This window comes from Balaenoptera musculus, chromosome 19 (assembly GCF_009873245.2).
Source record: "Balaenoptera musculus isolate JJ_BM4_2016_0621 chromosome 19, mBalMus1.pri.v3, whole genome shotgun sequence".
Taxonomy (NCBI): Eukaryota; Metazoa; Chordata; class Mammalia; order Artiodactyla; family Balaenopteridae; genus Balaenoptera; species Balaenoptera musculus.
Genome location: NC_045803.1, coordinates 31,068,726 through 31,140,814, shown reverse-complemented (window position 1 = coordinate 31,140,814; position 72,089 = coordinate 31,068,726). Strand labels below are relative to the sequence as shown.

Genomic DNA, 72,089 nt, shown 5'->3' with positions numbered 1-72,089 from the left:
ACTGGATACCCTGTGTTTCTGGTCCAGCGGGGCATTTACAGGAACAAAGAAGTTGCCTGAGTTTCGGTTTGCTGACCTGGCACCCCGGGCAGGAGTGGCTCCATCTTGAGTCTAGAAAATTATTTCAACACAACCCTTGCTCATTCAGCATCACTTTGAAGCGTGAACTGTGGCCTCGATGGGGACGTTTGCAGCACCGTGGTAGACTGGTTGAAAGAGCTTTCTTAGGCTGGGGACCTGTGATTCCTCAAGTAGCCCCACGCAGGGAGCCCCTGCCTTCTCCCACTTTGCACTGCTTCACAGCAAGGCTGGACCCGAGTCTGTCAACAGCTGTGGAACTGGAAGGTCCAAAGATGCCAAAGTAAGTGTTTACCAGACTTACCGGGTACAGGATTCCCCGCGGTCCAAAGGTACAACATTTTGTACTTTTGTATGAAGAAGCAATTACTTCGTGACACATCTTTCTAACAGATGCACGAAATAAATCGAGATAAAGCACAGATGCTCACAGATGCATAGCTCATACTATGAGTTCATAGCTCACAGTTCAAAGCTATGGCAGCCTGATGCTGAGAGGCCGAGTGCAGTTCTCGGGAAGGAGCCTGGCGGCAGCACTCTCACTCTGCCAGGTGTCTCCGTACTGGCTCCTGCAAAACAAACTCTGAATGTTACTTTCGCTTTTTGCCTTTTTTTTCCTAAAGGCTAAAACCTTCTTCGAATTTCTTTCGGTTAGTGAAAACAGGTACTACTGGAGGTCTTTCCTAAAAGCGAGGTGGTGTTAAATTCGAATTTTTGAATAGTGGGGGAAGCCTGTACTCAGGACCCCCTAGTGTGCTTTCATAAAGGGCAGCATTCCTAAGCCCTTTCCTTGGAAACTCCAATTCAGTCGATCCCACATGGAAACTGGGAATCTGAATGTTTAACAGCATCCAGGTGATGTTAGGATTTATCCAGCTGAGTCAATATTTCCTGCCTTTCCTTCCTCCATGGATGTTGCAGATAAGAAACTCGAGTCTCAGAGATAAGAAGTAATATTTTCAAGTGTGGAAAACATAGTTCTAGAGCCCACCTACCTTTTTAAAAATAATTTGTCTTTGTCCGCAAAAACTTGGAGGAAGACCTTAAAAGGATAACCGTTCCTTTGTTGTTCACAACCTTGACCGTGGAGCAGCTCTTTCTCATCTCACCTTCAGGATAATCATTGTCATTTTCCTTTGGCAATGACTTCAGAGTCACCCCACCAGTGAGTCCTCTGTAAAAACACCCCCATGTCAGTTCACAGAGAGGAGTCACAATGTGCCTGGGAACAAATCTCTTCTAAAATTATAAAAGAAAAACATCAGCCTCTAAATATATCAACTACGATGAGTCTTCTATTTTTGATCCATTGTTGTATGGCTTGAGATCCTGAGCTATTAGCGTGCTAAGCTTGGCCAAAATTAGACCGGAGATATTAAAAGCAATTAATGTTCTTCCCTTTCGTTTTATTTATTTATTTTTCAGTTTCACAATGCAATTACTTAAGAGGCTTTCAGGAGAAACCCTGAGAATCATTTTCAATCAGCAGAATGAAAACGTCGCGTTTTGTGATTTGGCAAATAAACGACGGGGTGAAATGACGCCCTTCTATGTCACTGTATACTATTCATTAAAGGCTAATTGCTGCGGTCTCTAAATGAAATACGGCAAACTGTTCCACCTCTATGCCAGTTTGTTTAAAATCTGCAAGAGCTTTATTATTAACACTATTTAATTATGAGAATGTCAGCCATGGAAAATTCCAAACCCACACTTTCCCTTCATCATTAGTAACAGGGCAAAAATGAAACACTTTCAACAATGAAGGGTTCATATTTCAAGCTTATACAGTAGCTGCTAAAAGGCTATACTCAGAAAATCAATTTTATTAAAGTCCTTCCAGCACTAAAGGGACTTGCATGCAACTAAGCAATTTTAAAAACATGTCCAGGAGTCGTGACTTCTTGATTCATGTTTTTAGTGGGGTGATTTTGGACTGTTTTCAATATTGTCTCCTAACAGTGGGTTCAGAAGTGATTTGGGGAAGGGCTGAGCAAGGCAAAGGGAACACGTTCTCACAATTCCTCCCTGCCTCAATTTCCATCAGACACGGGGGTCTACGGACTATGCAATCCAGGAGAGAGAGGCGTGACAACTTGCAAGATTGTGAATGGAGGAGGAAGGGCAGCAGGGGAAGGAGACATCTTTCCTCTTTTACTTTTGTTTTTCATTTTAAACTCAGGAAAATAAGATTATATATGTATCTAAGTCACAGATATACAAGCTTAGGCCCTGAAGCCTGCATGAGATCTCCCCAGCTTCCCAACTTCCACCAACCCTCCCAGTATCATGTTTTGTTCAAACTCCTCATTTGGCAATTCATTTACTGCCTTCCTACCAACACCTACATTATTTACTTCTATCTTTGAACTTGTCTCTTCATGATTTGTGTGTGTTGCCTCCTCAGAAAGGTCTTGAGTGTTTTGAAGGCAGAGACCACCATCCATCTCTTGGAATCATGAAGCCAACCAACTCTTTTCCCAAACTACTACTTTCATCTTTAAAGACTACTTATCCAGTTGTCTAATTATGTCTCTTCTCCCCAGCCTTTTTGCAAACTCTTTGGCGTGATGTGGCTATGTCACCAGGGTCCAGAACAGTGCTTGGCACACAGCAGGAATCAACACCAGTTGGTTGGGTCCATTGGTGTATTAATAATCAATGGATCCATCTCTGTGGTACCCAGATAGCCTAGCCTGGTGCTTTTGTTTTTGGGCAGGCTCACAATGATTTCTTTCAGCATTATTGTTTTAGTATTTTAATAGCATTTAGTATTTCAGTATTATTGTTTTTGGACTAATTGGCAGAATAACATGGGAACGAAAGTACAAGCCCCCATATCAGACAGACTGGGTCTGAATCCTGGTGATGCCTAGTCTCAGGGGTGGTATCTTCCCAAGGGACTCCCAACCACTTTAAGGCAAGAATTGGGCCCTTCTGCTTCTCAGTTTCTCTCCTGGTTTAGAGAAATGGCAAAGAACCTGGGCTTTGTCATCACAAAGGCCTCCATTTGAATAGGGATTTTGTTCTGTTCCCTATGACCTTGGGCTTGTTATTTAACTCTTGGTTTCCTCAGGTATAAAATGTGCACAGTAATGTCTAGTCACAGGATTGTTATAAGGATTAAATGAGATGACACATGTGCAGCATTAGCGCTGGATTGGGTACATGATAAGCTCAGTAAATGGGGGCCTTTGATGACAAGAACAAACACCATGGCTATTGGTAGTTTGGATGCAGGGGGACAGGTTTAAGGTTTCAGTGTAAAGGTATAGTGGAGAAGCCAGGACATTTGAGCTTAACCCAAGTCTTTGTGGCTGTAGGCAATGCCTTCCACATCTCAGTTTTATCGTCTTTGAAATGGGTACAATCATATTTACCCTGTTTGCATCCTAATGTTGTTGTGAGGCTAAAATAAAAGAATAGATCTCAAAGTAATGGTGCTATACACAATTACTCAGCTTCTATCTAAAATAAGTATTTCTTGAGGGCTTGATACTGGCCCAGCACCTATCACTGTGGTGAAGACATGTATGATCTAAACCCTGTCTTCCAGGATAAGGTAAGGCTAACCCTAGCCTAATAATAAACTTACCATTTATTGAGCACTTGCTATAGAGCTGGCACAGTTGCCAGTACTTTGCAGGTTAACTCATTTTATCCTCAAACCACTAGGACAGTGTTAGTTCCCTCTTAATTTACAGCTGAGGATCCTGAAGCTCAGAGAGGGGAAGTGATTTGCCCAAAGTCACACATCTAATCAGTGGCAGAGCTGAGCGTCAAGCCCAGGTTGTCTAGCTCTCCACTACAAGCTATCTGTTATTAGATGAGCTGCTTCCTTTCTCTGGGTCTTTGGTTTCCCTTTCTCAAGATGAGTGAGTAGTTTTACCCTGATGTTCCTTGGAACCTGGAAGGCCTCGGGGACAGAGGGAAGGAGTGGAAAAGGGATTTTAGCAGTAAGAGTCGGGGAAGGCCATGAGTAGCAGGGCCCTATTTTAATTAAAACAGAAAAATATTTCGTCAAATCATTAGTATTTTCATATACAGCTCCCTTCCTTGTGTGGATATTTACAATGATCCTCTCCAGTTCAAGGTCAGATAAAAAGCTCCCTATCATTTGGTCTATTTCTTGTATTGTTTTAGTTTTACATTTATGTGTTTAATTGAAATGGAATTCATTTGAGCAGGGAGAGTGAGGTGAGGCTTTAACTTTGTATTTTCTAAATAGTTAATCAATTTCCTTGGCACAAGTTCATCAAATCATTATTAATTTCCTAACTTATTGGAAATACCTCCTTTATCAAACAAATGAATATGTAAATTTGTGTTTGTTTCCAAACTTTCTCTTAATTTGTGGATGTCTATCTACTCATGTTTCAATACCACAGTGGCCGTTGCTGGTTGATTAAAATAAATCCATACCCGATGACTGCCCATTAATAATATTTAAAAACTGAGAACTTTGGATGTGAGGTCAAAGACAACATGGACCCATTACCATTAGGACTTTACAGCTGGGCAGCCTTCCATTGGAACAGTGCAGTGATCTACCAAGACTCTGATTGGAAACATTGTGTTTGCCAATTAGTCATTTGATATATTGTCCACATGGTCGGTGGGAAGTCTTGGCAACCATCATTGAACATTTGTAAAAGAAAAGGACAAACTAGTTGGTCATGTGAAGTACGAAGAATATGGTGAGCGTTCCTTGTTTCCTAGAGCCTGCAGAGGCACTTAGAGATGGTTTTCCATGTTCACTCAGTGTCAGCCCATGATACCCATTTGGGCAGAAGAAGCCACTGCAGTATGTGGAAAAATCCACTCCATGCAGGGGAAATGTCCAGGGGGAAATTGTCTGGCTCTCCGGCTCACATCAGTGCTGTGTGCATTCATCCCATAGCAAGTATGCATTTGGAAACATTGGGATCTCTTCAGAGTTTAGAGCCAGAAGAAATAATGCTGTGTGAAGGGTCACCATTTGCTTTCTAAGTAAATTTGGACCAGTCTCTACTCTCTCTGACCCTCCATTTCTTGTTCTGTAAAGTGGAGATAATTGTCCTTGCCATCTTATGTAGCTGTGAAGATCCAATGTGATGACACATGTGAAAACACGATAACTTGCAGTCTTTTAAACAACTAAACAATGATAGTTATGACTATTACACTTGGGTCATGATTTTTTTAAATAGATGAATTGTTGAGGACCAGATATTTTTCTTTCCCTGTTGATTTGGAAAAAAGCCAGTTTGTTCAATAGTCTCTAAATGTTTAAGTGAGAGGTACAGAATCCTCCAAACCTCAATAATAAGGAATGTGTCCAGCAGGGACCATTCACTGGACAGCTACATGGTTAGTTTCATTTGTGTTATAGGATTTTTTTCCTCCTGAAAAGAGGGTGCTAGAGACGCTGTACTTTGTATAAAAGCCTGTCTTTTTTTTTTTTTTTTAGTACTTGGGACACTTGGTAAATTCTCAAGTGTAGGCACGCGGCAATGCAACGCCTAATGAGCAGCTGGTGTCTTGCACTTCCATGGAAATCCATGTAGGCACTGGGTACCTTTTCATCACCCCAAGCTTTAAGGTTATGGAATTTCACAAACTAATTATTTCTTCTCATTATCTTCTTCTACTTCTTCCACTCTCTTTTGAACCTGGTTCAATCAGACTCCTCTCCACGGAGAAAGCTCTTGTCAAGGTCATGTTGTTAAATATCGCGGTCAAGTCTCAGACTTCATCTTATTCAACTTCTCAACATTGTTGATCATTCTCTCCTTCCGGAAGCACTTTTTCCCTTGGCTTCTAGGATACCACACTCCCCTGGATCTCCTGATACTTCAGTGAAAACCCTTTCTTAATTGGAGGTCTTCCATATCTCCCCAATCTTTAAATGTTGAAGCATCTCTGGGCTCAGCCCTCAGATTCCTTTCCTTCCTTTCCTATCCTTCTCTTCCCTCCCCTTTCCTTTCATTCCCCTTCCCTCCCTTTCCCCTCTTCTCTGCTTTTATTCATGCCTTTGGTGACTTTTCTTCTCTGGCTACTCATTTAGTCTCATGGCTTTAAATACCATCATAAAACGTATCTCCAGATGAGACCTCTCTCTTGAACATCAGACTCTCTACCCACTTAAGTGTCTAAAAGGAATCTCAAAATTAGCATGTCCAAAACCAAATTCCTAAGTCTCCCACTGCTTATGACTTGGTTCTTTTGTAATTTCCCCATTTTGGAACATACCTCCATTTCCCCAATCTTGTAAGCCAAGCCTCTCCTACTTCTTACAACCTCCAAGCTACTAACATGGTCCAAGCCACCAATATCTTTTGCTTGGATGACAACAATGGCCTCCTATCTGGTTTCCTTCCTTCCATTCTTGTCACGTATTTACTGAATTAAGTCTGAGTGATTCTGTCAAAATCTGAATCCAATTATGTCATTCTTCTTCTCAAAGCCTTCCAATAGCTTCTCTTACTTGAAGGAAAAATCAAATCCTTACAATGGCCATAAATAATCTCCTTTCCCAATCTAATTTCCCATTTCCCCCCTCACTTATCCTGCCAGACGTGCATTTTTGTTACTCCGGTCTCAGGACTTTTGCACTTTCTGTTCCCACTGCCTGGACTGTTCTTCCATCAGATAGCTGCATGGTCTACACCCTTCCTTCCTTCTGGTCTCTGCTCAGATGTCACCCAACCAGTGAGGTCATCCTTGCTCACCACTTACACAATAACAAATCCTCCCCCTTGCCTTTGCTATCTTCTCTGCCTTGCTTTATTTTTCTTTCTTGAGCTTATCATTACCTGATACATGCTTGTGAAGGCACATAGTTGGTCCTTATGAATACTGTCAAATGAATGAATGAGTGAGTGAGTGAGTTCTGGCATACACAAATTCCTATGAAATTACGGTCTGTTCAGTGGGCTTCTTCCTTCTGGGGTGGAGGGATATCCACTGGCCCCCAGTCCTTGGAGCCTCATTTAGGAGGGGTTTGCTCTGTTCCACAAGTCTCCAAGGAGCAGGGAGGGAGGGTAAAGCTTTGCCCAAACCTCTGAGGTCCAGATCCTGGTGATGGGCCAGGCTGGATGGGAAGGATTGAGGGTGTTATGGGCATGGCAGGCATTTGGAGTCTTGAAAACGAGACAGAGCTACTTCACAAGGGAGACCAAAAGCCAAGCCGTCTCCCATCATAATCTGCCGCGTTTGCTGTCCTAGGTTTGTAGAGGATTTGCCTGGACTGATTTCCTCCAGGGAAACAGTAATGTGTGTCAGCAATTACTCTTTCAAGTCGAAGCACTATCTTTATCAGAGGGCACTCAGGCGCTTGCTCCGAGGGCTGTAGGACAGGGAGAGGGGCGATAAGGGAGCCAAATGGCTTCGGGAGGCCTCCTTAGTCCTGTGGCAGGGATGGGGGTGGGAGCGGACACCTCCCCACCCCAGCCGTCTGGAGGGACCCCAGCCTGGGGAGCTCGCTTGAGACTCCAGAACACCCCTGAGCTGGAGCTCGGGAAAGAGAGCCAAGCCACACAGGGCCGGTTTTACGCTTTTACTTCTGAGATAGTGATCGTGGGGGAAGATTCCCTGCGTTTGTGGAATCATAAATTTTTTAAAGTCTCTTGGCTCCACTTTTAAATTTAGTGCCTGAATAAAATGTTGGCTGAGCTCCATATTCGATTATTAAAAATCATACTCAGGCCTGGGAGACGAGTATTTACACATCTTCCTGCTCATCTGAAGACCCACATATCAAAATATGGCTCGCATCAGAGTGCGGTTTCCTGGGAAAAGAGGCTCCCGAGAGCCGAGTGCCACATTTGTTAAATGAGGGAGTTGCGCTAGAAAGCCCTTAAAACTCTTTCTTGTTCTAACATTTGTAAGTATTCTTGGTTATGCTTTCACCAAATTCATTGTTTGTTTTTTCCCTTGATTTTTAAAGAAGAACATGAGTGCATATGTATGTCTGTGTGTGCACACGCGCGTGTGTGTAAATTAATAAAAGATAGTTCTAGAAAGATACAGACTAAGCTGATAACAGCGGTTACCTCTAGAGAGGGAGCCAGGGTGGAAGGGGTAGAGGTCAAAGGAGACTTTAACCTTATATGTAATATTTCATTTTTTTTAAGGAATATGTATTCACATATCATTCAATTATTTTTTAAACTAGCACATGATTGCTGTAGATAATCCAGAAGCCATAGAAAAGTATAAAAATGAAAATAAAAATTTATCATATTTCTCAGACCCCGAAGATAACATTGTTGGTATTTTGGCATTTTTATTTTAGGAAAAGTTTTCTAATTACAGGTCCACTCCTACCAGGTGTTCCCATCAGGGTTACAAGGACATAGCTTTTAAAGACAGGCCGTAGCTTTGGTTTCATTGCCAAAAGGGATGATGCATCTTTTCCCCTAAATAAAAATCAGTAATAAAATACCCTGAGGAGTGAGATATGGAAAATGTCCATTTTGGCCCATTTGAAAAACATCTGTACTTTTTATTTTTGGTGGATTGTGGATCATAAGAGTCCCAGGCATGGTAAGTATTTACCCAAATGAGGGAGAGGGGAAAAGTCACTAACAGAAGAAGGAGAGAAGAAAGATGCTGAGATAAAGGGAAAGCTTCTCATTTCTTTTTTTAAAGGAAGTTTAGTAAAAAGATAGCTTCCTCCCAATGGCTCTATTAGACCTACAGAAAGGTCATAAAAACACCTGTAGTGCAGGTATGGCTGACACGGCAAAATAAATAGATTCTTTAAAAAAGAAGGAGCCTATAAACAGCTAATCTGTATCTTGGAAATAATTTTGCATGAACTTTTTAACTGGACTTGAACAATAGCAACGAAGTATGCATGTACGGGCACACACTTGCACATACACACTTTAAAAGTATCAAAATGAAAAAACAAGCACCAGTAACTAGAAAAAAATTTTTTTAATATTAAATGATTCTCAAAATAATGCCCCAAATATGAATGTACAACATAATGGTAATCTATACTATTAAAAAAATAACAAAAACCTGAAAGAGACATAGCAATGCCACTTGCGTTAAGAGCACGGGAGGGTGAATGACTCAGCTTCCATTTTAGAAAAGAACAGGTGGTTCTGGGTTGAGAGGAGGAGAGAGAACAGCAGTGGGATCAAAAATCCCATATTTAGTAGGAACTGACCAAGACAAGAGCCCTTTAGCCATCGGGGCCTCCTGACACCCAAGTAAGGCAAACCTTGGTGCAGTGTCCAGATATCAACCCTGCCCCCACCCCATCTACCCAGCCTGCAAATCTGGGTCTCTGGGGGCTAAGTCCCTTTTCAGGGAGCCCCCTAATGTGTGTGTAAGTGTTGGATAACAGGAGAAGTTGGCAAGGGTTTGGGGTCGGGTGTAGGAGCCATAACCTTAAGGGCAATTTCTGTTCCTTGCTTTATGCATTGACTCTGTCATTTTAATCATCTCCGTAGCATCTCTCTACCTTCATAAACATAATTTCCCTGCAGGAAAAGCTGGGTCACAAATGAGGAAGACCTGATTCGAGCACCAACCTCTGCATCCGGGAAACAGATGCATCATGGCTCAGGGTTAGCGGGAACGTCAAGGGTATCTATCAATAGTTCAACCGGCATCTGATCCTTGAATCTCTCCAGTGACATCCTGTTAGGCACTCTCCTGTTATATGCTCCCAGGGGAGAGGAACTCACTACCTCCTCGCATCTGAGAGTCAGTAACTTTTCCTCATATTGAGTTAAAACCCAGCTCTAAAAATCCTTCATCCAATGGTCTATGCTGTGGGGTCTCCATGACAACAGGCTGTCACATCTCCCTGGAGTCCTCTGCTTTCTTCAACTATTCCTCACATACGTTTCCAGGCCTCTTTCCTAGGAGCTCACTGGGCTACCAATGCCCCCCACCCCGCCCACTCACACACTGAACTGGGCCATCCGGAACCTCGTCTGGGTTTGGGTTAATGGGTATCTACAATTCAGTTGTTCAAGGCAGAGATCCAATTGATGGACTAGATTGTATTATTTAGGACTCCTTCCACAGTCAGTGATCAAAACCCAACTCAAAAGTGCTAACTTTAAAATAAGGAGTTGAGTGGCTCACATCACTGAAAATCTAGGCGTGGCTTCATCCATGGGCTCACTAATCCCCATCTCTCCCCTTGGCTTCTCCCTATGGGCTCCCAGGATGGCAAGATGGCCACCAGCAGTGCCAGGCTTTCAGAGCTCTGAACCCCGAAGGTTTGGGCCAGAGTGCTGGGCTTGACTCTCATTGGCCTGAATTGAATCGTGTGCCCATCCCCACACAGATAGCTGAGACCACAAGTATGGCACAGCTGTGACTGGCCGAGAGTGGGTCAAATCCCCACCCCTCGAGCTGATTTTGAAGCCAACTTTCCCTCAAACACATGAACCAGGAATGGGATTTGCCAGAGGGAAATGGGGGTCCTGTCACTAGAAGGAGGGAGAGTAAAGCTGGGGGCGTGAATGTCCATCACATCAACTGAAGTCACGACGTGGCTCCTGTTCAGAGGTCACCCGTGGGGCCGATGAAGAGATTCTTGAAGGGTTAAGGAAGAGTCATGGTGGGTTATCCCTGCAGGCTGGGGAGGTCCTTTGTAAGCACAGAAACAGTCAGCTTCCCCCCTGGGCTTTTGATAAAAGCTTTTCCTCACAAGTCCCTTAGCTTTAGCACCATCTTTCACGGCTTTCAGGTTGTTGCCACATTGTTCAGAAAGGAAGTTGATTTTCTCACTTAAATTAGTTTGCTTAAAAAACCCCAGCTGTTACCCTTCCTTTTGTCCCCCGCTTCCTCTGTTTTATTCAAAGACAATATCCCTTACCTGGGACCCACCAGAGCCTTTGGGTGTTAGATGTATATCTTGGGAATAGGGAGTGAGGAGTCCAAGTGCAGATACCACCAGGCCCTAAAGATGGTCTTTACCGGAAGGTGGGTGGTGCTGGGGCTCCAGGGGGTGCTAAAGAGAACTCAAATGGTCACCAAAGTGAAACCCTATTGGAGCGACTCCCACATGGATGACAGTTTGGGGAACAGGAATGAACGGGAATGAGATTGTCTAGTCACCAATGACTAGATATCAGACCCAAATGCACATGATGCCAAGCTTTTGTTCTTCCAAAGTTTTGATTAAAATACCAAATGCCTACAAGCAAAATACGGCAGAAACAGTTCAGTCAACACTGTGACAGAACATAAGGCATCCCAATTATACAACATCCTCTTACAGACTGGTTCAACTAAGGTGTATTAGTTCAACTAGTAGAAAAATAGGTAAAAGACTTAACTAAGAAGTTCCTAAATGAATCAATACAAATGAAAGTTCAACCTTCATAACTTCATACCAATCAAGAAATTTAAAACAACAAGATGCAATATTTTGGGCCTATCTAAAAAGTACATGTATTTAAAGTGGTGCTACCCAGGGTTGGTGGAGATGTGAACATAAACTCTTGTACCCTGTTTAGGTGGGTTTGAAGTGATCCAAACTTTTTGGAGGGCGCTTTGGCAATTTCTATCCAAAGCTTGAAAAATGTGCATGCCCTGTGACCCAGCAAGTCAACATTTAGGGATTCTCCTGAAGAAATTACCATAAATATTTATCAAGATTTATGTATAAGAATAATTACTGAAGCCCTATTTGCAACAGCAAAAAGTTGACAAACCTGAATTACCAGTGATAGGAGATTGGTTAAAAGACCCCTGAAAATCATATTTTTGCAAGAATTTGATGACATGGGAAATGTTTATTATATATCTGAGATTAATGAGGAAAGTATGAAATAGTGTATATATTATGTGTAACATATATATGCTTATATGTCATATGTATTATGTAAGCTTGGAAGAAAGACTGGAAAGATAGTCTCCAGAGTATTAAGTATGGTTATTTCTAGGTTTGGGATAATGGGTGATTTTTTTGTATGTGTGTTTTCTATATTTTCTATCATTAAAAAAAGAAAAAGAATGTTGACAATGGCTACTATTTATTGAGGACTTAATCACATGCCAGGCATGTGATAAACTTTTTGTAGATTAATTTACCACACTACTACCTTGTAAAATAGGTATTGTAATTATACCCACTTTACAGATGAGGAAACTGAGGGGGTGTGCCCATCCAAAGCTCATGCCCCTCTTCTAGTCCTTGCCCTAGAAATCCCATACCCTGGAGTTTCCTGCTGAAAGGGCCCTGTTATGGGACTACAGATCAGGGCCAGTGAGGAAAGTGAGAGAGATTTCTACCTGCCGTTCAGGTCCTTCTTTGTTAGTTAATGCTCACAGGTGTGTGTTCTCCATCAATTTCTCCTGCCCTTCTTTATCCTAAAAGGAGGAAGCAGAGCACACTGGAAGGAGCACAGTGTAGAATTCCAGTCCTGGTTTGGCTGTGTGACCTTGGGCAAGTCACTTCCCCTCTCTGGGCCTCAGAGTTTTCAGCTGTGATTAGACTTGGTGCTCTGATGCTTCGTGACTCCACTCACTAAAGAGGATCTCTAAATAACTCAGGGGAATTGCTGAGAGCTGGAATAAGGGAATCTTTTCTCTTCAGGCAGCAAAGCAGGATATCTAGGCCCAAAATTCTTGACATCTTCCGAGGCACAGATGATGAAATCCATTCATTCATTTGCTCACGTATGTAACGAATCACTCATTCATTTGCTCATGTATGTAACGAATTCCTGTGTACTACTTTCACACATGTGTTCTTATTCAATCCTCCACGGGGGCTATACTTGCGTGGTTATTAAATGACTCATGATTGGCCTTTTGATTTCTGGAAAGAAATACATTTTTATGTGCCTTCATCAGCCATGGGATGAGAGAAGTCAAAGACAATTACGGTTTTGTTGGTATCCTCTTTGAACCCTCCAGGCGAGTTTAGTTTCAGAATCAGCTCTCAATTTATTTGTCATCATCCACCAACCTGCTGAGCCTAAGTGAGGTCTGTGGGTAGCACCCAGAATAAGTGGGCGTTCACAGTCTGCATATTCACCTAAATCCTGACCCATTTTCAGTTCCGTGCGCCTTGATGAGGTGGCTGCTATGGGAGTACATTGCCTGTAAGCACCGGGTCAGAGGTGAGAAACCCGGAAAGAAGGGCCCCTGTGAATACACACAGTTCTGTGCAAGTGAAGGATCACATCAGCTCCATGCTTACAACCCTCCAACAGAGACCCCAATTCAAACTCCTCACCTGGAGTCCACAGATCCCATGTGATGAAGCCCCATCCACCTCTCTGATCTCACCCCCTACTCCTCCCTCCAGCGTCCTCAGCTCCAGTGCCCTGGCTTTCTTTAGCCTACAGAGTTACACCAGCCTTATGTCCACCCTGGGAACTTTGCCACGACTGGCCCTTCTGCCTTGAATCCTCTTCCTCTGGATTTTCACATGCCTGGCTCCTTCTGGAGTTGACATTTAGGTGCCCCCAAAAAGGTATGGACCTGATTTGTTTCAGTCACCTCGGAGAATCTCCAGCACCTAAAACAATGTTTGGCCATAGCAGGCCCTCCAAAAATATTTGGTACATGAATAATTCTTCCAGGAGACATCCCTGAGGTCTGCCTGGAGGAGGGGCATGTGAGCTGGGCCCAAAACACTAAGTAGCTCATTGGGCCTCCCTTCCTCTGGCCTGCTTCACATTTTTTCCATGCGGACACACACTCTTTCCCAGGATGACCTCATCCATGCGTGCACTCGATTTCAGCTACTATCTTTGCTGAGGCCTCTCACCGCGACGCCGGTTCACCGTCCCTCCCTTCCCCTCTCTTTGTCTGTTCTCAGCTGTCCTATTTCTGGTGCTTAATTACAGTCCTGCTATGCAGACAATGACGATGCCATCATTCTCAAAAGATGATTGTGTCTGCTCGCTCTTTTGTCCCAAACAGAAAGACGGCAAGACTGTCTAGGTCATAAAAATGAGTGCGGTGTTAGTTAGAAACCAATTCAGAAAGCACTTGTGTGATGCTGTCTGTCACCACCATTGCTCATGGGGCTCACCCACATGGCACACAGAGCTTCTGAGCTGCTCTGGGCAGGATGTCTTATTAAATTAATTACAATTTTTAGACCTGAACCCTTTTTTTTAGAAGCTTTTAAAACAGGTTTTGTTTTGGTTGGGTTTTTTTGGTTTGTTTGTTTGTTTGTTTGTTTTTGGTTTAAATGACAGGAACTAGAGTTCTTCCAGCCAGGAGCAAATTTAGATACTAAATAGTCTGGGTGGGAAACATGCTTTTGGGTTCAAGTCCAATTTAGGTTTTGGTAAACAGAGCTGTTGCCTTCACTGGACAAACTAGGCAAAAGGCCAGAGGCCCAAACTTTTCAAGGGCCTTCGAAAATGTTTGAGACTCGGGGAAAAAAAATCACTGGCTGCAGAAGGAGAAAAGAACACTATCCACTGAAAATGAATAAATAATGTTATACACAGAGCTAGAAACTTCTTTCCCATTTTGTGCAGCAAAAAAAAAAAAAAAAAAAGTACATCTAAGGTGGGATTTGAGTGTGTTTTAGTATTTGATACAACACAGGAAGGAGCAAAGCAAAGTACAGAGGTCCAGCCTGTGGAAACTTTTTGAAGGCCTTGCTGCTAAATACGATCACCATTTTCTGTCTCTCCACCTCCCCAGAAGCCGCTTGAATGCTCGGGGGGAGAAAGCTTTTGTGGGAGAGGCTTTCTATTCCTCTATCATAAATCGGAGAGTTTAAACTTGACTGGCAAGAGGAAGATTTAAGAATTAAAACGATGAAAACTTATAAAATCTTTCCAACAGGACGGTAATTGCGGTAATAATCCCCTTTGTTATAGAAGCTACTGTATTATGGGTGACCTTGACTTCTATTATGTAGTGTTACCTTTAACTCAGAATCTATAACTCAGGGGACTATTAATTATCTCGCCATAAGTGCCGGCTGGAGTGGGGGACTTTCTGGAGAAGTAAATGTCACATCAATATGAAGTGGAGCCCCTCGGTTGCTTGATGGCTGTATCAGTGATTAGGGCTCAGCAGCCCACGGTCAAAGCCAGGAGATTATTCCTGCTGAGGATCCCAGGCCGCCTCAAACTTTTCTCATCGCTGTGACCTCTATCCGTGATTTACCCCAGCTTGCAAAACAAAACAAGTTTACATATAACGTTTAAACACTCCTACTTTTTCATCAACCACATCCTTGGGGTGTGCTCTGCTGCTAAGAGTTGCACAAAAATAAAACACTGTCTTCAAATATTTTCTTCCTTGGGGTATTTTTTTTTTCCAGTTTATGGTTTGATCTGTGGAATTTGGTATTCTCATCTTCCACCATTTATGATCATCAGGATAGAGAACATTAAGGAAACCTGTATCTAGCTCGGTAAATGTTGAATATGTTATGTTGGGGGAGACACAAAGAAGAGAGTTTTTAAAATGAGCTAGAAATCAGGTAAAAGGAGGGCATTTCCTTTGCCATCTTTTCCTTAAAAGGGCGAGCCCGAGCCGATATTCTGACTACTCGGCATCCGCTGGAAATTGTATCCTTCGATTTCAATCTTTGGTTACAGCCAAGGAACTATTCCGAGAAGTTCCCAGCAGTCTTGACTAACCCCAGAGCAAAATTTCCATTTTCCCCCCTAATGCCCTAATTGAATTTAGGGGGTCGGTTATGTTTTGGATAGGCATCTATCCCACATCAATGGCATACATTCAAAAAGAGTCTTATGGAGTGGATCAGATAAATATGGGCTGCAAATGTGCTGATTTACCCCAGCTTGTAAAACAAAACAATTTACGTATACAATTTAAACATTCTTTCTAGTTTTTCATAAACCACATCCCTTGGGTGTATAATTGAGATTTCCTTGCCACCCAGAAGATAGCAAGATAGTCCGCTGGGCTTTGTTCCTCTTCTGCGGGAGGGTGGCTGGAGCTGTGAGCTGCTTCTTAGAAAGGAGCTGCCGGCAGTTTCAGACTGGAGGCTGTCAGATGCTGGACCTGGCCGGCAACACTAGGGAGCAGACTGACACAAGGATTACGGATGCGCCGCAGATGCCCCGTCTGAAGAGGCAGAAGCCGCTGCAGATAAAAGCGTTGTCCGTTTCCTTCTTTATTTTGGTTCTGTCTATTGCCACAGAGCGGGAGAGAAAAGAGGGAAGGAGGGCACATTTCATGCTCAAAGGCTCCTGCCAGCTTGAGCCAAACGGATCGGCGTCCTGGCATAAAATTCAAAAGCAGTGGCCAAGGAGGAGGAGGGGATATTTTTGTACCTTGGATCTCCCGTGGTTGAGCCGTGGAGGAGAGGAGGTAGATCTTCCCATAGATGAGGCTGTGTGGCCTGTCCTAGGACCTGAATGAAATCTACATCTATAACCAAGGGATGTGGGCACCTTTCTCCTAACTGATGACGGAATAACCTTAGTAAGTTGGCTCCTTCCAATTGCCTGATAGTAGAGGAATGAATGGAGGAAAAATAAATAAAAAATTAAAAAAGTCACAAATTGGAATATTAAAAGAGATGACTTAGGGTGTCAAGTGGGAAAGCCAGTGGTAGAATTTCACAAACACATCCAGTGATACTGTGCTGACTTATGGAGCCCTATGTATTTAACAAGAGTACAGAACTAAGGGCAAGAAGGAAACACACAACATTCAGCCCAGCCTCTGGGAAGGAGAAGGAAAAGAATAGAGGTTGAGACAGAGAGGGGGACAAAAAACACTTTTGTTTTATGTGCATCGATTTATTTGTATTAAAATAATCCGATGCAAATCTGACATTAACAAATATTTTTTTTCTTTTTGGGTTGTGAGAGCTTGTTTTTATTATTCTCTGCATTTTTTTTTTTGTATTTAAAGCAATATTTTAAAAAGAAAAATAATTGGAAATGTAAGTGTGGAGACCACGGACAGAAGTCCACTTTCAGCATAGCTCAGGCCTTGGTTCCATAAGCCCCTAAGTCAGAATATAGCTCAAAAGTTGTAGAAGTCAATCACCTTTATAATTTTAAATTGCACCATTTGGGTGTAATTGAGTCACTCCTCCCCTCCCCTCAGCCCGTCTCCTTTTAGTCAAATTAAACTTATTGATTAGAACCCATTAGTATGTAATGGATTGTTAATTTGACTCTTTTTACAAATCATATTTATCTGCACCAATAAAATATTTGGATTTAATATTCATCTGTCACATTTATGGTGATGTTGATTGAGGGCCAGGCAATTTGAAGTGAAAGCAGGCAACTTGTCCTTTACTCACACAAGGGAAAATGCACAATTAGCTCCATGAACTCTCCCAAAGGTGGGAAGCTTAAATATAAAGGAAATCTGAGAAAAGGAGAGAAAGGCCCCTCACTCCTGCCTTTTCTTGTAAGCTTGAAACTCCATCTCATGTTTTCATACTCCTCAGCAATAGAACAGAATTGGGGTGCCCCATTGTGGTATTCGATTTATTTGTAATGTGGTTGCAAAGTCTCTGTTAGGAAGAAGAATCAGATTTTTGGTAAACACCAGTAAAACTGTGGCTTCTTGTGCTCATTTCGCCTATTAAGGAAAACAGAACCCAAAGAAAGATTGACTCCTTGCCTTCTTTTGCTGGCAGAAGGCACTTAGCAAGCAGCTGCTCAAAGGGAAAACATGAATATATTTTCTGTATATTGCAAATATATATTAACTGAATACTGCAGGTGATATGGCTGCTGGGAATGCAGGGCAAAAGTATTGAACTGCTACCATTAATCGAGTGCCTCTTCTCTGCCTGGCTCCTGGGGCGATGATAAAAATATTTAACAACTAGTACAGCATGAGCACTCACCAATTGAAGCGGAAGCCAGATGAAAACAAAACAGCTGGTTAAGTCTGGTAAGTCATTCTGGTATCCCAGCTGAGTTTCTGTCCTGCTTGTTTCTTGAACAGGAAATACTACATCTAAGTTCATTTAATGCTCAATTATAGGAGCTGTATTTGCCTAGGCTAATAATGTGTTTGATTATTTTCTTACCTTCCTTTTTTTCTTGCTTTTAAAACATTTTATTTTTATATTCGTACCAGTCTTAATGCAGATAGTTTTTCCGTTGTGTACTGGTTTTTGTTTTCGCAGGAGATCCTAAACCTTTTGAGAAGCAGGAAGGCTATATGTTTTAAATAAATAAAAAATAAATACATGCTTTTCCTGATCCTGGCCAAATCCCATTACAAAGAGAACCAAGGCACCGTCAGAATTCCTTTGTTGCCCAGGGGTTGCCCTATCAATATTGTATAAAGCAAGCAGGTCATTGGCTAGGCCTCGGAATTCTTTTTGTTATTTCAAGGGTTTGGGGTGATATTTGTTGTAATGAGAGCAAATCTTTAAAAATAAAATTTCTTTTTGCAAGGCGGCAACAAAAAAGGCTTGCACAGCCAGTCCGGGCTATGTCAATGTTTGGTCCATGGTCTTTGCAGACAAAGAGCTTGGCTGGTCATCATTAATGATGGAATGCATGATTGCTACAACTTTTTTGACAGCCAGCTTCGGTAGAAACTCTACACAGCCTATTGTCAAGTCATTTTACTGAGCTCGGGAAATTTTTCCATTTGTCGCTTAACAGGCATGTGTCAGAAGTAGGATGCTTTGAACACAATTGTGATTTTTTTTCAGTATCTCTTAAAAATGTATGTTCTTTCACCAGTATGAAATGACCTAGTTTTTGAAGCAGTAATCTTTATTAAAAAAAAAACCGAACTATTAACATTTGAGTTTTCATATTGAATACCAACATAATTTTTTTTTCTCTAAGAAACCCAACCCCCTTCATAAGCAGTCATTATTCTAGATAAGTTATGTGGTGAGCCAGGATATAGAGAGGAAGTGGGAAGTTTCCCTGGACTCAGCAGAAATTTGGTGTCAGAAGCAGAAATAGCCCCTTGTAAGTGCTAGGTTAATAGTCGTGTAGTTCTTCCTTTACTGGCCAGGTTCTAGGGGATAGATTTTTTACACGAATACATTATGGCTCAAGACTGAACTGTAAAATCCTAGAGGACAGGGAATGGATTCCATTTGTTTATTTCTCTCTGCAGGCCCTAAAAAAATAAGTATTTGTTGATTATATGGTAGACTTGGGGATGAGAAATGTCCTTAAAGTCTTGACCCAGTTACTTCAAACTCTGGCAATGCTGAGATAGTAATATTTTGGACGGAGATAGTAATATTTTGAGGATTATTGGAATGTTGGGCAATTCTTGTGCTATTTGGCTGTTGTAGGAACCGAGTAACAAGGCAAAAACATTTATAAAATACATAATAATGATTTATATAGTAAGTTATACTCCGTTAGGCAAAGATGTTATATAAACCACAAAGTATTTGGCCACTGCAGCTTTTAAGACATCTTAAGATGCTTAAATACCATGAGATTTATAAATATTTTAATAGTTAAATGAATTTAACTTTGAAAGTTACTTAATATTCTATGATGTTTGAGGTTGGAACTTGTTTTTCTTTTTTGTGTTTGAATGTGCTTCATTCAGGTTGATGCAAGCACGTTAGTTTGGGTACTTAATGGCATATCATAAAGGATTTAACTTAATTCCACCATAATGAATTAATTCTCCCAGTGACACTGTTTTCATTATAGATTTAATGACATCACCTTGGCCAAGATTCAGGAATTCAGAACTCTAAGTTCCCTGAATTATCTGAAAACGAAAATGGAAAGATGATTCTGCTTTGTGCCTATGTGTACTCCAACTGCGGATAAGAGTACGTGGGGAACGTCTATTATTTTGAGTAGTTGAGTTAAAAATAAAACTCCTAACACCAGTGAGGAAATTGGATTCCACATTCTCTTAAATTGTCTTCGGGGACATTCATTTTACAAAACATGAAACCCAGAAGAAGAAGAAAGCCCGAGTGTTTCTTTTCATTTGCTTATGTCATGATATTTGTTGTAAACATAAAAGGATAAATACGCAATCTGAAATCATAATTCAAGAACAAGTTTTCACCAGCTAAGGAAAGGGGGAGTGGGTGCAAAAAATATGCGTTTTCAAGGACTGTGTTTGATTTCCTTTTGGATTTGTTTATTTTGTGGAATTAGAGGGATGGTGCATCCTATTTTTACAGGCTTGTATTGTTACCCCAGGAATGTTTTGGCAAATGCGAAATTAGAAACAAATTTTGCATGTTCTCCAGTGCCCTTCAGGCCTTAAAGGACAGGAACAAAGTGTGGTGGTTTGTCATCAGAACTCCAGGAAGCCACAAGGAAACAGATCTTAGGAACCAAATTGTTCAAAATGGGAAAGAAATGAAAAATGTACAGCAGATGCTCCCAGCCCAGAAGTGTAAGCCTCAGGAAAAAGGGACCACCAGTAATGCTAATTGGTCTTGAACAATGGCTGTTTGCATGGAGACACGAGAGAGAGTCCTGTTTCCCTCTGATTCTGTTCTATAGACATCGTTCCAGGATTTGAAATTGATAATTGCAGACACAAAGATACACTTGGCCTAATTTGCCAGCCTATTGGAGTCATGGGTGTCACCCTGCATGTCTGCATGTGTGCAGATGGTTCCTGCCGGCTCCAATAAAATTGGAAAACACAGAATCTGTATTTTTTTTTTTCCCTTCAGACTATTGAAAGGGGCTGGTTGTCAGTGCCCTGGGTGTTGAAATGAGAAATGTTATGCTGATTTTTTAGAAGTGTTCCTTATGCTTTTAGACCAGCAACACCATCAAATCCGGTTATTTGGGCTAAAATCAGGGGTAGGAAAATAGAGCCAATCAGTAGATCACTAAACAGAAAATAAAGTCAATCACTAAATCAGATCTGAATTAGTGAATGCTTTAGCAGAGCAGATATAATTTCTAAATTCCATTTGTGAACAGGCCTTCTGCTTTAATCACTTAAGTATTTATTAACTCAGTGATTTCCAAACATCATTCATTCAAGTTCCAACTTTATGCTTTTTGTCTGATCCAAATACAGCTTATCCTATCATTTACCTATTCTTCTATTCAAACAGACTTAATTTTTAAATTAAATTTATTTTTAGGAGGAAGTTTGTATCACTTCTATAAATGGAAAAAAACCCCACTAACTGCACCACTTACCACCAATACAAAGTAACCATCAAAATAATTGTTGCTTGCCTAAGGCTTTCTGAGCCCCAGGCCTTCTCTTTCTTCATTAAAAAGGGAAATTATGCTGTGTCCTTTGTCAGAAAGGTGCTGAAGGTGTGCTAGTACCAGTGGACACCATTTCTGTGATAATCAGAAGGATGTAAAAAGCAGTGAAAAAAGGAATAAATGATTTGACTTCACTCAAAGTGCTCCCAGTGGTCCCATTCCTCTGGGTTAGAACCAGAAACTGGTTTTGCTTTCAAGATGCTTGCCTGTTGGGTGAGAAGATACTTGCCCATCAGAATTATCATCTTATCTATCTATTATTTTTCTAGATATGTGCTGAATTTTGTAGTATGCACTCTTAAGTTGTGTAGGAGTTTAGAATATGCCAGGCTAATTAACAGCTACCTTTTATTGAGTGCTTGTTACGTGTGGGCACCGTGTTAAATGTTTCTCATGCACTCTCAGATTTAATCCTGACAGTCAATCTAATTACACAGGCATCCCACTTAACAGATGTGGAACCTGAGGCCAAGAGAAGTTAATTGGCCCCAAATCATAAAGGTGACAACCCAATTTAGGCTGCCTACCGTGTAGGAGGTCTTAATGTCTATATTTTACAACACATAAAGCTTATTTTTATTTGGTATTTTATTCGTAGGCAAATGTAAACTCCCTTCTATAACTAGCTCCCTTCTGTATTGGTTAGCTATTGCCACAGCAACGCTGCAAAACAAGCCATGCCAAAACTCAGTGACTTGAAACAATAATCATTTATTATTGCTCACACATCTGTGCGTTGATTGGAGAGATTCTGCTTCAGGATGCCGCAGCTGAGACAGCTCTGCTCCATGTGTGTCTCTCTCTCATTCTCCTCTGGAACCAGCAGGCTAACCAGGATATGATCTTAGAATGATGGCAGAGAAGCAAAAGAGCAAGTCTATCTTTGCAAGCACAATCACGCAAGCACATTTCAAGCCTCCAATCACATCTGTGAACATCATATTGGCCAAAGCAAGTCACAGGGCTGAGCTTAAAGTCAAAGGGCAGAGAAATATACAACAAATATGTGATGAAGGGCATGGACACAGGGAGGGGTGACAAATTAGGGCCAATAACATAGACTCCATGCCCTCTTTTTAAGCACAGGAATATATCCCTTTCTGTGACTCTATCGGTTTCCTGTTTATCTTCTTAGCTGCAAGGAACATCTCAATGCAATCCGAGTTCAATAGCAAGAATATTGAACTACAGAAAGGAGGAATGTCCTAGTTCTAAGTACCTAATATCGTCCTCTTGGTTTTCATCATGAAGAAACTAAAGTCCAAGGAGGGAAAATGCCTTTCCCAGGTCAAAGAATGAATGGATGGCAGAGGGGGCGGTGGACCAAGATTTCCCCACTCCCATCTCGCGAGCCTCCCTCTCTGCAAAATCAATGAGGTCAGAATTGGGGAGGTTTTCTTGAAGATTTTTTTTAAGTAAACGAGGGAGGTATTTCACTCCACAGAGAACAAGATGTCTTATTTGAGTTAAAAGAGAAGCACAATAAAAAGGTTTGGAAAAGTTACCATAGAGACATTTTGGATTCATCCCTCCATTGTCTCTAAAATCAGATGTTACACATGAACGTAAGCTTACATTTAATTTGAGATTGAGTTGTACTGCTTTAAAGTATTTTAAAAACAAAAATATTAGTGAAATCATTTACATCATGCCATTTCAAACATGTTAGTTCTGTTTACATTTGGGCATGGAAATATTTTCATTTCGGGTCTTGATGATATAGCCTTTTATTTTCATGGATGAATAGAGTTCAATTTTACTTGGGTAGGATTGACTACTTCCAAAGCTAGAGAAGGAAACAGCATGCCCATGAGGGAAGAGGCACCTGTCTCTCCCAAGTAGTGAGTCTGGCTTTGCAGAGAAGATCATGGACCGAGAGTCTGAACGTCAAGTGTGTCCTTGCCCAGGCAAACCCTCCGCACTGTATGGCGGCTCATCCCAAGTCTGGAGCTGGCAGAAGGGTCATTGGCCTGCTCTGCCCACTGTACTCTTGGTCCCATCTTTCACGTACCCGAGTGCTGAGCGCTCAATCTGCGCAGTAAAGCTCTTTGGACTCCCTGCTAGAAGACACAGACTACAATTTGGGGGAGAATCAGAGAACTGCCAGAGCTGAAAGGATCTAAGAGGACATCTGGTGTGAGATTCTCATTTTTGGGTGGGAACAGAGGCCCAGAGAGATGAAGCGTCTGGCCCACGTTAGCACAGCTCCTAAATGGTTGAGCAGAGGCTGGATCTGCTGATGTTATTTACGAAGATATTGTTCTGTTTTCCATTGTGAGGGCTCCTTGAGGGCTGGGTTTCTGCTGATTTCATCTCTGTCATCCCTGTTAACTTCTTCGTGTCTTTAGGACTGACGCAAGGATTCTCCACTGCTCCGTGGGTTATTCCCGGGGTACTGAGGACAGTCCTGTGCCTGTTGCAGGAAAAACTTGAAAATATGAGCTGTAACCAGTCCTTCCACCGCGTTACATTTTGTGGTTTTAGATAACATTTTACAAATTGGAATTGTGTGCTGTTGACTCAGTAATTCCATATTCCCTGGGAATTACTTTAAAAGAAAAGAAAAAGTACAAATATATTTAAAATAGTAAAGCACAAAGATGTTCATGACAGTGATTTTTATAATAGCACAAGGTTTGTAGCAAAGCAGGGTCCAACAATAGGGGACTGTTGAAGTAAATGGTGGTCTTGTGTAGCCATTTCAAAGATGCAAAAATACAGATGGGATACTATTAAATAGAAAATAAAGTGTAAAACTGTATATACCCTATGATCAGAACATGAGAATCAAAATTTTTTCTTGAAAAAGCCCAACCCCAAATCATGAATGTTAGGAAACTAGAAAAAAAGGTCCATATTGTTGTCTTGGACTGGGTAGATTATAGGTAACGGATTTTAAAAACTGTATCTGGGAGTTTCTCTGTTTTGTTTAATGAGCATTTATTGTAGAAACAGCCTCTATTTCAAAATGAAGATCATACTGACATTTATTATCTCATTTGATCACTGCAGCCTCCTAACAGCCCAGATAAATCACACCCCCATTCAATATAAACAATGAAACTGAGGTTCAGAGATGTTTTTAAAAGCTTAATTCTTCTAGTAAGTGTTGGAGCTGAAATTCATGATAAGATTTCCAGACTCCTGAACTGATGTTCTTATGCAGCCCCCTCTGCCTGCTTGGCATATGCTCTTCAGTTTCACCCAGCAGCACAGTGCACCTTGTGACAACTATGAAAAACCAGCACTTGGTTCCATCATATTGGTTGGGTAAGAGGACCTTGTTCTGTTTTCCTGTTCCTTTATATGCTGTATTAACATGCCTTTCTTAGTAGCAGGAAACTAGCTGTCTTGGCTAGGGAACTCACTAGGAAAGCTCTTTTTAAAGATACTTTTCTCAAAACCTGGAGCAGACAGAGTCTTAGAAACCCTAGGAGGTAGTGATTATTATTATTCCCATTGCACAGATGGGGAAGCTGAGGCCCAGAGAGGTTAAGAAACTCTCCCAGGGTTACCACTTAGGAAAATCTAGCACTGGCAACCCCCAAGTCCACTCCCTTGGCTACTATGCCAGGGTCCCCCAAACTCATCTGATAGTAAGAAACCCATGTGGTCATGTAAAAATACAGATCTCCACACCCAACAGCCAGCAAACTCCAGTGCTGGATGCCCCATGCCAAACAACTAGCAAGACAGGAACACAACTCCACCCATTAGCAGAGAGGCTGCCTAAAATCATAAGTTCACAGACACCCCAAAACACACCACTGGACACGGTCCTGCCCACCAGAAAAACAAGATCTAGCCTCATCCACTAGAACACAGGCACAAGTCCCCTCTACCAGGAAGCCTACAAAACCCACTGAACCAACTTAACCCACTGGGGGCAGACACCAAAAACAATGGGAACTATGAACCTGCAGCCTGTGAAAAGGAGACCCCAAATACAGTAAGTTAAGCAAAATGAGAAGACAGAGAAATACGCAGCTGATGAAGGAGCAAAGTAAAAACCCACCAGACCAAACAAATGAAGAGGAAATAGGCAGTCTACCTGAAAAAGAATTCAGAATAATGATAATAAAGATGATCCAAAATCTTGGAAATAGAATGGAGAAAATGCAAGAAACGTTTAACAAGGACCTAGAAGAACTAAAGAGCAAACAAATAATGATGAACAGCACAATAAATGAAATTTAAAATTCTCTAGAAGGAATCAAAAGTGGAATAACTGAGGCAGAAGAACGGATAAGTGACCTCAAAGGTAAAATAGTGGAAGTAACTACCACAGAGCGGAATAAAGAAAAAGGAATGAAAAGAATTGAGGACAGTCTCAGAGACCTCTGGGACAACATTAAACGCACCAACATTCGAATTATAGGGGTTCCAGAAGAAGAAGAGAAAAAGAAAGGGACTGAGAAAATACTTGAAGAGATTGTACTTGAAAACAACCCCTAATATGGGAAAGGAAATAGTCAATCAAGTCCAGGAAGCACAGAGAGTCCCATATTGGATAAATCCAAGGAGAAACACATCAAGACACATATTAATCAAACTATCAAAAATTAAATACAAAGAAAAAATATTAAAAGCAGCAAGGGAAAAACAACAAATAACATACAAGGGAATACTCATAAGGTTAACAGCTGATCTTTCAGCAGAAACTCTGCAAGCCAGAAGGGAGTGGCAGGACATATTTAAAGTGATAGAAGGGAAAATCCTACAACCAAGATTACTCTACCCAGCAAGGATCTCATTCAGATTTGACAGAGAAATTAAAACCTTTACAGACAAGCAAAAGCTAAGAGAATGCAGCACCACCAAACCAGCTTTACAACAAATGCTAAAGGAACTTCTCTAGGTAGGAAACACAAGAGAAGGAAAAGACCTACAATAACAAACCCAAAACAATTAAGAAAATGGTAATAGGAACATACATACTGATAATTACCTTAAGTGTAAATGGATTAAATGTTCCAACCAAAAGACATAGACTAGTTGAATGGATACAAAAACAAGACCCATATATATGCAGTCTGCAAGAGACCCAATTCAGACGTAGGGACACATACAGACTGAGAGTGAGGGGATGGAAAAAGATATTCCATGCAAATGGAAATCAAAAGAAAACTGGAGTAACAATTCTCATATCAGACAAAATAGACTTTAAAATAAAGACTATTACAAGAGACAAAGAAGGACATTACCTAATGATCAAGGGATCAATCCAAGAAGAAGATATAACAATTGTAAGTATTTATGCACCCAACATAGGAGCACCTCAATACATAAGGCAAATGCTAACAGCCGTAAAAGGGGAAATCAATAGTAACACAATCATAGTAGGGGATTTTAAAACCCCACTTTCACGAATGGATAGATCACCCAAAATGAAAATAAATAAGGAAACACAAGTTTTAAATGACACAATAAACAAGATGGACTTAACTGATATTTATAGGACATTCCATCCAAAACAACAGAATACACTTTCTTCTCAAGTGCTCATGGAACATTCTCCAAGATAGATTATATCTTGGATCACAAATCAAGCCTTGGTAAATTTAAGAAAATTGAAATTGTATCAAGTATCTTTTCTGACCACAACGCTATGAGACTAGATATCAAATACAGGAAAAAAAACTGTAAAAAATACAAACACACGGAGGCTAAACAATACACTACTAAATAACCAAGAGATCACTGAAGAAATCAAAAAGGAAATCAAAAAATACCTAGAAACAAACGACGATGAAAACATGATGACTCAAAACCTATGGGATGCAGCAAAAGCAGTTATAAGAGGGAAGTTTATAGCAATAAATCCTACCTCAAGAAACAAGAAAAATCTCAAATAAACAACCTAACCTTACACCTAAAGCAATTAGAGACAGGAGAACAAAGAACCCCAAAGTTAGCAGAAGGAAAGAAATCATAAAAATCAGTTCAGAAATAAAAGAAAAAGAAATGAAGGAAACAATAGCAAAGATCAATAAAACTAAAAGCTTGTTCTTTGAGAACGTAAACAAACTTGATAAACCATTAGCCAGACTCATCAAGAAAGGGAAAAGACTCAAATCAACAGAATTAGAAATAAAAAAGGAGAAGTTACAAGTGACAGTGCAGAAATACAAAGGACCATGAGAGATTACTACAAGCAACTATATGTCAATAAAATGGACAACCTGGAAGAAATGGACAAATTCTTAGAAAAGCACAACCTTCCGAGACTAAACCAGGAAGAAAGAGAAAATATAAACAGACCAATCACAAGCACTGAAATTGAGACTGTGATTACATATCTTCCAACAAACAAAAGCCCAGGACCAGATGGCTTCACAGGTGAATTCTATCAAACATTTAGAGAAGAGCTAACACCTATCCTTCTCAAACTCTTCCAAAGTATAGCAGAGGGAGGAACACTCCCAAACTCATTCTACAAGGCCACCATCACCCTGATACCAAAACCAGACAAAGATGTCACACACACAAAAAAACTACAGGCCAATATCTCTGATGAACATAGATGCAAAAATCCTCAACAAATTACTAGCAAACAGAATCCAACAGCACATTAAAAGGATCATACACCATGATCAAGTGGGGTTTATCCCAGGAACACAAGGATTCTTCAATATATGCAAATCAATCAATGTGATACACCATATTAACAAATTGAAGGATAAAAACCATATGATCATCCCAATAGATGCAGAAAAAGCTTTTGACAAAATTCAACACCCATTTATGATAAAAACCCTCCAGAAAGTAGGCATAGAGGGAACTTACCTCAACATAATAAAGGCCATATATGACAAACCCACAGGCAACATCATTCTCAAATGTGAAAAACTGAAACCATTTCCGCTAAGATCGGGAACAAGACAATGTTGCCCACTCTCACCACTATCATTCAACATAGTTTTGGAAGTTTTAGCCACAGCAATCAGAGAAGAAAAAGAAATAAAAGGAATCCAAATTGGAAAAGAAGAAGTAAAACTGTCACTGTTGGCAAATGATGTGATACTATACATAGAGAATCCTAAAGATGCTACCAGAAAACTACTAGAGTTAATCAATGAATCTGGTAAAGTAGCAGGATACAAAATTAACGCACAGAAATCTCTTGCACTCCTATACACTAATGATGAAAAATCTGAAAGAGAAATTAAGGAAACACTCCCATTTACCACTGCAACAAAAATAATAAAATACCTAGGAATAAACCTACCTAAGGAGGCAAAAGACCTGTATGCAGAAAACTACAAGACATGGATGAAAGAAATTAAAGACAATACAAACAGATGGAGAGATAGACAATGTTCTTCGATTGGAAGAAACAACATTGTGAAAATGACTATACTACCCAAAGCAATCTCCAGATTCAATGCAATCCCTATCAAACTACCAATGGCATTTTTCACAGAACTAGAACCAAAAATTTCACAATTTGTATGGAAACACAAAAGACCCCGAATAGACAAAGCAATCTTGAGGAAGAAAAACAGAGCTGGAGGAATCAAGCTCCAGGACTTCAGACTATACTACAAAGCTACAGTAATCAAGACACTATGGTACTGGCACAAAAACAGAAATATAGATCAATGGAACAGGATAGAAAGCCCAGAGATAAACCCACACACATATGGTCACCTTATCTTTGATAAAGGAGGCAAGAATATACGATGGAGAAAAGACAGCCTCTTCAATAAGTGGTGCTGGGAAAACTGGACAGCTACATGTAAAAGAATGAAATTAGAACACTCCCTAACATCATACACAAAAATAGACTCAAAATGGTTTAAAGACCTAAATGTAAGGCCAGACCATATAAAACTCTTAGAGGAAAACATAGGCAGAACACTCTATGACATAAATCACAGCAAGATCCTTTTTAACCCACCTCCTAGAGAAATGGAAATAAAAACAAAAATAAACAAATGGGACCTAATGAAACTTAAAAGCTTTTGCACAGCAAAGGAAACCATAAACAAGATGAAAAGACAACCCTCAGAATGGGAGAAAATATTTGCAAATGAAGCAACTGACAAAGGATTAATCTCCAAAATATACAAGCAGTTCATGCAGCTCAATATCAAAAAAACAAACAGCCCAATCCCAAAATGGGCAGAAGACCTAAATAGACATTTCTCCAAAGAAGATATACAGATTGCCAACAAACACATGAAAGGATGTTCAACATCACTAATCATTAGAGAAATGCAAATCAAAACTACAATGAGGTATCACCTCACACGGGTCAGAATGGCCATCATCAAAAAATCTGCAAACAATAAATGCTGGAGAGAGTGTGGAGAAAAGGGAATGCTCTTGCACTGTTGGTGGGAATGTAAATTGATACAGCCACTATGGAGAACAGGATGGAGGTTCCTTAAAAACTAAAAATAGAACTACCATACGACCCTGCAATCCCACTACTGGACATATACCCTGAGAAAACCATAATTCCAAAAGAGTCATGTACCACAATGTTCATTGCAGCACTATTTACAATAGCCAGGACATGGAAGCAACCTAAGTGTCCATCGACAGATGAATGGATAAAGAAGATGTGGCAGATATATACAATGGAGTATTACTCAGCCATAAAAGGAAACGAAATTGAGTTATTTGTAGTGAGGTGGATGGACCCAGAGTCTGTCATACAGAGTGAAGTAAGTCAGAAAGAGAAAAACAAATACCATATGCTAACACATATATATGGAATCTTAAAAAAAAAAGATCCTCATATATACACTACCAAACGTAAAATAGATAGCTAGTGGGAAGCAGCTGCATAGCACAGGGAGATCAGCTCAGTGCTTTGTGACCACCTAGAGGGGTGGGATAGGGAGGGTGGGAGGGAGGGAGACGCAAGAGGGAAGAGATATGGGAACATATGTATATGTATAGCTGATTCACTTTGTTATACAGCAAAAACTAACACAACATTGTAAAGCAATTATACTCCAATAAAGATGTTAAAAAATATATAGATTTCCAGGTCTCTCCCTTGTCAATTATGATTCAGTGGTTCTGGGGAGGGCCTGGGGATCTGGATTTTTAACATGTGCCTTTCATGATTCTCTTGATCATGTAACTACACTGTCTCATTTTAAGACACCAAACCTAGAGTCTGCCTGGCAAACGCAAACTATTCCTCTTTCTCTTTTCTCTACTCCTACACCTGAACTCAGGTCGTGCCTTTAAAGTGTGAACTTAGCTAAACACAGCCCCATCTTTATGTCCTGGGGGACAGCATGGTTGCTTTCTTCTCAATCAAAGAAAATGGTAGGTTGGGAATGCACTGTGATTGGGTTTTTTTGAGAATACATATGAAAAAAAACCCCAAACAAATTAAACCCTTGATTCATAATTGCCATTGGGCATCATTAAAGTTCTACTCAAATATATCAAAGTTTCAGAACATTCCTTAGCCCTCATGTCTTAGGAGAAGGAATGCTGTTATTGGTGCTGCTGTCTTTCATTTTTAAAAAAATTCTCATCATATTACCGGGATTATGATAAATAACTTGTCTGAGACAACACAGTGTGATAAAAAAGTGCTGGACTGAGGCTCAGGAGATCTTGGTGCTCCTGCAAAATGGCTGTGTGCCCTGTAGAAAAGCATTCCCCATTCCCTGGCCTCAGTGTTCCAGTCTGTAGAATGGGAGGTAGGTGGACACGGTTCTCTCTAAAGCCCCTGCTATCCATGAATTAAACAAACAAACAAAATCAAACAAAATAAACAAATAAATAGAACCAATAACACAAAAATAAAACCAAAGACAGCTGTTCTAACTTGCAGTATGCCCAGCTCAAAAACCCTTCCTGGTGGGTCGGTGCTGATATATTTTTCTGATAAGATATTCAACAAATGTTCTTTGGGCCCCTGTTCTGTGCCAGGCAATTGAGGCAGGAGCTGGGGATAAAATAATAAGCCTCCCTAATCCCACTGAAAACCAAACCAAACCAAACAGAATATTCTGACCTTAGAGTGTTTACAGTCTAGTGGAAGAGAAAGACAATTAATGAATTGCATAATAATGATATGCTTTATAATATACAATATTATATATTATACCAATAATATACTGATTATTTATATAATAACGGAACAGGGGCAAGTGCCATGAGAGAGAGGGGTTTCTTGGAGGAGGTAAGGATGGATCTGAGAATAAAAAGTGAAGTAGGAACTAAGGGCTCACTGGGCCTTACACCATAATGGTTGTCAGTCAAATCTGATTTTAAATAAATGGAAAATCCAAAAAGAAAAAAATAACCCCAAACAGCAATAATCTTTGTTTATAATCAGTAAACTTGCTCCAATTCCAGAAAATCTGAACAGTTGCACTGGCCTGAGCCCTGTACCAACTCATGAAAACTAATGGCTACATTTTCGGGAATTTTGCAAGCTGTTTGTTAAGCGCAGCCGTCATTAAAAATGAAACAGTTTAACCTTTCCATTAAGTAAATCATATTCAAAACAAAGGTAATATACTTTTAAAGGTCATCACTTCCTAATTATTATTACTGTATTGCTGATCATGAGATTATTTATACATCTGTGGGATGGAAATGCTATGTTGTATGTACTATTCCAACTATGCCTCTTTTCCCAGCTTCATGTTCTGTGATATATTAGTAGCTGTCAATTGACTAGGGTAGGGGTATTTACCCTCCAGAAATCAGCCAACATGAGGAATCAGGGCTTCCCTTTTCTCCACCCTGCCGAGCCAACCAGTTGTTAAACCAACGCATCACCTGAGCTGCCCTTCAGAGCCGCTCCCTCTAGGTGGCCATTGAGTCCACGAAGTCCAATCGGTCCACCCACTGCTGTAGGAGGACCTGGTAGAGGAGCTTGGTCCCCAAGGACCCACAGTGGCATCGGGTTGCCTTAGGAAGGCAGAGCTGAACCTCGGTGAGGATGAGCGTAGGATGGAGATCACTGCTGTGCCTCCAGGGCATTTGAAGCTCTGTCTGACTCAGTCGGAGCTGACATCGCTGGACACTTCGCTGCATTGCAAGCGGCCCTGCCACAGAGGTGAATGAATAAATCAACGTTTCCTCTGTGCTTGGAGGCCCACGGATGAGAGGCAAAGGGGAGGGAGGTGGAGAGTCTGTAAGGAGGGAGAATAAAAGGAGAGGTCTGTGGCAATTTCTTCCTGGGGAAGTTTAATAACTACTATTAAAAAAAAATGTAGTAATTCATTGTCATGATTTAAAAAATTTGAAACCAGGATTTATGAGGAGTGAAAAGGAGAGTCATCTTCCCCATCTATTCCCCAGCTGTGGTTTCTTAGGTAGCCTTCCAGACATTTCTATGCAGATGCTAAATTTCTTGTTCCCGCCCCACACCAGCTCTCTGTGTGCAGTTCAGTAACTTGTTTTGTTGTTGTTGTTGTTACTGCTCACTTAATGATGTAGCCGGGCTCTGCAGAGAGGCAGTGCAGCCTGGTGTTTAGAGCACCACTCTGGAGCCAGACAGCCTTGGCTCACCAGCTACCAGCAATATAACCTTGGACAAGTTACTCCCCTTTCTGACTCCGTTTCCTAATCTGTAAAACTAGAACAGAATAAAAGCACCTGTCTCGGGACTTTGTGAGCCTTCTGTAATGAATATACGTCAAGCATAAGAGAGGAAGTGTGTTAACTTTCTATACCAGATCATTTCTCTCACATTATTTTTTAAGTCACCTACTATTCCATTATATGAATGTACTAAACTATATTTAAGCAGGCTCCTTTATATTGAGGTTATCTCCAGGCTTTTTTTTTTTTTTTTTGCTGCTACAGACAATGCTGCAATGTAATCACAAAAATATATTTGCACAATTGTGTGAGTTTATGCATGGGAAAAAAATTCCTGGGAGTTAAACTACTGAGTCAAAATTTGATAGCTATTACCAAAATTAACTCCAAATCAGTTTGCAACAAGTATATGCTCTGCAAACAGAACATCAGAATGTCTGTTGAATTTCAAAGGCAATAACTGTAGACATTATCCAACCTTCTCATGTTTGCCAACGCAGTGAGTGAAAAGCGGTGTCTTATTTACATTTTCCAAATTACTAATATGTTTAACCATCTAGTCATATTTTTATTATCCATTAGTATTTCTTTAAGAAACATGAAATGTTTACATATTTTGCCCTTTTCTTTATATTTTTGCAGTTTGTCCTCTGATTTTTTTTTTTAACCACACACAATATTTTTATGTAGTCAAATTTATCAATCTTTAACATAATAGTTTCTGGGTGGTATGCCATATATGGAATAGCCTTCTTCTGCCCTTTTATTAAAATGCAATTATTTGGCCTCACTTTCAGTTCTTTCATGGCTTCACATTTTATATCTAAATATTTGAGACATCTGTAATAGTTGTAAAGTGCATTAATGATTAATTTCATTTTTTCCCAAATATTTAGCCAGTTTCTCCATCAATTTATTTTTTTAATTATTTTTTTAACATTTTTATTGGAGTATAATTGCTTTCTCCATCAATTTAAAATGACACTTTTATTATATGTAAGATCCCCATATGTATTTAGCTTGAATTCTTTTAATCACTGATCTGCCTCCCTAGTTCTGCAGCAGGATCATACTGTTTTAATTACTGCAGCTTCATAATATGTCTTAATATACAGTAGTGTTAGTTCCCCTCAATATTATTTTCAGAATTTTCATGGCTATCTTATAAGATTGTTTTTCTGTATGTATTTTGATACCCTAATGACAAGTTGCTCCCAAAAATCTCAATGAATGTTTAATTAATAATCACCTCCTTGATGCATGTAATTAACTCAATGGCAGAGGTCCTTTTACAATGTATACATATATTAAATCATCATATTGTACACTTTAAATATCACAATTTTAAAAAGTTATACCTCAACAAAACTGGTGAAAAATAATCACCTCCTTCTTTGAAAAGTCCTTCCTGACTCATTTTCTCTTTTATTCCTCATAATAATTCTGGGAATCCCTCTTTACAGGTGAAAAATCTGAGACTCAGAGAAGTGATGACATTTGCCCATGGTCACCCAGATGACACAGGGGCTATGTCCTAAGACTCAAACCCAGGTTTTCTGATTCTAAATCCAATGCTCTTTCCATCATGCCTAGAGAAATATAAATGAAGGAGTAAGTTTGGAAAAGTGAGGAAAAAACAGTTATCTTTATCAAGAGCCTAAAAAAGGAATCGGCCAACTTGAACTCTCCTGGAATCCAGGTGTATGTTGAGCTGTGTCATGTGTAATGTCAGATGAAGCCCCTGGTCCACATACATTGTATGATTCTGACCTTCCTTGTACTAGTGCCTACGGCTGACTGTGGAGAGATAAGTAACAGAAAGTGCTACAGAACTTCTTGCTAATATTATGTATTAAGTACAAACACACTGCTGCTTTGGGCTGCTTCCTTAAGAATGCAGAAAAAAATAATGCTGACACTTTGATCTCATGTTTTAAATCTGGCTGTTATAAATAGATAGAATTTCAGCTTAAATATACTAATGATTTTTTTCGCTATGCAAATTATATTGGTTACTTAGCAACAGAATAAGTAAGTGTTTCTCCTCTAATTCTGTGTATGTTAGTTTAGAGAAGGCACACAATAAGTTAATTAGAGAGTGGTTGGGGGTGATTTGTAAATGTCATATTAACATGCTACTTGCTTTGTAGCGCCTGAAGACTTTAAAATAAATAGATGCCATTTTCTGGCATGGTTGATTTTTTTTTTTTGTCTTTGGAATCTTTTCCCAACTAATATTTGGAATAAAGATTTAGAAGTGATATGCAAACCAAACATACCTTTGGTTGCAACTTCTAATTACATATGTGCTCAGTTTTGAGAAAAACAGATACATAAAAATCTAATCTGAAAAATGAAGATAAACGGGGCATTATTAGAATCCTAGTGTATTAGAGGTAGTCCTTATAGCCCTTTCATTTACCGAGGGGACGACTTGGGCTTAGATGGGGCAAAGGCCCAGCATCTGTGCTTGGCTGTGAGGTAATAGAAAATATCTATTGGTCTCTGCCCCCGGATCCTGGCAGAGAGCTCCTGAAACCCTCGTCATTTCCTAAGTGATAAGAACGCTAGGAGCATCTCTTGTTCTAGTATTGGTCTTTGACCTCTGTTCCTGACACAGAGCTCCTGAAAGCCTTGTGATTTCCTGGGTGATAGGAGTGTCTTTTGTGCCAATGAAGCGACTCAGGTGGGCTCCTTGATGAGAGCTGGTCACCGGAAAGACCAAGTCATGATTAGGAGTTTAGAATTTTCAGCCGCACAGCCCTCTGCCCCCATTCTCAGAGAAGGGAGGAGGGATGCAAAGAGAGTTAATGATTGATCATGCCTACGTGATGAAGCCTTCATAAAATCCCCAAAATACGGGGTTTGGAGAGCTTCTGGATTGGTGAGCACGGGGAGGTGCTAGGAGAGTGGTGAGCCCGGACAGGGCAGGGAAGCTCCGTGTCCCTTCCCACATGCCTTGTTGCCCTGCACATCTCTTCCATCTGGATGCTCATCTGTATCCTTTATCATATCCTTCAATAAACTGGTAAACATAAGTGTTTCTCTGAGCTCTGTGAGCTGCTCTAGCAAAATAATCAAACCCAAGGAGGGGGTCATTGGACCCTCCAATCTAAAGCCAGTTGGTCAGAAGCACAGGTGACAGCCTGGGCTTGCAACTGGCATTTGAAGTGTGTGCATGGGGGACAATCATGTGGGACTGAGTCCTTAACCTGTGGGATCTAATGCTATCTCCAAGTAAGAGGGGTTCAGAAGTGAGCTAAATTGTAGGATACCCAGCTGGTGTTGCAGAGAATTGCTTGTTGTGGAGGAAAAGCATATTGGTGACCAGAAGTGTCAGAAGTGAAGTGTCTGTGTGAGCATGGCATTAGTGTGAGAGAAAAGGGAACACAGGAAAGAAATACACAGTAAGAAAGAACTGGGTTTTTCCCACACAGGTGGAAAGTTGAGTTTTCCCTTTACACTGGTAAAGCTTCTACTCAAACGCAGGACTCCCTCTTCTGTCTGCCATCTTCCCACTCATTCCAAGGCTTGCCCTTATAGTCCTTAAGTAACCAACTCTTTACTGTTTGTTGGTAAGGCTGTGTTTATATTTCTGTCTGTTTTGGACTCGATTTCTGCCAAAAGTTACCCTTCTGTCCCTTCCTCCCACCATGGGTGAGCTGTATTACATCTGATTAATGAACTGTTTGCAGGGAGAACAGAGGGTGGTGGTTGTGCTGGGGTGAGGAATTCTGTAATATCCAGGATAAATCGTGAGGCATAAAAGCTGAAAAGAGCATTGAGAAAATACAACAAATTAATTCATTAAAATAACAACTTGCCTCCTATTTTGATTGTTTCAATTGCACAATCAAAGATTTGTTAAGTCTCAGCATATTTTTACATCGGTTTAAACCACCACCCTTATTCTGATTATTAAAAAAAAATGTAAGGGACTTACCCGGTGGCGCAGTGGTTAAGAATCTGCCTGCCAATGCAGGGGACACAGGTTCGAGCCCTGGCCCGGGAAGATCCCACATGCCGCGGAGCAACTAAGTTCGTGCACCACAACTACTGAGCCCGTGTGCCTAGAGCCCGTGCTCCACAACAAGAGAAGCCACCGCAGTGAGAAGCCTGTGTACTGCAACGAAGAGTAGACCCTGCTTGCCGCAACTAGAGAAAAGTCCTCGTGCAAAAATGAAGACCCAATGCAGCCAAAAATAAATAAATAAATTTTAAATATCTATTTTTAAAAAATGTAAGGAAATTCCCTGGTGGTCCAGTGGTTAGAACTCTGCACTTTCACTGCCAAGGGCCTGGGTTCAATCCCTGGTTGGGGAATTAAGATTGGCAAAAAAAAAAAACAAAAACAAAAATAAAATAGGTAAATGGACAATGATACAAACTTCGTATTCTGAGACAAAAGCAAATTTTGTGTCAGTTAAGAATGTATTTAGCTGCAAGTAACAGAAAACTCAACCAGTAGGACAGTCATTTTTTACATTACATTCAGTCTGGGTATATGAAGCTTCAGTACTGGTTCAGAATAGAAATGATGTCTGGGTTGAAAATGTGGTCCCAGTTGGTGCCACTGCTTCACGCCTCATGACCTCACATGACCTGTCCAAAGGCAGGAAACACATGGAGGCCCGGCAGTGAGTAGTTTCCTTGTGAATCTCTTTCCTTTTAACAGGAAAGAAAAATCTTTCCCAGGAGCCTCTAGGGGGTGTTCTGTTACCTCTCATCGACCACAAGAAAGCCAACCTTAGCTGCAGAGATAGCAAGGAAAGCCTCTTTGCTGGGAGGTGGGCAAGGATGAAGGGATTGGGCGTGCTGCTGACTGGCACTGTGGTGCCTACCATGTACTGGTTATGCTAGCAGAATCCCCGGGGCACTCACCTTTCCATACATGCTAATTTTGTTCTACTGTGAGGGGCTGAGGGCTTTCTCTTGCCTGCAAGTTGGCAATTCCTTGGTGCTGGGGAGTTACACCTCTGAGAGCAAATTGGACATGGACATTGGGGATGGAGGACTCATACCCCAGCTCCGTTGCCCTTGAGTGGGACAACCCTAAGACATATTTCATATCAGTTCCCAGTGGTTTCCAGTGGGATTGAGCTCCCGTTGCCCACAGAGGTAACTTGTTTGTCTGTGCACTCCGAATTGGCTTCTTTGCCTTCTCTGTCTTGCTTCTCGACCCTCGCACTGGTATTTCCTGAGACCATCTTCCAAAGAAACCACTTGTATTCAAGCCTTGCTTTTGAATTAGCTTCCAGGGGGAATCCGGTCTAAGATACTAGCTATGTGAACCTCTTTAACTTCAGTTCTGCTCACTGTAGAAAGGAGATAATAATCTCCACTCAGGTAACCACTTGTGAGGGTCAATGACAAAACATATGTGAAAATACATTGCGACCTATAAAGCATTAAACGGACACAGGGATAATGTGGGCTGGAAAACACAATGTGTTTTTCACCCAAGCCCTCAGTTTAGATTCCATTTCTGTAATTTCACCCAAACTTGCCAAGGACTGAGTCTTTGGGCAGAGATCCCTTCCTTTGACAGGTAAAGGAAGTGTAATGGCTAAAGTGGTACATCCCCTCAATCTCAGCTGAGAGCCTTGCTTTTATGGCTGTTACTGCACTGGGATTCCAATTAGCTCTTACTCTTTAGAGATGGGGGGTTGGTGATAAAATGGTCTGCACGGTTGCATTACAGTTTTCAATATTCAGTATGTTGACAAAGATAAACAGTTAATTCTCTGTTACAGGTACTTAACTGGAAATCTGTTGGGACTGCCTCAAAAAACTTTACCCTTGGTTTCATTTCTCCACGGGGGAAAAAAGGGCATCTTGATGCATTGAATACAATCACCCTAATGAAGCCACGCTTTTCAAAATAAGAAGCCAAGTCATCTACTTCCATGTAGTGGAAACCCTCATCCTTTTTTATTTATTTATTTATTTATTTTTGGCTGTGTTGGGTCTTCGTTTCTGTGCGAGGGCTTTCTCTAGTTGGGGCGAGCGGGGGCCACTCTTCATCGCGGTGCATGGGCCTCTCACTATCGCGGCCTCTCTTGTTGCAGAGCACAGGCTCCAGACGCGCAGGCTCAGTAGTTGTGGCTCACGGGCTTAGTTGCTCTGAGGCATGTGGGATCTTCCCAGACCAGGGCCCGAACCCGTGTCCCCTGCATTGGCAGGCAGATTCTCAACCACTGTGCCACCAGGGAAGCCCCCCTTCATCCTTTTTTAAAAAAATATTTGTTTAATTGAAGTATAGTTGGTTTACAATATTGTGCTAGTTTCAGGTGTACACAAAGTGATTCAGTTATACATACATATATATTTTTTCCAATTCGCTTCCATTATAGGTCATTGCAAGATATTGAATATAGTTCCCTGTGCTATAGAGTAGGCATAAGGGTGAGAGCCATGGTCCTTTCAGGGTAGGGTTGAGGTAAATGTACTCTGTATGACCATTCATGCTGTGACCCCCATCAGTCTGATTATATTAAACCCTAAAAGTCAAACCACTGCTGTTTGAATTTAAAGCTGAGACAGCAGGGCAACTTTGGTGATGTGAATACTACAGTCAAGAAGCCGAAGATACTAGAAAAACTATGCCAAGAGGAAGTACATCTCTATCTTCATGATACTGTGAAGTGTCATATAGACTTTCAGTGTTTTATAAATGTCAAATTTGACCCCAGAATTTTTACTTCTTATCATGGAACTTGGCCCCTGCTCCTTGGGGGTTAGTAGGCTGGGGAATGGGGAGATGGGGAGCTCCTTGTTAATTCTAGAAGTGGTTTTCTCCAAAAGGTGCTATCCAGGGGGGTTGGAAATGCTCCTTTGGGATATGGGATGGAAATATTAAAATGATCTTACTTTCTATATTTTTTAATGACTATTTTATATATACTTAGGTTGTATATATTATATATACTTAGGTTATATATATATAACACATGCATGTAATTTACAAACAAACACACCTATATTTGGGGTGCACCTTTAAAAAATGTTTACTACTAATAATAGACATTTCCTGGTCTAGAAGAAAGGTCCTTTTGGGAGATCACTGGCGCCTCTAAGAGTCTGATGAAAGATGAGGATGCCCTCTCCCCAGGACACTGCACGTGGACACAGTTCTACAGACGGTTTGAGGGAGGTTCAGAGCCCCCCAAAGTCCAACTGTGGATCCCAGGGAAAGAGTTCTTGCTTCCAAATTTCCTCATCAGGAATTATTCCAGCGTGTCTTTAGGCCACTGTAACATCTGGTCTCCCAGCAGGGCCCTCAGGTCAGGAGCTGCCAGCCGGCTCTGCAGAGCCTCTGTGTTCATGCTCGTGCAGACTTCCCGAGCCAAAAGTAAGGGACCCAAACTAATGGGTACTCTCTTGTCACCCACCTCAACAGGACAGCCCCAGGGAACACAACCGTCATTTCTATCCATCTCTTATTGTTCACATTTGTGTATGTACACACATACACACACACACACACACACACAGATTTATTATGTATTTTTCATGATAAAGCACAATCTTGCAGAAAATTTGGAGATATAAAAATGTAAAAACCAGAAAAATGAAAATACCCATAATCTCATCTTCCAGAGAAAACCACTGTTCTCATTTTGGCACATGATCTTGCAGTGTCTTTTTCTCTGCATGTTTGTACTTATGAAAAGATGATTTTAACAGCTTTATTGAGGTATAATTGATACACAAAATGGCGTATATTTAATCTATACAATTTGATGAGTTTGGACTGATGCATACACTGGGGAAACCAAGACCACATTCAAGGTAACAGATATGTCCATCACCTCCCAAAGTTTCCTTGTGTCCCTTTTCGTGTGTGTGTGTGTTTTTAAATAAATTTATTTATTTTATTTATTTATTTTTGGCTGCGTTGGGTCTTCGTTGCTGTGCGGGCTTTCTCTAGTTGTGGTGAGTGATCTTCTCATCACGGTGGCTTCTCTTGTTGCGGAGCGCGGGCTCTAGGAGCTCGGGCTTCAGTAGTTGCGGCACACAGGCTCAGTGCTTGTGGCTCACGGGCTCTAGAGCACAGGCTCAGTAGTTGTGGTGCATGGGCTTAGTTCCTCTGCGGCATGTGGGATCTTCCCGGACCAGGGCTCGAACCTGTGTCCCCTGCATTGGCAGGCGGATTCTCAACCACCAGGGAAGCCCTGTGTGTTTGTTTTTGTTTTGCGGTAAGAAGACTTAACATGAGATCCACCCTCCTAACAGATTTTCAAGTGCACAATGCAGTATTGCTAACGATGGGCAGGTTTTTCTTGAACAGGAATGAGGCAGGTAAATCACACTTTAGCCAAAAATAAATAAGCAGATGCATATATACTGAGGTTCCCAGGATCTTGAACTCAAGGGCAGAAATCTGGGCTCTTTTCTTTTCATATGCTTTTGACTTACTCGCCAACTCTCTGTAAACCTCCCCTTCCCCCTGCTTTGTCCCTCTTTTCCTTTTCTGGCCTTCCTCTCTCCTTCCTCATTTATTCACCTTTCCAGGTTGGTGTTTTGGGCATCTGCCTCTGATGGGTCACTGAGCTTGGTGTAGGGAGCAAGGTGGACAACACCGACTCCTTTCTGTCCCCCCCCCCCCCATCCCCCGACTCATCCCGCCATCTCGTTTTCTTCTTTTTTGTCCCGAGTCACTTTCTATCATTCCACGCCACCTGTAGGCATTCATTTTTCTCTTTATAACTTACCCCTCTAGAAACATTCACATATTCGGGCGCCTTCTCTGACAGTCAGTACCCCATAAACTGTCAGCACCACACAAGAAGCCTCTCTCCGCTGAATTTATGGCTTTGGCAAAGCCATTTCATAAAAAATGATTAATGATAATTAACATTTTAACTTCAGGCCATTTAATGGCACCCAACAAAGGGGTCAAGTGAAACTCATGGGTGTCATATGTCAAATGTCACAGTGAAGGGATGGGGCTGAACAGGAGCTGAGAGTTGGGTGAAGAGAGAGTGGGAGGAACTGCAGACAGAGCTTCTGCCTCCTTGCCGGGGCCTGTTGCCTCCTTGCCCACAGTCAAAGGGCTACCGCCTTCACCCCACATTAGAAGTATCTCTCCTTCAGTTAGAATGTAGGTTGGAGTATTTGGTTTTGCATAAAATGTAATAATAGCCCATGCCCTTCTGCCGCATGCGTTCAACGCACAGCATGTTGCACATTAAGGGAAATCTGCTGGATGCCCAGCATTGAGGGACTTCGATTCTTGAACATCCCAAGCTTGCTCACCCTACAACTGGCCCCTCACTCTCTGAAGTCTCTGAGCTGACATCCTCCACGCCCATTCATCTGCACGTTCTCATTTCACTTCCTCCCCCCCAATCTTGGCTCCATCTCTGCTTCTCCCCCACGTACTACTCCCCCCTCTCTTTTATAACAAATTTTTATTGGAGTGTAGTTGATTTACAATGTTGCATTAGTTTCATGTGTACAGCAAAGTGAATCAGTTATACATATATGTATATCCACTCTTTTTTAGATTCTTTTCCCATATAGGCCATTACAGAGTACAGAGTAGAGTTCCCTGTGCTATGCAGTAAGTTCTTATTAGTTATCTGTTTTATATATAGTGGTGTGTATATGTCAATCCCAATCTCCTGATTTATCCCTACCCCCTCTTACCCCCTGGTAACCATAAGTTTGTTTTCTACATCTGTGACTCCATTTCTGCTTTGTAGATAACCCTCCCCTCTCTTCTTGCTCTCTGCAAGTCTACCCATCAGTGCTTGGGAAACCCCTCCCCGAGGGTGGCCTCCTCCTGCTGCTCTGCCCTCACCCCACAGACGGGACCTAAACACCAACCACTACCAACAAGAAGTTAAGCATAAAGTGAGGCCAAGAACCAATGCATTTCAACAATGGAAGGTTGGAGACCTCCTGGAAGGTAATGAGATGAATGATCAAGGACTAGACAACATGGCAGACACTAGGTACTAGATCTGAAGCCCTGGGAGGTAGGAGCTTGGTGTTGAGATAATAGCTGGTAATGAACAGGAACACTCCCTTGGGTCAGTCCCCAAGAAGGAGAAAAGTGTGGTAGTGAAACAGTGCTTCCGTCCGAGGGTGACATCACGGGCCCAGATTCCATCTTTGGGGAATGGCCCTTTGTCGACAGAATTGGGAACTCACAGTGGGGTGACACATGAGACACTCAGGACTACAGTCTATATCATGATCATAGCAGGGACATGTATGGCAAGCTAAGGCAGTTTGTCACTTCCCTAGGGAGCCCAACTATAGTGGAACAAGTTAATTCAGTCATAACCAACATTTATTGGGCATGTGTGTCAGCCCCTGAGCTATACACTTAACATTTCTCAGCTGAGTTCATCCTCGCCATCACCCCACGAGCTAAGCTCAAGTTCTATCCCATTTTACTGATGAAGAAGCTGAGGCTCAGAGAGATTAAGGCAGTAGCTCACCATCACCGGGTACTAAGTGCTGGGGCCAGAATGTGAATCCAGCTTACCCTGCCTCCTATATCTACGTTCTTCATCACACTGCCACGCCACCTCTTGACCAGCTGAGTGTGTCATGGTGGCCACACTGCAGGGGAAGGGCAGACATAAAGAGTGGGTAACCACACAATGTTTCTTTTTCAAAAACATTTAGTGAAAATGTAAAAGTGAATCTATTTAAAGAAAAAAAAAATCAAGAGAAAACAGTACAAGTTTGGCTATGGCCTGAATCTTGAAGGTGAAATAAAAACTAGCAGAGGCTGATAGCTCTGACATGGACAGAGCAGAGTCCAGTAAGTGGTGCTAGTGGGGTGTGTTTAAGGAGCAGGAGGAAAAAATAAGGGATTTTCCAGTGTAATAAAAAAAAATCCCCACCGTTAGGCTCAGTGACAGTCCCTTGATCGGCAGCGTTCTGACCTTGCCTCGTGTGTCAATGTCAATAGCTGTTGTCACCAGTCAATGGGCCTCCCGTTTGGTGCTTAGAGATTCTCTTTATGCACTTAAAAGGCATCATTAGTACCAAGTGGCTATTAAAGCAGTCTTGCTGTTCAGAACGATTTTCTGAAGCAAATGCAGAGGAAACATGTTGAGGGTTGAAGTCATTAGCTGAGACCACAGAAGGACTGACCGTGGGCAATGGTGCCATTAATCTTGATAAGGGGAAGTGTGAGCAATTCATAAAATCTGCTGGGTGAGGTTTCTCCCTAAATGGACACCCGAGAGAGTGACCCCATGTCTTTGTTCCAGGTAAGAGGGACATGTGTGAACTGTGACATCGACTTGGCAGAATGAGCAGGGCAGGCAGGGCTGCTGGGGGTGGGGACACAACAGTGATTTCAGGCTTCACTGGAGAGGCAGGGACCGCTGGGGTGCAGTAGTGGGAAAAGAAGTTGCAGCTGGCATTGTACATAATGTATACTATGGACCGGGCACACAATTCTAATGCTTTACATATTAACTGTTTAATCCTCACAACAGTCCAGGGAGGCAGGCACAGGCATTATCATTATTCCCATTTTAGAGATGAGGAAACTGAGGTCCCGGCAGGTTATGCTACTTGCTTCAGGTTGCACAGCTAGTAAATGGCAGAGCTGGGATTCAGACCCTGGTAGTCTGGTTTCAGAGGCTGTGCTCTTGCCACTTTGCTCTACAGCATGATCTTAGAGTGGAGGCACTCAGCCTCCTTCTGTCTTCCCTTGGAGGACAGCAAGGGCTTTGGAGTCACACAGACTTGGATTGGAACCCCAACTCTGCCATTTTCCGGATGGGCAGCTTGGAAAAAGGACTTTGCTTCTTAAGACTCAGTTTCTCCGTTTATAGAGTGTTATGAAATCATATGCAGTGTCAGGTACTTAATGGCTCTTGAATATATGTCACTGCCTTCTTCTTCCACATTGAGGTTACAGACACATTGCCAGGGCAGGACATTTTTTAAAAATATATTTATTTATTTATTTGGCAGCACTGGGCCTTAGTTGCGGGATGTGGGATCTTAGTTGCGGCATGTGGGATCTACTTCCCCAACCAGGGATGAAACCCGGGCCCCCTGCATTGGGAGCACAGAGTTTTAACCACTGGACCACTAGGGAAGTCCCCAGGGCAGGACATTGATGGGGAAGTATGATGGGCAGCTAGATGCCTGCCCCAGCCAGCACCTCTGTGGCTAGGGGCTGGCCTGGACCATTGGAGAGAGAATCAGCACCCTTTTCTTGGTCACCTACTTCCTAACTGACCTTGTCCATCTTGAGTTCTGGGTTAGGGTCTGTTATGAACTAAATGTTTATGGCCCTCCAGAATTCCTATGTTGAAGCCCTAATCCGCAATGGGACTGTATTGGAAGACAGCACCTGTGTGGAGGTGATAAAAGTTAAATGAGGTCATAAATGTAGGACCCTGATCCAATAGGGCTGGTGCCCTTATAAGAAGAGGAAGAAACACCAGAGCTCTCTCTCTCCACCACGTGAGGACACCATGAGAAGGCTGCCATCTGTGAGCCAAGAAGAAAGCTCTCACTAGGAACCAAATTGGCTGGCACCTTGATCTTAGACTTGCCAGCCTCCAGAACTGTGAGAACATAAACGTCTGTTGTTTAAGCCACCCAGTTTGTGGTATTTTGTTACGGCAGCCCTAGCTGACTAAGACAGAATCCCAAGTCCACACGTTGAATGGGAGAGTAATAAAGTCTGGAACTGCATTCAGAACTGTGCCTTCAGCAATGATCTCAATTTGGGTAAACATGGCTACAAACTCTATGCTACGCCTCCCATTAAATGGTAGAGTTGAATTCCTCTCCTGTCTCTGGACAAGCTTAGCGACTTGCTTAACCAATGGAGTACAGTGGAAGTGACATCCTGGGACTTCTGAGGATGGGTCATGAGAAACCTTGTGACTTCCACCCAGGCCTCTTGGAACACTTGCTCTCGAAACCTGGCTGCCATGATGTAAGGAAACTCAAGCAGCCCATGGCAAGGGTGGAAACCTCTGCAGGGGCTGGAACCCCACATCCTCCAGCTCCAGTCAAGTTACCTCTTCTACTACCTCATGGACCAGAAACAAATCATTCCCACTGAACCCTGCCCAAATTGCAGATCTGTGAGCAAAATTAATGACTGTTGCTGTTTTGAGCCATTAAGTTTGAGGGTGGTTTTTCCCTCTGCAATACATAACTGGAACACCAAGAAACACTTCCAAAGGGCTCTTACCCCAGCTCAGGGCCACCTCTGAGCTGTCCCAGGGATGACTTGGCTCATGTGCCTAGGGTCTTCCACTCTGTGTACAGGCAGCTGGCATATGAGGTGGGCAAGGCTCAAGGAGGTCTCCCTGGCTTGACACTGGCCTTCGATGTCCAGGATGACATCCATCTTTGGGCTCCTTTGTGAATGATGTGGTAAACTGTAACTATCAGATCTCATTTTACCCTGGGGAAAATGTGAAGTCCATAGACTCTGGGGAGAAACCACAGGCTTCTAGACTTTGTCTGCCAAGCCCCATCCCTTACTCCAACACCCTTCTAGAAAATACTGGGGCTGGAAGGAGAAACAGCCTAGTTGTAGTTCGCTGGTTCTCAACCTTGGCTGTACATTGGAATCACTTAGAAGCTTCAAAAATACTGCTGGAGACCACCCCTAGAGGTTGGATTTAATTGGTCTGAGGTACAGCTTGGAGGTTGGTATGGAAAATCAAAACAAAGCCAAACACCTCCCTGGCTGATCTGATGCACCACCAGGGTTGAGAACAAATACTCTAGACTCATCATCATTATCATTGTGGACATTATTGTTCTAAGGCAGGTTGTCTAAGACTTTAAATAAAGCCAAGTTGGAATTTGGAGACAGACCCAGGCAATGAGGGAAGACCTCAGTCTCTGATGATCTTTTGAATAATAATCACCCTTTACATTGATACAGATTAACTCACCAAACAGTCGAATGTGTACAAGCCGTGCTGTGAGCTGGTCATGGCGTTAAATAACGCTGAATCTCAGAGTGACCCAAATGATTCCTTCTTCAACTTTCTTTCAATCCTCTGATTCACAAAGGAGAAGCCTCTGTTGGTGCTAGCTTGTCTTTAACATCTCTCCAACTCTTGGCAAAAATTAGGGGTGTTGCCTTGCCACTGATCAACATTCAAGTAACACTGATCTAAATCTTTGTCTCCATGGCAGCTAGAGCAATTATGAAAGAGCTACATGGTTTAACATGATCTCACCTACCAGGAGAAAGCTGAATCTCAGAGGCATTTGGTGACTTGTCCAATGACTCAGGTCACTATTTCTCCACCCTCTCCAACTTAGTGTTTAATGAAAATCATGCCAACGGAGGGGGTCCTCCACCATATAACTGGGAGACAGCAGTTGGACTCCATTCTTACTCTGATCTCAGAGGAAGGACCAAGCAAGTCCCACTGAGAGGACGAGGGGAAGAGGAGGCATAGAGGGTAGGACAAAGAAGAAGGAATCATGGAGAAGAGTAAGACTTATTTGTTCAGGAAATTGATTTCAGAAGAGATGTGGAGAAAGAATTGGGTTCAAAAAAGAAAGAACTTTCTATTGCAGCCAAGGCTGCAACAGGAAACAGCGAGAGACCCACCCCCTCCATCACTTTTTTTTTTTTTTTTTGCTTAAGATACAGTCTTCCCTTCCTGGTGTTGGCTTTCACCTAATATGTAGCGATTCTGGACTGCATGTTTGTGTTTGGGCACAGAATTCTCTTACATGCTGAAGTGCAGGGGACTCGAAAGATGCTTCCAAACCTGGAATCCTAGTTAGTCTTCAGACTGCTCGGAGAAGCAAGTTCGTCTCCTAGGTCACCTCTTCCCCCTCCAATAACAACAAATCTTTGAGCTTCAGGATGGGGCGTGGGGAGCCGAACCAGATGAGGCGATTGCATGCCAATCCAGATTAAATCCTGGAGGAAATGTTTGCCCCTGTTACTGGGATGTGATTTATTCTTGGCCAACAGCAGGCATCCTAAGGTCTCAGGCTGAACTTAGGGTCTGGCCACTTGAGGGTCAGCCACTGCTACTCAGATTAGAGGCCCATGAGGCCTCCTAGGGTGCTTGTCACACAAGCAGATCTTCCAGGCAACCTCCCAGTGGGATTCTTTAGTCATGCGCTGACTTTGATGGTGGAGATCCATGGGCTACATTTTGCCAAACACCGACCAGGGGTGTCTCAGACAGCCATGTCCCAGGGAAATGTGGGCAGTGGGATGGGGGGTGCTCTCAGCCAGGATATGGGGGCAGGTCCAGGAGGCACCGGAAGTCCTTTTCCACTGGATATTCCTGAGAAGGAAGAAGGGCAACCTGGAGTTCCAGAGGCATGAGACAATAGACTCATAGACAGAGTATCAAAGACATAGGCTCTTATTCATAATGGAATAAAAGAATTTTAAAATAAGAGAATGCATTAACAGTAGAGCTTAGTGGTTTAGAATCAGTCCTACTTGGGGTTTGACTTCTTTACTTGCTAACTGGATAACTGACATCAAGTTATTTTACCTCTCTGAGCCTCTGTTTCCTCATTCGGTAGATGGACACACTAGTAAGTATAATATAATGGTCCCTGGGACCCTTGCGACATATAAATGAGTCCGTGCATTTAAAGGACATGGAATTGAGTCTGGCACGTGGTAAGGGCTCCAGAAGCTCTTATCATCATTACCAGGGTCACAGGATGTTTGAGCCAAAAGTGATCATAGAGATCATCTAGTGAGTCCAATGCCAATGTCGTGACTCCTGGCGGGAAAGGAATCAATAAAGGAAGAAGACACGCGTGGTGGGTCCCTCGGCTCAGCTTCTTCTCTCTTCCCAGTCCCCTAATGGTTCTCCCAGCTGAGGGAAGGAGCACGTTAACCATCAAGGGAGTATGGAGGGTCACTCCTACAGTCTCTCCAAACCTGAGAAAGTCACCTTGCTGCCTTGACTGCCACTCACTTCGCAGGGCTCACAGGCCAGCTGTGTGCGGGCCCCAGCAGGCTCAGCTGAGGACAGCAGGGTGCTTCCTCCCTCCCCTTGCTCTGGTGTTTAATCAAAACAGTATTCAGAATATGATTCTGGGAGATTATATTGGGAGATTTGCAGGAGGCTCTCAGTGGGGGCAGAGCTGGTGGGAACAGATTGCCGCCGGGGGCCGGAGGCTGGGATAATCACAGGCTCAGACTCGCCATTCTCAGGCCTTCACCTGTACTCCTGGAGCCCACCATCAGCTCCGGAGCGGACACCGAGCCCCAGGATGGAGGACTAGATCATCTCTGTACCTGACAGCTGGGGAAACGAAGAGAGGGGAAGGGGGCTGTCCACGGCCACGTAGCAAGGTAGTAATGGGATTTAGGTGGTCAAGCCATTTCCTGGGATTCAAGGCTACTCTTTTTGGCCCTTCTGACACGCCTCTTCCTCCATGATAGCTGGGCCTCCTTTCGCAAGGCTCAGTGTCCTATAAAGGCTGCATGGCTGGAGGCAGCGTGCAGGTAAACCCACTACCATCCTCCACTGTCCCGGTTCAGCCACGTGACCTCGGGCTTAGGTGGGTCCCTTCTCTCCGGCCTTCACTTTCCCATCTGGAAATCTGACTCGATGTGATGCTAAGGGCCCCTCTCCTCTCCACTGAATGGTTAGCGGGAGCCCCGCTCCCAACTGGGGAGACCCGAGGAACAAGCTTCTGCAGCCTCAGCCGCCTCCCGAGGGGTTTACCTGGCCCCCGAGGAGGGGCTGGGGTCGAGAGCGCCTTGAAAGAAACCTCTGGCTAATGCGCTTTATTACAAGCGTTAATCCCGCAAAGCCGACTGGAAATAATGTTTATCTTTTCGCAGTTTAATTTCCCGGACCCTAAGCCGCAGGTCAGTGAGGGCGACTGGAGGGTCCCCGGGGAGGCTGGGGGTAGGAGCAGCTGCCGCCCAGAAGCAAAACCAAAGCAGAGAGGTGGTTTCCCGATAGGAAGCCAGGGAGGGGAGCCAGAGCTAAAAGGGGCCTTGAACCCTCAATGGAGAGCTCGGTCCCTCTTCACCACCGGTTCTCTGTGACCTTGAGCCAGTCCCTGCCCTCCCATCTGGCCTCAGTTTCCTCATCTGAGGAAGGGGTTTGTGCTTTTGTAATTCATTATCTCTGACTATTCTATAGAAAAGAAGGCGGGGGGGGGGGCGGGGTGGGCGGGGTGGGGGGAGGGTGGCCTGTTCCCTTCAGGTTTTTTTAACCCCCTCTTTTCCTCTCTGCAGCCTTCAAGGTTCTTAAAATCTCCTCCCAAGGATGCGGATCCTTCCCGTCCCAGACTTCAGCGGCCCGTCAGGTGGCAGGCGCTGGTCTGGAAGGCTGTCATTCAGCCACCTCAGGCCGGGCTGCGGCCCAGCAGTGGAGACACAGCTTCCCGAGGATCCAGCCCCTAGGCGCACACCCCAGCTGCCCTCCCTCCTGCCTTCCCGTCCGCATCAGCTCCCCGGACCTCCCCACTAGGGCGCTGTCCCGGGTTCGCCTCCGTCTCTCCTTGCGTGCAGCGGCGAACGCACTCGCTGGATAAAGCCGAAGCCACTGCGCCGAGGACACGAACTCTGGGCTGGCATCGGCATCTTTAGATCTCTCATCTCCGCCCCCCGCACTCCCCAGCCCTACTCCCGACGCTGCTAGTCAGGGGGACAAAGCCCCCTTCCTCGCTCGTCAGCTCCCATTGGTTGGCCTGTACCGGAAGTGTTTGCTGGCACTAGATTAAATGGAAAGAATGCCCCCTCTCGCCTCTCATCGACCCGGCAAGCTGTCACACTTGGCCGCTGGGGCGGAGGGGAGGAGCGCGGGGGTCCCAGCGGTGCGCCCAGGGACGGACAAGAGGATCCCCATCGCCCCTCCTCCCAACAAACTTAAAACCCAAGTACGAACCCGGAAACAAATGCAGCTTCCACACAAATATCCTGATGGCTCCACGCCGCCCCTTCCCTGCCCCCAGTTGCCGCCCCCCTCCCCAACTCCCAGGAATCGGCCGGGTGTCTGCCGGACTCTGCGAGTTGGCCGGGGCCGCAGTTCGGTGGGCTAAGCCGCAGGCGCCGTGGCCTTGACCATTCCCTTGTCAGTTTCTCTCCCAGCTCCGAAAGGGACTGAAATCTGCATCCTGTCCCCAGAACCACATTTCATCCTCCCCTCCACCCCGACCTTACCAGGCTCCCCTGGCGCAAAGAGGCCACACAGCTTGGGTTCGGTTGGATTATTTTTAAGGACACAAGGAGTGGGGAGGGGGAGAAGACCCACGTGGTCCTTAGGGGCCAAGTCAGCATTGACGTTACAAAGTGAGGGTGATGGGAGTGAGCAGGAGAGGGAGTGGCTTCAGACCCCGAATCCAGAGGGGAGAGGGAGACTTGGATACTGAGTCCGTGCACGGTGCAGACTCGCCAAGCCTTCCCACTTGACCTTCCCCAAGGTGCCCTGCCACCTCCTCCGTGGGATCTGACAAAATGCACGTCTGCCAGCCACTCCCAGCTCTGCGTGCGAGGAGGGCCGGTAGGAGGGTTTCTGTGTGTCTGTCTCTTAGGCAAAGTGAGAGCCCCAGACCCTGGGGAGGTCTCTCAGCTTCTTCGTGTGGAGGTGAGTTCCAAAAAGTAGGGCTTATTTCCAAGATTCTTCTGCAAATCGCAGCCATTGCGCTAACCTGCTGAGAGAGGAAAGGTTGATTAAAACCCGAGAGCCACTTGGTGGTGATTCCTAGGAAATCTGAGGTCAGTGATGTCTCATCCAAAGGGAATCAAAGGTCTAGAGGCAATTTGCTTGCCAGAGGTAACATTTGGACCCCGTTATGTGTAAATTCAAATAACAGTGTAACCCAATTTTCTAAGCCAGTAGCTAATCCTGAGAGAAATTACTTCAAAGAGCAGAATCTGACAGTAATTGCTGGAGGCTGCCAAATGCTTCGGGAATGTCCCTTTGTGGGGTGAAATTCCCTTCCACCAAACACAGCCACAGAACCAGCCAGGGGCAGGAGACACTGATTGGCGGTCCTGCCCTGCTTGGGGGTGAGCTCTTGGTGGGGGGTGCGGGGCTTTCCAGGGACAGCACCCACCTGAGCTACGCCCCTAGGGATTTAGTGGGCGGCACAGAGGGCTGCAAGCTGAACTTAAGCACTGGTCTTGAACCGACTGTAGGTATCTGGCCCTTCCCCTCAGACTTCCGGGAAAGCCCTGGTACCTGCCTAGCCCTAGCAAAGTTTTGGTACCGGAACAGCAGGAGCCAGCTGGCTTCCTCTGAAGGGCAGGCAGGGGACAAGGGTGCCTGTGCCGGAGAGGGTCATGGTGGTGCCCACCTGGCACATTGGGCTGAACATTGGCGAGATATTAACTGTCCATCTCTTCAATGACTTTCTAAGGGTTTTCTAGGCAAGGTACTATCTCATTCTGAGCTTAGTACTATTATTTGGTTTTAAGATTCGGTAACTAGAACTTTTATCTCTAAGCTTCTGTTTCAAGGAGTGCTGTGAGACAATCTTGTGCTAGGTCTGAACCTGGGCATGCTGGAGAGGCAGAGAGAGTGTGCAGCGGCTGGGCACCCGGGGGGTGGGTAGATGGATGTGTGTGTCGGGGGAAGGTGTCTTTTGGACAGACACTCCCAGCGCCGTTGGGGGCCCACTACCTTCTGCACCCGACTGGTACTGGCACCGCACTGCCGGCGCCCTCCTCCGCGGGCACGGCGCACAGTCCAGAGGCAGGCCCTGTTGGGCAAACGAGGGGTTTCCAAAGGCTTTGGCTACTCGGGAAGACTCTTCGCACGCGGAGTCTCTGGGGACCGCGGGTCGCGCGCCGGGGCCTGGAGGCTGTCCGGGAATCAGATGGCACTCAGGACTTCGCGGCCTGGGCAGGTTTGGAGGTGCCCCTTCGACGCCGCTGGCTGCCGCAGTGTGCGCCACAGACCAGATGCGCGGTTTCTCGCTGCGGGGGTAGTGCACGGTCAAAGTGCGGCCTCCTGGCTCGGCCCGCAGGAAGTCGGTTTCTCCCGACCTGGGGGGCTCAGTGAACGAGAAGCGGGGCGCCGCCAGACTGCACTCCCTGCGCTCCAGCCGGCCCTCTCGAGCTGCGGCACCTTGTGCCGCCGGCGGCGACTGAGTGTCTTGATGGAGCTCAGCCAGCCTGTCCGTAGCTGTGGCCACTGCCTCCTCTTCATCCGCCTCCTCTTCCTCTTCTTCCTCCAGGTCTTCCAGGTCACTCAGCCCCCGAGCCTCCTGGCTAGCAGAAACGTCTGCGGGAAATCAGGAGCGAGTGAGAAAAGCCCCAGGCCCCAAGGGAAATCCTCGGGAGTGCCCATCCCTGAGAAGCTTTTAGCAAACGCGCTCTGCACTCAGGGCATTCTCGGTGTAATTCACCAGCATGGCCACACCGCCTCCTACATTTGCCCCCGGGCTGCCGGCGCGCCGCAGGAAAAGAATTCCCGCCCCTAGACCTGCCCCCACCCTTTGGAAGACTCCTCCCCTCCCATACCCCAAGGAAATGTCCACTTTTCGCTGCCTAAGACCTGGATCTCAGTTCCTCAGCCTTAAAAAAGCAAGGGAAAGTTTTTACCCAGTTCCAACACCCACAGGTGGCTGGTGTGTATTATTTAATTGAGAAAATATTTACTGAGTACCAACTATGCGCCAGACATCATTTAGGCATTTAGGTATTAGGAACTTAGAGAATACAGCAGTGGATAAGACACTTTCTAGGGGAGGTGACATCCCTGAGGGGGTAAGTATGGCACATAAAGTAGGCTGACGTGATAGAGAATAACTTGGGAAGCTAGTTGGCGTGGGTGGCCAGGGAAGGCTTTTCGGAGGTGGCACTTTCAAGTCGAGAAGAAGCCGGCTCTGTAGGGAATTCCAGGCAGAGGGAACCACACAGGCAAAGGCCCTGAGGCATGCAGGGGTTGCACGTGCAAGGGTAAGCAAGGGGGTGCCTTCATAAAAGCTACCCCACGGGGTGGTTGTGAAAATCCAATTAAACTGCTTGATGGCTGGAAACCCACGCAGGTTGGGGCAGTGAACATTCGGTACCTTTGGTGTCACCATTTAGGCAGCCCAGCAATTCCTCTGCTCCACCCTCCTCCTTTCTCTCCTCCCCGCCTTTGTTCTTGGGCGCCCAAGTCATCTTGTTCTCCTTCTTGAGGCGCCGGCGCGCGTTGGCGAACCAGGTGGACACCTGGGTGAGGGTCATCTTGGTGATGATGGCCAGCATGATCTTCTCGCCCTTGGTGGGGTAGGGGTTCTTGCGGTGCTCGTTCAGCCAGGCCTTGAGCGTGCTAGTGGTCTCCCGGGTGGCATTCTTTCTGCGCCCAGCGCCACCCAACTCCACCGCTCCGTACCTGGGGGAGAACTTGGCTCACAGTTCTGGGGTGAGGAACCTGGGGCTGCAGTCAGGAGACTGTTTACGTCCTGGAAGTGAGGTTCTGCTCCCCATCCTAGCACACAGCCCCCCATGCTCTGTGGATTGGTCCTACCTTGGCCAGGGAGGGGGTAAAGGACTTGCGATGCCAGCCACCAATGCCCCATGCCTTACCGGTCATACTGGTACTGCCCCAGGCTCTGCTCATAGGGATAATAGGCTGCTGGTTGCGCCAGGCCGGGTGTAAAGTTCCCTGCAGCCTCCTTAAATTCATACTGTGGATTCTGGTCGGGGAGGAAGGAAGAATTCAGAACTACATCTGGGGAGGAGGAGGGGTGGGGAGTTGCTAAGGGTGTGAACTCTGGAGTCAAGTCTGGTTCCAATTGCAGTACCACCACTCGCATTGGCTGTGTGATCTTGGGCACAGTTGTTTAACCCCTCTATGCCTCAGTTTCCCCTTGGTAAAATGGGATAACAATAATGCCTAGAGGTTATTGAAGAAGAATGCTTGACAGAGTTCCTGGTGCAGAATAAGCAGTAGTTAAATAATAGCTGTGAAGATTACTGTTACTACTTGTGCCCCCCAGCCCCTCCCCCCTCCCACCAGCTGGGGAACTTTCTTTACTCCCCTTCCAGAGCTATTCCCTGACCCTTTCTATCTCTGTGACTTTGGGTAAGGTTATTCGAGCCCCTCTGCACCTCAGTTTCCTCATGTGTACCCTGAGCCTAGTGATGACTTGTCTACTTCACGCAATTAATAGAGGTACAGATGCTTTCCAAACAGGACGGACTCCTGTAAACTGTAAAGATTTTTTTTTCTTTATATACAATCCTAACCTTTTCCTTTCCTCGGAGTTGTGCGTCCTTCCTAGATGGAGATATCACACTGGATTTCGCCCCTGCCGCTCCTGCCCCCAGGAGGGTAGGTTTTGACGCACAGACCCAGGCTCCACCCCAGCTACTCACCAGCGCCCCGTACAGCGTGGGCGGCTCCGGGCTGTAGGGCAGGTAGCCTGCGTAGCTCTGGGCAGCTGCAGCGGCCGAGTAGGGAGCTCCATAGATGCCCAAGGCCGCGCCCAGCTCGGGCCTCGCACTGCCCAGCAGCCGACTGTCGTAGGGTGCGAAGCAGAGCGCGGCCGCCGGGGTGGAGCCTGAGGCCACATCTGGGACCGAGCGCGGGGCGGATTCGCAGCAAGTGGCGTTGGAACTTGCAGACACCAGAAACTACGGGGGCGAGAGAGGGGGCACCGGAGGTCAGAGACCGGCGCCTCGGGCTGGCGGGAGCCAGCGGCGGAACTGCCAGATCATTCCTTCATTCAATATAAACTAAATGCCACCTTGTACTTGTGTTGACCGTTCTGCTGAGGACTGGGTCAGGAATTATCCGTAGACGCAATTTATCCAAATTGCCTTTATAAATACTCCTAAACCTCTGCTAAAGCTCCAGAGTTCCAGGGGCTCCGGGTCATGGGAAGGTTCTAAAACCCATATTACAGAAGCCAGCCTCGGCCAGTTCCCTCGCGAACCCTCCCTCCCCGGAGTCACAGGATCCTACAAAGGCCGAACTTGAACGTAGTCTTGGAGACCACGTCTCACTCCTGCTCCCATTTTATAGATAGGGAATGAGGGCTAGAGAGAGTAGGAGACTTATCCTAGAGCACAAAGCGGGGCAGAGGTCAAGTGGGACTAGCCTTCTGGCACTCTGCAGAGAAACTGAGCAGGGGTGGGCTCTCCAGAATTTCCCCAGGAAACCCTGTCACTGTACAGTACCCACCCAGGTCTGGAAAAATCGAAGGAACCAGAAGCAGAGCGCCTGGACCTGCCCATGGAAAGGGAAGGAAAAGAACAGAGGACAACAAACGAACAAGCCCAGAATAACAGTGAGACGGACAGGGCTCTGGACTGGAAGTCTGAGACTCTGCTGGCCACCTCGGATATCTGTACAATAAGGAGGCCTCTCTGTAAGACTCCCGAGATCCCACCCACCTCACACAGCTCGCGTGGCCAGAGTGCCCAAGTTTCGGGTCCCACGATTTTCCAGCTTACACTGGGGAAGCTGAACGTTCTCAGCCAGGGATTGGGGCTGTCAGAGGGGTCGGTGGTACATTACCCAGGTGCCCGCTCTCTCTGACTTCCCCGGGGACTCGTGGGAGAGGGGGGCGTTTAGGAGCAGGCTCCTGCACTAGGCGCTCCCTCCTTCCAGCCTGCCCCCATCCCCCAAGGGGGCGGCTCTTACCTGGGAAGCGCTGCCATAAGGGTGTCCAAAGTGCGGGAAGGACATGGTGGCTGTCCGTGACCCACCTCCCTCTTCTCTTGCGAGTTCCCGCCTCTGCCCCGCGGTTCTGCGCCTCCAGCCGTCCGCGGCCTCGGTTCCTTACACGGTTGCCGGTGCCCAGCGCCGGCTCCTCCGCCCGCTTGGCGCGACTGGAGGCAGAGCCGAAGGCAGCCCGGCTGCCGAGCCCTGCGCTCCAGAAGGCTCCCCTCCGGCCCGCGTGGTCCGGAAGACAGAAGGGCCCATGGATGGGCAGGGGAAGGGAGAGGATGCGGGTTTCCAAAAGCGCGCGGTGGCGAGGCAAGGTGAGGCGCGGCGCGGGGCCGTGCAGCTCCCGAGGTGCCCCAGTCCAAGGTGGCCAGAGGCTCAATGTGACGTCACGGTAATCCCGGGCTGCCAGGCGGGCCCCCGAGCCCTGGGGCCCCGGGCCACCAAGCCTGCCAAGCGCAGCCAGCCCGTGCGCGCGCGCGCACTCACCACACTCACACTTGTTCCTGGAGGTTTGTGCAGCCGGTGAGGAAAGTCAAAGACCCTGACCCTCTCTGGCTGGCGCAGGATCCTACCGTTTTCGCCTTAAACTCACGCGCGCGCGCGCATACAATCTCACCAAATTACCCGGGAGAAGTAGTAGAAACGCCTCCCACTGTGCCGCGCAGGCCCCGGGCGCAGCGCTCTTACCTCCTCCCCTGCGGCCCGGAGGAGGAGAGAAGCACCGGGCAGCGAGGGAGGAGAGAATACAAAAGAAGAGACAGGAGAAACTACAGGAGAAAAGTGGGGGAGAAAGGCTAGAGGGAGAAGGAGGAGGGGAGAGGAGAGAGATGAGAAGTCTAAGTGAATAGAGGCGCGCGGGGGAGGGGAGGAAACAGGGGTGGGCGAAGGCTGGGCGGAGGTTGAAAGCTGGCAGGTGGAGGAGAGCAGAAGCTCGGGGGAGAAGCCTCCAGCCCGCCGGCCCCGCCCCCGCCCCTCCGCTGCAGGAAAGTTTGTTCGCGCCACAGGCCCCGAGCTCGTTGGGGCAGCGCTGGGCAGCGTCAGTGGATCCCACTGTTCCGGCCGTCTTTGTCCTCGGGGACCTGGCTCTCCGCCCCAGTCTCCCTAGGACTCTAGCTCGATGCACGCTCTCCATGCCCGGGGCTTTGCCAGGGCCTTGACCCCGGGGCTTCTCTGCGGCTTTCAGGCCCTCCAATAGGCCGAATAGCGCCCCCTCGAGGTCAAGGTTCAGATCCCCCCTTCGGACTCTGCCAGGAAAGGCACCAAGTCTGACCCCCGGGATCTGCAGGCCACGGGCTGAGACTCCTGGGCGTCTCCTCCGAAGGCGAACCTCGGCTGCCTCGTGCGCACGGCGAGCTGTGTCCACGGGGGAGCGGGGAGCCGCAGGAAGGCGCTGGGGCCGAGCTGCAGCCGCTGCGCTCCGCTGGGGGTGGCGCTGGCGAGCCGCGGTTCAGCGCGCGGGGAGGGCGGCCCATTCCCTGCGCTCCGCTGGGTCGCCTGGCTAGGCCTAGAGGTCTGACCACCCCCTCCATCCCAGGGGCTCTCAAAAGGGCACTGATGGGCGGACGAGCTCGTTGGTGCCTGGGAGGGGGCCGCGCGCGTCCTCTAGGCCTGGCTGCCGGGCAAGCGGCCGCCAGTTTGCAAGCACCGTAGATCCTGCACTCCCAAAGGCTCAATCCCCAGGCCCGGAGCCTCCCCGCTGAGGGCCTCTGACCTGCGACGTCTGGGGGCGTAAAGGGGCTGCCGGCCTGGTGGTGGTGGTGGGTGGCATTTCGGGGGATGCTACCGGGATCGAATGCCTCGCCTTTCACTCACGGGGTCACCGCGCTTTACAGTTTACAGAAACGTTCCCCCAGGCGCTCTCTGCACCTCCCCGGAGGAATCGGGGCGGCTGGGGTGGTTCAAGGGCCCAGCTTTATCTTCTAGTTGAAACGCAAGAACGTGTGGCGCAGAGGTTAGGAACAACCCGGATCTCTGCCCTGGGTTCTGGCGAGGCAAGGAGGGAGCCCAGGGACGGACAAGGTTTGGGGCCCTGGCCCGGAATCCCTGGCCTCGAGATTTCCTCCGGCACCTTTCAGAGGAGACTGGTAGGCCCGGAAGCCAGCGACGTCTTTAGAAGGATCGGCTTCTTTTTTCTTTACATATTCTGCAGAACGCGCACCGAGCTTGGATAAGTGCAAACCGAAGACTCCTCCGCCTAAGAGATTATTAACATGAGGACAAGCTCCATTCTAAATACGAACAAACCCAGAGAGGTTTCCTGGCTGCTGCTACAGTGTCGTTACCTTGGAGAAACCTTGCTTTCAACCCGGGAAACTCCTAGTTAGAAAAAGAATTATAGTTATCGCCAGATTGATTTAGTGATAAAAATTCACCGTAATAGATAAGATCCCTCGATTTTTCAAAATGCACTTTGGAGCCATCTACACGTTTGCAGCTTGGATACATCTAAGCTATTTTTTAAACGTAAGAATTGGAGAGAATTCATTAGATTAGTCCCTTGGGGAAGATTACTGCTAATTAATTAATTGCAAACATTTCCAGAGGGAAGGTATGTCAATTGTAAAGTAATAAAATTAGGTAGTTGAAATACTTACTCAGCAACTTTGATTGCCCATTCGTTCCTAAGCAGATTTTTTTTTTTTCTTCTTATGACATAAAAATGGGGAGGGTGGTGAAGAAAAAGCATTAGTTCTGTCCCCTGGCAATCTGATTGCAAAGGAGAAACTACCATATAGAATTTATTGATTTTCAGCTGATTTATAAGACCTCTGCGGTATCAATGCTGTGTGCAGGGCCTCCAGGCCTACCTCTTGTCTTTGCTCTCTAGGATTTGAGAAAAGCAACAAGATTTTTCAAAAGAGAAAGAAAAGAGGAGGAAGAACAGTGGTGAAGTGAATTGGGAGCTGAGACTCTGAAGATGCTTCAGCATTTTTCTTCATCTGCAGAAAAGAAGACAAACAAAAGAGCAGGTTTTCTGTTAAGGCATCTTTCTATTGTGTCCAAAGTTGCTTTAAGGTATCAGGATGTCTCGGGGAGGAAGGCTGCAATTTCCAGGCATGGGAGACCTTGATTTAACATTTCTTTCCTGGGGAGAGGCTGCACCCAAAGCAAACCTACCTGGTGCTGCTGACATTTGATTGTCACCACCTTAAAAAAGGGTCTATGTTCCCTAAAAAGGGGTCCTATGAAGTGTGCCTTTTCCCATTATTTTGGGGCCCTCATTACAAAACCAAACCGTCAGGTTCAACCAGTATCAACCTCTGACTGGCAGAAACCTCAGGTGAAAAGAAGTCTTTCCTGGAAGGTGCTTCAGGGAAACTGCCGTGGAATTTGCTCTCGTCCTCCTGACTGTCAACAGGCACTCGCCTCTGCAGCCAAAGTGCTCTGAGCTTCTCCACCGTGCTGGCTTTTCATTGCTTTATTCAGCGCCGACTAATTTAGTTTCGGGAAAAATGCCCAATTGTCTATGTGTACGCATTGAATTTTACTGAAGCAAGTAAATAAGCCTCTGAAATACAGACCCTCCCAGTTATATTCAAGGGAGTCATTCCACCTAACGTGTTTTATACAGATGATACAGATTCTTTCGTTGTATTATGCCACATGCCCTGATAGTTCCTCTAGCTGCTCATTAAAACAAAGTCAACAGTCAAAGGCCTGTTTGGAGGAGGGAGAACACTAATCCACATCGTTTATTTGAAGTTCATGTTGCTTTGCTTGAAATGCACTGAAGGTCCTGAGCCGGCAGAGTAAAGGATGTGTCTTGACAGTAAACCTGAGTGCAGGTACCACACACACAAAAAAATCACATTGCACTATTTTGAGTTAAATAGCCATCATTTCCTAATGATTTAGAAAGACAGCACATTTTACAGGGAGGGGATGATCACTCCCAAATGCCCCAAATCAACTTCAAATGCCTCAAATCACGGATGGAATGCGTAAGTATATGGATAAAATAACACCGATGAAAATGTGCTAAATTATATTTTTTAAGTATGAGATTTTTAGTGACGGTTTTTGAACTGGGAAGAATGAAATCTCCTCAAATCTATGCATGAATGAACAAGTGCATCTGGACAGAAGCATCTATAATTTATACTGATCAGTCACCGCAGGTCTCCCCGAGTAAAACCGAAATGAACACTAATTGTTTTGACGGAAGTGGTGTGCATGGCATCTGACCGTGAAACACAGCGAGCCCCCTTGCCTGAATACATATTGTCAGCAGCAGCTCTGGCATCAGGAGGGGAAAATAAAAAGGCAATAATTCCCAGATGAGGGAGGGTGCTGCTGTTGCTTGTCAGGAAGGTGGCAAATAGAAATAAAGAATGAACTTCTGGATAAAGTAAAAAACGAGACAATGCAGCAATCCTGGTGTATCAGTGAGCCAGGTACAAACCTGAGCTTGGAGTTAAAAATCATAGCTTTGGCTATTTGCTATTCTTTTGCATTTGTAGCACGCTTGGGAGCTATCCTAAACACCCCTGCTTTACCTTACTTAAGGTTCATGATAAGGAAACTGGAGAGGTGGGAAGCAAATCTAAGATTACATAACCCAATAGATGAGAGAGGAGGAACCAGAATTCAGACCTCCCCACTTTGGGTCTTTCCACAAGACCTTATTTCAAACATACATAAAGCCAGATACAGCTGGAGATGTCGTGCCCTGGGATAACACAGTGTTAATTTAGCAGAGAAAATATCTAAAGAGATGCTACAGTAAGCACACTCGTTCAGGGTCTCTACTATGTGCTTTTATATAAACTTGTATTATGAAAGAGCTTCTGTAATACTTTGGGAGTTTTAGAAATTTGATGATGGTCATTAATTAAAATAGAAAACAGCAAACAGACCCAGCTGTGATGGATAAGAATATTAAAAAAAAAACTAAAAACACACAAAAACACAAAACCAGCAACAACAAAAAACCTCTAAGAAATTCAGCCAAGATTATGTCTATATATCTATGACAGTTTATAAAACAATTAAGGGAATTTGGTTAGTGACTATTTTCAGAAAGATATACATATATATGACTGTATATATATAGTCACTAACCAAATTATATATTTATATATATATTTATATACATATTTTAATCTTTGTTTTTGCATCAGTAGACTGGGGGAGGGGGTTGGTACATTAACTTCTCACTTACAAAGCAGGTTTTATGTATAGAAATTCTTGATTATTTTTATCTTCTGGATGGTGATATCTTTCTAATGATAAGCTCAAGGCATCTCAAGGAATTAAAATTGAAAGTTAATGACAGATGTATGGATTTGAAGGCCAGGGAACAGCTTTTGAAGCCAAAGTCTTTGGGAAAAAATATGCATGTAAGAAATAAAGACCTGAAAGAAGTCACACATAAGGACTTGCTAGGATAAGATGCCATGTCTTTTTTCCCCTTTGCGACAGGGCCTAGGAGCGGTCTTGAGTGTACACTTAGGGGACAGAGTCATGGCTTAGACAAGTGGGAAAGGGAGCTGATTTGGTGCTGGCTCTGACTCTAGCCAGGGACTGTGCGTTTTTGCATACAGCAATCTAACTGGACCGTTGCTAACAGGCAATTTTTAAAGATGCTATTTTGTCATTCTTCTTCCCAAAGGATTTCACTGTCGTAGACTTTAAGGCTTCAATTAAAATAGGAGCAGCTTCAAGCCATATACATTTTGTCTGATTAGCTGCATTCTGCTGGTATTCTCTTTCACTGTGGTTTCTCCTACTTTTAAAGCTGAGCGTTAGAACTGGCCAGGAGCCTTCTTTTTTTTGTGCCACCTGGGGCCCACTACTTTAGGGAAGCTGGGACCATTTGTGATGTCACGTGCTGGCCAGAGTAATTTATGACAAATCTTCACAAATCAATAAAAATATGGGAAGTATATCATTTCTAAAGGGGGGAAAAAAAAGAGAAACACATGAGACATGCCCATTAAGGGCATAGCCATTCTAATACCTGCATGTCTGCTTGGGTCTGCAATTAAAAACATTCTGATAATAAATCTCCTTGCAGTCTCTTTTAATGCTTTTAACTTTCCTGAAGGTTCAAATTGGTATCCCAAAAATGTGCCAGGACCGTCACAAGGTATTTTATAGACTCATAAATAAATACGGCAATTAATCTCTGCTATATTTCTTTCATATTTGATTACAATTTATTATGGCATTCACCCATTCGGTGCACAAAAACTCTAATGCACTTAAAATCGGATTTCAAACCAAACATTTTATGGGAAAATATAGTATTGATCATCCATTTAAAGATATCATGAAGATGATTCATAACCTGCTGTAAAAAAAAGATCTCATGAGAATCTTACAAATGAGTGGGGTGGCGGAATCGTCTATTCATAAAACCGGAGCTGTTGGATCTGTTCCTCTTGTTTTCTTCATCTATCTTTGAGCTTTCCAGCACTGATTGCTTTCATAAGTTGCTGTTTTATAAGAAAAATCCTTTTCCATGACATTTTTCATAGTGACAGAGGTTGTGGAATTTCTCAGTGAGTATTTTCTCATGCAATTTTTTCTCTCGAAATTCTTTCTGCAGGAAGAGTTTCAGGGGTAATAGAAGATGTTTCTGTTACTTTGAGTCAAAACTATTGTATAGCCCCATGACACTTACGTGTAATTGACAGATGGTGGTGGTTCTAAGCAGTCTTGAGCCCCTGATAGTCTGCAGTCCTCCCATGCTATGAATGCTTGAATATCTTTTGTGCACACACAGTCCGGGTGAGAATATAAGAAAATCCCGGTGCTGGTCCTTCTCTTCAACTAGCACGTGGTCTGTCTGGGAAGAACAGCCCATATCATTCATTCAACGGATATTTACTGAGTGTCTACTGAATGCTGGGCATGGTTCAAGGAGGTGAGGATTCAACACTAAACGAAACAGGTTCCTGCCCTCATGCACGCTGCATTTGAGTGAGTTAAATATTCTAGCATCATCCTGAAATCACTTATCTAGCACCGTAATAATTTGGGAAAGCGGCTTAATGTTTACTGAATGCTCACAAGACTCTAGGCATGAGGTTAAGCACTTTTTATGTTACCCTTCCTTCATTCCTTCACCAAGCATTCATTGAGCGCTTGTTATTTAAGAGCACTGACTTAGGGGCTGCGGATTTAGTGCAGCGAGACAATGAATATCCCTGTCCCCATGGGGTTTACAGTTGAGCTATAATGTATACCTGAAATTAGATATCATTTGTTTCGTTTTACAGAAGTTTGAGCCTAAGAGAGCTTAACTTGCCCAGTGTAATAGAGCTAGTTCTGAAAATCTGGGGCTTGAACTCTAGCTGTTGGCTTTAAAGTCTGGGGAGAATAACATTTCCAATTGAATGCTTAATTGTTGAGATGATGCAGTTTCAAGAAATAACCACCTCACCTAATAAATAGATGATCCGAACTGCTGCTATGTTCTTTTTTATAGCAGGTGGTTGGCTTTCCCTACGTTTTTAAGTCTATGCAATACCAAATATCTGCATAGAAATGAAAAAAAATGGAGCAGCTAAATAGATATTTTGGTCCTGTTGACACCAGCACCTTGGATTCTCAGCAGATATTTTTTACATTTGCCTTTGACTGAAGACTAGAGCCATATATAATGTCTAAATGGCTAGGAAAATACATCTCTTATAAATATTGGCTGATGGGCATAGGGGAGGGAGCAATACAGAGCTGGAATTTTAGGGCACCTATGACTCAGTTGCTTCAAATCTACCCATATTACATGGGTATTACATTACCCATATTACCTGTATTACACGTTCATAAGTTGCTTTCTTCTGTTCTCCCAGTCACTCCGGAGGTTAAATAGGGGAGGTTTTCTTATACTCTTTTCATAAATGAGCAACTGGGGTCCAGAGGGATTAAGCCTCTGGTTCAGGTCACATAACCAATTAGCATTTGAGACAACCCGGGAACCAACGGGTCTCTGAATTGATGCTTGTTCCTCTCAGGGGTTCTAGCACCTTTTGCAAGAAAGCATGAAGTCTGACCTTGGATTTCTATACAGGCTTTGGGAGGTAGCCTGGCAGCTCTTCCCATCTCTGCGAAGGCGGTACCTTGCTCTTTCATTTGCCTTTTGCTATATCAGATTTCCCCTGGCAGTTTTAAAGCCACACATGCTTCTGCTTTCTGATTGTTCAGGTTTATTCTAACAGAGAGCTCAGAAGAGAAAGTTTGCACTGTTCATAGCAATCACACAGGCACGGCGCCGAGTATGAGGCATTTAATCAACAGTGAAAAATCCACCAACAGGACCTTGGGTCTCCTCACCTGCATTTCTGAAACCCTCTGCCCTAAAGCTGGAGTCCTTCAGCGGGGGGGATGCCTATACCTGCTCCAGGCACATGCTGCTTCGAGTCTGCAGAGATGGAGACATTGGGCACAGTAGCCGAGAGAAAATGGACTTGACGGAGACAGCATGAAATACACAAGCGGGATTAGACTGTCAGTGTAGACCGGAGAACATAAACCATTTCCTGTGTCACTCTCTAGCTCAAGGGCAGGGGCAGAGCAGAGGGGAAACCTGCAACTATAATTATGAAATATAAATTTATACATGTATAAAGGGGAAGCCTGAGAGTGATATTAACCACTAAAACTCCCTTTACATTATAAACACCACAGGGATATGAAAAAGCAATGTGGGGATTAAGGGCATCTTTTTGCCTGGGGACTAATTTATTACTGTAGATTATGCAGTTAACAGAGAAAGGGAAAGTTGATACTTGGTTGTTTCTCTGTAAAAGTTAAATGTGAGTAACGGCAGGATCCCGCCCCTGGCTGTAAACACTTGATGATGGAGAAAAAGGTGGCCAGGAGTTTATGGGAGCAAAGCACTGGTTTGAGAGACAATGCTGGAATCTAGCCCTGGCCCTGCCACTGATTGCCTGGGAGGCTTTAGACAATTCTCTCTCCCTCTGGAAGCCTCAGTTTACTCAGCTGCAAAATGGAGAGCCTGAGTTCCATGATCTACAAAGGTCCCTTGGGCTCACATCTCTCTGGGAGTCAGGTCACACTTCCTTTTCCAGGACTTAAAAACTCCTCTGCTACCTATAAGTGCAGACTCTCTGGAAACTTCTTTTTATCATGGATGGTGCATCGAAATCTTCTGAGCATCTTTAAAAAGCACACACGCCCAGCCTCGCCCTCTGAGAATTTGAGCAAGCCTCAAGTGTGGCCTGGACATCTGTATTCAACAAGAATGTAAAATATAGCAGTGTGTACATGTCAATCTCAAACTCCTAATCTATCCCTACCCCCACTCTCCCCCCGCCCCGGAACCATAAATTCGTCCTCTAAGTCTGTGAGTCTGTTTCTGTTTTGTAAGTAAGTTCGTTTGTATCATTTTTTTTAGATTCTGCATATAAGCGATATATCATATTTGTCTTTCTCTGCCACACTTACTTCACTTAGTATATGATAATCTCCAGGTCCATCCATGTTGCTGACATGTACACATTACTGTATTTAAATTAGAGAAACCAACAAAGACCTACTGTATAGCACAGGGAACTCTGCTCAATATTCTGTAATAACCTAAATGGGAAAAGAATTTGAAAAAGAATAGATACATGTATATGTATAACTGAAGCACTTTGCTGTACACCTGAAACTAACACAACACTGTTAATCAACTATACTCTAATATAAAATAAAAATTTTAAAAAGTTAAAAAATTAAAAAAGAAAAAAAATTGAAAAAGGAACATATAAAATTGAAGTAGAATATTCATGTGGTAAAAAGCCAGATTACCTGTGGGAGATATGATTGTTTGTCTAATTGATACCCACTCCTTGCTTCTTCCTGGCTAAGCACGTCCTGATGTTGGCTGGGGTGGCCATGTGAAGTTGTAACCACCGGCTCCTGGATTCTAGCACCTTTGGATAGGGAACAGGAGCATGCCGTGTGAACCAATTCCGGCCAATAAGATGTAGAGGAAGTCTGTGTGGAGGATTCTGGGAAAGCACTTGTTTACATGATAAAAGAGGATAGAAGCAATGGTGGCACTTGCCCTCTCTTTTCAGTCTTGAACATGGATGTGATGACTGAAGCAGCAACATTCATTCATTCATTGGTTCAACAAATGTTTATTGAGCACTAACTCTGTATCAGGTAGGATTCTAGGGTGCTGGGGTACAGCTGTGAACAAAAAAAAGTTCCCATCCTCATAGAGCTGACATTCTGGTGCAGGAGACAGACAATAACCAAGGTACACAGGTAAAATATAGAGATGCTAGACGAAGATAAATGCTGTAGAGGAAAAAATAAAGCAAGGAAGGAGAGTTACCAAGAGTGTAAGGTCAAGATAATTGCACAAAAGTAGCCCTGTTATCAGGGAGCCAATAAAACACTACCTCTGGACTTCTGGTTATGTCAGACAAATAAACTGGTTTTGTTTAAGTCTCTGTTAATTGGGTTTTCTATTACTTACAGCTGAATGAATTCCTGAGAGACAGTGTAGTGGGGTTGCAAAGAGACAAGTAAGTCATCTGATTATTTCATCCCCACTCTCCAGAGGCACAGACTCCTAACAGTTTCTTGGCTGCCTTCCAGAAATTTTCTGTGTTAATATAAGCCATATAAGTATAAACTATATATAATCTCTCAATCTCTCTCTGTCTGTCTCTCTGTCTCTCTCTGTCTGTCTCTCTCTCTCTCAAACACACACACACACACACACACAATTAATGACAGTATAGCATGGGGGTTGGAGGTCTGGATGTAGGCAGCCTATATGTATTGCATGATATACAGGCCGCCTATATTGTGGCTCCAACACTTTCCAGCCATGATTATCTTGAATAAGTTTCTTAATTCCTGTTTTTCAATTTCCCCATCAAGAAAATGAGAATAACAAGCTTACCACACTTTCTTCTGATGATTTAATAAATTATTAGGTAGAGCACAAAGAGCTGTCCCTGGTACATTGTGACCACTCAGAAATGTTTGCTACTTTATACACAATGAGTATCCTTCTATTCACTTGACCATCTACTTGTACCTCTTTCCAACATGCACATAGGTATTCCTCTTCTGGACACGTGTGTATTATTCCTCAGTACAGAGATCAGTATTCTTTTCTCTTAATGTCCATGGGACATTTGAATGAGCCCTCCTGATGGAGGACCATGTTCTAAAAGGACTTATGTCACACAGAAGCTGGCTAACAGCACAAGGAGAAGCTACTGAGACTGACCTTCTTTCTTCTTTGCTAGTCTTCCCTTTACACGGCTCCCCATCTTCTACTCTCTCTCAACCCACTCTGTACACTTTCCCCCTTAGTTACGTGCAAGGCTGGGCACACTTACAGGGCAGCATTTATGATACATTCTACTTAGCGTTTAAGAACTGGACCTTTGCAGACTTTTCAAGACATCTCTTGTTTTAGGATGGATGGAGAAAGAAAGAAAGAAAGACAGAAAGAAAGGAAGGAAGGAAGGAACCTAGAAGTCCTCTATCTACATAGACACATAATAGGTAATTTGGTGGCATTAATCCTATGAAGGAAGACGTATTTAAATAACAACTAGTCCAATGGGGGCACAGACATGAAATAAATCAGAAAATAATACCATAACACGTTAAGTGTAATGAGGGAGAATAAGCATAAAAGGCAATGGGAGTGACTAATCTTAACTAACTGTGCCTTATAGCTTGTGCAGAAGATCAGGAAGTGATCTGGCTTGACAGGCAAGCTGGGTTTTTGATCAGAGAAGGAGGAGGGGGCGTTCCAGGTAAGAGAGGAAATCAGCATAGGCAGAGCCATGAAGTGAGATATTGGGGATCATAATAGGGTATATGGGAAGGCATGGATGGGATGGGGTCAGAGAAGGTGATGGGGGCAGACTGAAAAGGGTGTTGGGTCCCACTGAGTCTCTGATTAGCTGCTCTGGGATCTAGCAGTGTCATAAATGACAAAACCGATGAGATGCAGCATCTTCTAGAGCTCTAACCCTTGCCCAGTACACACTGTCAGCTTCTTTCCTATCCCATCCTCCAAGCGGTACCATTCTGTAGGGGCTCCAAAAGAAAGTGACTAAAGTTGCTGAGTTTGGGAGAGAAATACAGAAAAGTAGGTCATGGGCAGTGGGAAGGCTGAAGATGATGTGTCTCTGTCTTGAGGGTGGGTGCTTAACACAGGTATTAGTCAAGATTCTTTAGGTTGCTGCAACAGATGGAGCCTGGCTCGGTTAAGAACAAAAAGGTAAATGAGCCGTGGAAGAAAGGATGAGTTAGAAATCCCACTTTAGGGAAACAGATCCAGAGGTCTCAGCAAGAGGCTCAAAGACTTTCTCTCCAGAAGGCTGCCATTAAGCAGTCTCAGCCTCCAATAGCTATGTCCCTTTTAATAAGTGTCATATTCCTGAGAGAGAGAATCTGATTGGTCCATTTTTGGTCTAGTATTATTATGGCTGGACCAATCATCTGTGGCCACAGAATGATGGGGTGATGGTCCAAACTTGGGCACTGAGGCTTGAGGGGTTACCTGTTATGAACCAAGCAGCACCACCCTCCCCAATCCAAAATGGTGGATCAAAGAGTAAATCAGGGCAATCCCCAGGAGTGAAACAAAGCTGTCCTCCATTCAGGGCTTGGAGGTGGGTAGCTAGGACTACCTCTGCTGGATCCAGGCCCCAAGAAATTTGGAATTCATAATTTATGAAGGCAACAGGGAGCCAACAAATCCACTGAGCACACATGAAATATTTCAAGTGAGGCACAAGGGACCTGGAGCAGGTCTTAGAGAAGACGGATTTACATCTGGCAATAAAATCCCAACTCCAGTAACCTCTGCACTTAGGTCTGGATTTTGTCTGGATCTTAAAGCTTTTATAAGTGTTTAAGAGCATGAACTCTGTAAGGTTTGGAATGTCTCTTTCCTTCTCTCCTCACCAGTGATTGGGCTGCCATGATAAGGTTGGGGGTGCCTACCTTTCATTCTCCCAATCCTGGGACTCTTGGGTGATGTACTTAACGTTGCTGAGCTCCAGCGTCCTCACCTGTGAAATGGGGTTGCTCCTACCAACCTTATAGGACGGTCATGAATAAAAAATCCAGAACACATTTGGAAGCATTTTGTAAAGCAACAAATGAGTGAATGTGATTATTTTGTGATCTTGCTGGAGTTTGGTTTTGGAGGTAGAAAATCATTGCTTTGGGTCTCAGCTTTGCTTAGGAAAGTCACCTTGCCTCTCTGATCCTCAGTTTCCTCATCTAGAAAATGGGGACAATAGTGCCTATCTTGTGATGTTATTGTGAGGGTTAGATGATAATGCATGCAAGTGGTCTTGGATGGGTCTGAGCACAGGGTCTAGGCACAGCACGTGATAATCCTCCCCAGCTCCCATGGAAGTGTTCAAGAAGTCGTATCTAACATTCATGGTGAATGCAGGTCTCTCCAGGCACCAAGAGGCCTTTGGAGTCCCTATTTGTGGTAGATATTTCTAGCACTCACCTATATACTTCTCCTTTCCTTCTTGGTATACTGGAGACAACACTTCCAAGCCTCCTTGCCATTAGACAGTGTCATGTTATTAATCTGGGCCACAGAATAATGAGTAATGTGAGTCACTTCCAGGCTGAGGAAATGAGAAGTCTCTGTATGAGATGCCCATCATTCTCTTCCCTTGAGTCTGCAAATATGCAGGCCTCAGGTGGACATGGTGGAGCTGCTAGATCTCTGAGTCACTGCATGGAGGATGGTTGGCTTTAAGATTCTCAGACCTGTCACAAACTTTGCAAAAATTAAGCCACTGAGATTTGGGAGACATTTGTTATCGAAGCATATTCTAACTTATCCTGACGAATATACGATTCTATTGCTTACCACCTATGTGATCTTGGACAAGCAACTTAACTTCTCTGAGTCTTCCTTTGTCTGTAAAATAGGATAAATAATGGCATTAACTCATAAGGTTATTAAACGAGATGATGCATGTAAAATGCTTAGCTCTGGGTTTGGCCATAGAATATGCTTGATGATCATGGCAGTAGTGATGGTAATAATGGTAGTGGGGTGATGGTGATGATGGTGGTGATTCAGAAGCTGGATATAGTAACTGGATTCAAACCCTTTTACTTAAGTAGAAGAACCCAGATAATCTCCAACTCTAGACAGTGGGCAAGCATTTTCTTTGGCACATGCTGGTGCATGGCTTACTGTATCATGTGAAACCAATTAAGTGTCAATACCTGTGGTGGTCTATGCAACTGCCTAGTCTGTATATAAAAGGAGAATACAAAAACATTTGCCTTATTTGGAAAGCTATTAGCCGGAGAGCTCAGCCGACAATATGCTCTTCTATTCTTAGTGTTATTACTTTTTTCATTTGACAAGAGTGTGAAGTCAGGCGTTGTGCAGAGCGCTGCCGCTGTAGGGATGAGTGAGAACTGGTATGTGCCCTCAAGGAGCTCATGGTCCATACAACATTTATAGTACCTACACTGAGATACTATAAGAACAGGAGTACGTGTTTTATATCTCCATCCCCACTTTACCCCAATACCAGATTGCACACAATGTGATTCCATGGAAAGAACTTGGGCTTTGTAGACAAGGGGACGTGAGTCTGAATTCCAGCTCTGCTACTTCCTGGCTGTGTCTTTGGGTAAAATTCTTGACTTCTGTTAGCCTTAGGTTCCTTTTCTTTGAAAAGGGGATGATAATTGCTATCAAGTTGTGAGAATTAATTCCAATGTATGTAACATACCTTCAGCAGAACTTAGCATTTAATAGGTGCTGAATAAATATTAGCAGTTCTTAAGTTCCTTGAGGTTCTACATTGTTCTGTACACCCAACATCTCGACCATAGAAAGTGGTCCATACGTATTGATGGAATGGCAGGCAGAGAAAATGATTTTCAACAATAAAGCACTACTTGAGGTATTTGTATATTTTGAATCCATTTTCTGTTTATACAGGGACTAAAGTTGTTTTTAATTAAAAAATTCTTAGCCAATTATTATCATTGTTTGAGTGAAGCCCTTCTTGCTAACTTTATTTCCTTCTCTTTTTGTGATACCCATTTCCACTCCCCTTCGTATGTAAGGATAAGTATGATATATGTAAAATATGTAATGTGGTTTTGTGTGTGTGTGTTTAATTTATATGAATTGGATTGAACTAAACATTTTTTTAAAAATTTTATTTATTTATTTATTTTTGGCTGAGTTGGATCTTTGTTGCTGCACACGGGCTGTCTCTAGTTGCAATGAGCAGGGGCTACTCTTTGTTGTGGTGCGCGGGCTTCTCATTGCGGTGGCTTCTCTTGTTGAGGAGCACGGGCTCTAGGCGCACGGGCTTCAGTAGTTGTGGCTCGCGGGCTCTAGAGTGCAGGCTCAGTAGTTGTAGCGCACGGGCTTAGTTGCTCCAGGGCATGTGAGATCTTCTGGGACCAGGGCTCGAACCCGTGTCCCCTGCATTGGCAGGCAGATCTTTAACCACTGCGCCACCAGGGAAGCCCTGTACTGAACATTTTGCTCTCCTTCCTACTTATCTCTTGAAGCCTTCTGCTTTGTGACCTGTCCACATTGTTTTATGTACGTCTAGTTCATTGTTCCTTACTACTGTATATATATTCCACGTCGTCCCTTTTTATTAGCCAGAACATTGGATTTACCAGAACACCTTTATTCCCCAGCCAAGACTACTCTACTAGAAATATTGTTTTCATTTTCTACTGAGTAAATCAGTCATTAAATTATGACCTTATGATGCAATTATAGCAATAACGATGGCCGTGCCCACTTGCCCACATTGAGAATTATAGTAGGAAA

General features: G+C 44.1%; 1 protein-coding gene across 1 annotated transcript; it reads right to left on the bottom strand.

Annotated features, from left to right (window-relative positions):
• Positions 1–50,899: 50,899 nt before the first annotated feature.
• On the bottom strand, positions 50,900–56,856 carry IRX6 (iroquois homeobox 6). Its single transcript, XM_036834694.1, has 6 exons — positions 56,276–56,856; positions 55,006–55,263; positions 54,214–54,323; positions 53,712–54,019; positions 52,319–52,921; positions 50,900–51,347 (listed from the first exon to the last, which is right to left on the bottom strand). Exons 1-6 carry the CDS (start codon positions 56,318–56,320, stop codon positions 51,340–51,342), a joined length of 1,332 nt encoding a protein of 443 aa, XP_036690589.1. The 5' UTR covers positions 56,321–56,856; the 3' UTR covers positions 50,900–51,339.
• Positions 56,857–72,089: the final 15,233 nt, after the last annotated feature.

Bases quoted from the DNA above. Each gene is read 5' to 3' on its own strand.
- IRX6 (XM_036834694.1), bottom strand. From the start codon at position 56,320: ATGTCCTTCCCGCACTTTGGACACCCTTATGGCAGCGCTTCCCAG. The intron at 55,264-56,275 runs GTAAGAGCCGCC...TCGCCCCCGTAG, and splicing joins CTTATGGCAGCGCTTCCCAG to TTTCTGGTGTCTGCAAGTTC. The intron at 54,324-55,005 runs GTGAGTAGCTGG...CTCCCCGACCAG, and splicing joins CCACGCTGTACGGGGCGCTG to AATCCACAGTATGAATTTAA.